A 72089-nucleotide genomic window follows, 5' to 3' on the forward strand; every position below is an offset into this window, starting at 1 on the left:
GTTATCTGTGCTACAGAAACTTGTTTCATTTGGAAGGGCCCGATATTTGCATTTCAATGGGACCCTCTAGGTATAAAATCCATTGAAAAGTATCTGCAGGCGTGTTTGTGTGGGATTTTGGTTCCTTTGCATCTTGCAAAGAATTGACAGATATTTAATTCAGAGAGGGAAGGAAGTAGGATAACATCCTCATCTCCAAGTGTAAAGTTTCTTTACAAGGAACTATGGAAAGCATAGATAATTCAATTTGCCCAAAAGCATAGCCCGAAATAGGGCACAAATTCCAACCTCTAATCCTTCCCTGCAGCCACAGGATCATCTTCCTCCTCTTGATCATAAGGAAAACCCAGGAGCTGCTGTTGTGCAGGAAGGCAGGACAGGGCACTGCACCACAGGGATGGATTAGGATTATGAGGGGCAGCACCTGGAGTGCGGGGGCCAGGGAAAAGCAAATGCAGCAGTCACCAAACCAGTCTGGCTGCCCCAGCCCAAGGGAACACGCTCCTCCCAGCCAGCATCAGCCCACGGGGAGTTCAGCACGGAGCAGGACAGGCCAGCAGGGCTCCAATTCACCTCTTGCCCTTCACAAGGGGTTTGGGTTTTCCTGCCTTTGTTCTTGCTGGGGCTGGGGTCTTTCCTTCTGTTTTTTCAGACAGGGCCTCCTGCCAGACAAAATGAGCCTGGTTTGCAGCATGTGTTTTGGTACATGTCCATTACATCCATTTTTCTCCTCCACCTGTCCAAAATAGGGTAGGGGTTGGCTTTCTTTTTTGGAATGAACCTAAGAAAAATACATGACAATGGAATCTCCTCCTTCCAAAAACTGTGCCCAGCTGAAAAACTATCTGCATCACCAATATGCACTCAAATTTACAAAACCAGTCGGGATTGTTCTGATAAATCTCTCAAGGAAAACCGGGACAAAAAAAGGGGAACTATTCCATTGAAATTGTTATGGGGAAATGCACAAAAATACCTGCAGAATGTGGAACCCCAGAGCCAAAGACTCCCTGTTGTATTTTGTGTCTTGAAATACTGGCAGATCCCAGTTTATTGAGTTCTCAAAAGAAAAATAATCAGTGGATTACTCAGTCACGTCTCAAAGCACTTCAATGTGCTGAGCATGCCATCTCTTTTTGGTTTTCTTTTTCTGGAGAGAGAGGGAGGGATATGGAGGAAGAACTGGGGAACTTGGCACGGGGGAATGGCTCTTTGACTCTCATTCCACTGCTTTTGCTGCTGGGTAATTAGCTGGTTGCCAGCGGTGTATCTGGCTATAAACAGAATTCACTGCATCACCCAGGAATGGTGGGTGGTGGGAAGTTCTGCCCATGGGGCTGTGGATTAAGTGTGTTGGTGCTGGAGGATAGGGTGTTCCTGTGAAGAGAGAGCCCTCGACTTAGGAATGTGCTCCTCACAAAGGTATGCCAAAGCCCTGGGGCTCCCGGCATCGAGGGTGTGATGTAAGATACAGCTCTTTGTTGAGAGCTTTTCTCCTGACATCCTTTCGAGCCAGGCAGATGTGTGGATATCTCCCAGCAGTTACTCCTGGAAGGAAACATTACTGGATATCCTAAGGCGTAAACAGTGCTCAGAGCTGAGTTCAGAAGTGTTGTCTCTGTTTTCTCCAGCTCTGAATGGGCTGCTAACTATTTTCAGGGTGAAGCACTTATGTCTTACAAGCAGTGGCCAGTTTCCAGTATGGATCCCAGACCTGCAGAGGTGTCCTCTTTGAAATCCAGAGGCATGAGGAATCTGCCAAGACTTAGAGTTTCACTCCAGACCCAAAGCTCAGATCATACTCGATGAAGGAGCTGCCACAGGGAGATGGGAATGGATGGCTTGGAAGAGCACGAGGCAAACAATGGGGCTGATGCTGGGCTCCATCCACAGCCCTGCTCCAAAGGCCAGCTCCTGGCCCTTCAGCTCCTTGTAGCCAGAAGAGTTGAAAGAGGACCGAGCTGATGGTCTTTCCTGAGGATGGCAAGCGGCTGTGACCTGCCAAAACAAGGTGAGCACACCCTGCACCTCCCTGTGCTGCCACTTGCCTTTCCTGGTGTCCCTCACCCTGCTCTGCACAGGAATCCCCTGCTACCTGTTACTCAGACATGGAGGTGATTTCTTCTGTAGCTTCTTGGGGCTGTCTGTGAGCTCCCTGCCTGTGATGAGGGGGAGACCAAAGCCACCAGCCAAAGTTATGGCTCCATGATTCCCCGTGCTCCCTCCTTTGGCTCATTTGCATTGCAGGACAACTGCTGCTTATTCATCTGTGAATTGTATTTTCCATCCTGCAATTTTCATTCAAGCTTAGGATGAAAGCAGCTGCTGTTGTGCATGCTTAGGAATTCAAATATTTATTACTAGACTATTTAAGAGTCTTTCTCACCATTCAGGCTGAAATTTTACCCTCAAGTAGTCTAGTTTCTGATTGTTTGAAGGTTTTTAGTTCTAGATGGAAGTGAGGGAGGAGAAGAGAAGGGATAGAGACAGACACAAGCTGATGGATTCTTCCTTTCTTATCCCTGTATTTCTGTGCAGCAGCCCAGTGTCTGGCATTCCTGGTTATGTGAAATTCCAGGGTCCAAGCAATGACCGTGCTTGGTTGAGTTCAGTTGCTTGCCCTTGGGTTTCCACCTCTTCCAGGCAAGTGCCCTGTTTTGAGGGAAGAGGAGCTCCTTGTGGCCTCCAAAATTCACAGCACAACTGATCCTGAATGCTCAGAAATCCTCCTGGCTGAAGTTTCCTAGCTAATGCTATTTCTATCAACTTTTCCCTTCTGCTTTAACTGAGAGAGGATCAAAGCACTGGGAGCAGAGAGCTGTCATTACACAGCCTAGGAATTCTGTATTCCCACCTCAGATTTCAATTCAATTTGAGGATTGTGTGGAATGCCTCTGAGGCCAAGTGGGTTTGGATGTCAAACCCAGAAAACAATTTCCCGTTCCATGTGATGTGGGCGTGTCACAATCCCTTTGGCCTCGCCCCTCCGTTACCAGGCCAGGCTGTGCTCCACCTCAGCTGCACTTCCACTGGACTTGAGCTCAGCCTCAGCTCTTGTAAAGAATACAAAGTCCAGCCAATGCCTCTGCCTTTCAGGTTCCACCAAGAGCACTTCCAGTAGCTCTCCTAGTGAATATTAAAATCTACTTACTGCCAATAAAGCACTAATGATCTGTGCTTCAAGGGTATCTTTGATGTGATGATCTCAAAGCAAATCAATTCAGGGTTATCCCACACCCATGCATGAATGTATGGAAAAATAAATCCTAACTCCACTGGCAAACTGTGCCATAATGGATGGTGCCTCACTCTGAGGGCCCAGAGCCTGGCAGTGATGGAGGTGTGAGAGATCCAAACTAAAACTGGTGTTATGGCATCTTCAGCAAACCATCTTTGTTGCTCCGGTGAGTCCAAGTCAAACACTTCATTGGAAAGTTCCCACATAGAAAAGAGACCCCAAAGAAACTTTTGTGCCAGAACAAAGTCAGCTCCATTTGCAGGCTGCGAGCAGCAGGCTCCATGTGCGGTGCCGCAAACCTGACATAAATCAGAAGGTGTTTGCAGCACTCAGCTGGAATCAGGGTAAAGAAAAGGGCTGTGCATTACTCACTTTATTTTGGCAGGATCTCATGGTTTATCAGGCCATGCACAGCCCTCATGCACACAGGTCCCTCTGCAGGAAGCTGGGGCTGCTCCCACCAGCAGGCAGAGGTAGAAATCCAGCCCCAGCCCAGTGCTGGGGGGCTTGGCCCATAGGTCTCTGGGAGAAGAAATGTTACAGACAACTTTGCTTCTGGGGTCTCTACACTGCAGTGGCTTTTGGCTGAGGAGGCACTTCAGCCTTTTCTGATTAGGTTGAGTGCTCTTGTCCTGTCCTGCATCCCTGAGTGGCTGCATGCACAGATGGGCAAAGAAGAGGGGTGAGAGTCACCAATCAGTCAGTACTCAATTTTTTGTGCAGTACATGTAAAATCTGCAGGATTGCACAAGAAAAGCTTTCCCTCCCATGTCACAATTTGTCCTGAGCACTGGTGGCACTGGGACTTGGAGCATATTTGGAAATATTGAAATGCACAGTTCTGGCAGAGGAAAGGGAAAATGGCTTCCCTCCAACTACCTCAGGTGAGGAATATTTTCTGCAAATTGCCGTAAGATGTGATGCTTTTTTAAGGCTCACAGCTCCTTGAACACGTGTCTCTTTCTAAGGGATGGATTTCCCTCCATGCTGACAGAGTTTCTGTCAGTACAAGCCATGGAAGATGTAGGCAGTTCAATGGGAACAGTCCCTAAAGCTGAGCAGATTCTCCCATTTGTCCAGTTGGGAAAACATCTGCATGTTACCAGAGGCTTCCATGTTAATCTCACCCTCTTGCAGTTCTGGGTTATCCTTTCGTGTGAGTCAGAGTTTGTATCTATACAAAGAGAAGCTTTAAACTGCCTCAAGTGAAGTATTTTTCCAGTACTTTAGCACTAATTAATCATTAAAGTGCCAAGATCAAAGGGTGGGGAACTACAGTGTTGGTATGTTCTTATGATCACATTGCGGCCAGTTCCTCTCATAAATCCTGGTATTTTGTGAGTTTCAAATCAAATCTCCCATGGAGAATGATTTGGCAACAAGATGGTGGGCTGCTTTTCTTTGCACCTTTCAGAAGTTAGGGGAGCTTTGACTCCATGAGGAATGCAGGATCAGCCCCACAACAGAAAGACCAATCGTATTTTGGGCATTTTGGCACCCAAAGAAGTCAGTGATTCAGGCATGGACGTGAAAACCCAATCTTATGGAGAGAGAGTCCTTGTTCTGAAGATCTGGTAGCTCAGTCAGAGAAGCAGTGAAATGATGGGAGCCTGGAGCCTATTCCAGGGGTAACAAGGCAGTTAAAAGGGTGTAAACCTCACCATGAGCCAGCAAGACTTACAACTGAAGTGCTTAAGTTACTTCTGAAAGTGAAGCTTTTAGAATAATGCTGCTGCTTTTGAAAAAAGCGTAGCCCAAGGCCGTGAGTTCAGCGCAGCATGAACTCAGCACTCAGTGGCTGCTGTCTCCTCTCTGGGACAGCCCTGGCACCTGGGGATGCTCCAGCTGCAGGCAGAGGCGTGGGCATGGCACAGGCTGTGCCTCGGCTTGCTCTGGTCCCTGCACCTTCCCAGAGCCGGCACGGGGTCCTGCCTCCTGCAGAGGCCACAGGGCTCCCTTTCCCTCTTTGGTGGGGTTAGCCGGTGGGAAATCTGCAGCACCGAGTGCTGGGGATCTGGGGAAACCCAGCTCTAGTGCCCATGGCTCATTAAAGATGGAGAGGGGAGCACAGGGGGTGCAAACAGCAGGTCCTGCTGCTGGTGCCCACCCCTGCACGCCAGAACCGAGTCCAGCGGCTCCGGAGGAAAGGCAGAAGGCAGGAAAAGGTGTTCTGCTTTTGTGGGGGCTGAGCAGACCAAAGGGCTCAGTGTTTTGTGTCTGGAGCAGGAGGGACTGGGGAGCAGCGAGCCAGAGGTGAGGCTGGGACTGAAGGAGGGGCAGAGCAAGACAAGCACACGCCAGTAGCACAAGCAACAAAGCATCTGTAATATTAATGGCCAGTAATGGCTGTCCTAGCAGCAGACAGAATGGAGCAGTAGTGTTTCTGAAATGGCTTTTTTCCAAAATATGGGATGTTTGCAAAGGCCACTATTCCTTCTTTAAAAAAAAAAAAAGAAAAAAAGAATAATTCCTTTTTTGCTCTCTTTCTTTCTTTCTCTTGTGGGACGCCTGGGACTTGACAGTGTGGGCTCTTGTCCAACATTTGTTCTGACCTAGATTTTAATCTCTGCTTTTTTCCCCTTACCTTCTGTTCAGCTGGCTACCTCTAGAAGACATGCATATAATCTATAAAACATTTGTGTTTCCCAATAATTTTAATTTCTATTTTCAAGAGATACTCAAGACTGCAACAAAAAGTTTTAAATAGCCATGCACATGAATGTTTTGAGCTGTCAGGGCCACTTAAATAAATGTAATTGTCAAGGGACGTGCAGAGCTTTACTCTGTAACCCACTGGTTGTGACAGATCGAAAGCAAAGACAAAAGGAGGGAACAAAGTGCCACCCTGGGAGCACTGGTACCTGTCAGTGGTGCAGGGCAGGTTGTTGGAAGAGCAAAGGTGCTGTGCAAAGTCAGACATGGAGGGTCCTGGTAACCCATGAAGTTTATTGAAAAAATATTTTGTTGGGAAGTGTTTTCCTGGTGGGAAGCTGGAAACACTGCTGGCTGTAGGGAAAGGCAGAGCAGGCCATTCCCTGCTGGGGGTTAGAACCACCCGGCTGTCACATCTTTGTGCTGCCAAGGAGCACAGCCTTCCCCACCAGGAGGTGAAGGCTTGGGGAGAGCTGGGCTTTCCCAAGCCATGGAGCTGTGTCCTGCTGGCTCACCTGGCCCTTCTGCAGCGGGGCAGGCCCACGGGGACAGGTGTTGGGGAGGATTTCCCAGTGTGTGCCTGCTGGGGTTTCACTCTGGGGGAGCCACACGTGTGCACAGCTCACATTCTGTAGCTACTCCTTGAGGAGGACGAGGTGATGGTGAAACCCCACCGCCCCTCTCCTTCAGGTGTGCACCACCCGCTGAAATCATCCACTAATCCTGTTTGATGAGCCAGAAAGAATGTTTCAAGAATGTTTCATCCCTCGGTAATTTTGTTAACCTTCCCTGGCAACAAAGAAGAAAAAAAGGGCAGGTAATGAAGTTTGAAAGAGTGTAAAACCTAGAGAGCATTTGGGAAGGGTTCCGAGGCCGACACAGGACTTCTCCACATGGCTCCTCACTTCATCTGAGATGTGGAAAAAAATCCCAAACAACCTTGTGGGATACTAATTCAGTCCTTGGTTTCTTTCTTGTATCAATTCCGCTAACTGTGCCCTAAATTTGGGCCAGATGCACGATGGTTTTATGATGTGGTACTGTGGGGAAATCTGGGCTGGATCTAACAGAGGCTCTGCTAACAGGGCTGCTCTGCTTGGGATGCTCCAGCTATTCCCTGTGCCCCTCTGGGAATACCTCCAGCAGGAATGAATGCTTGGGGGCACAGGTGGGTGAGGCGATGGGGGCTCTGTCAGCATGGTGAGAGGAGCAGACACTTTCTGACACGCTGGGTTTTGCAGGGTGCTTTCCCTTGTTTGGGCAGAAAATGTCGGGTTTTGCTCAGGTTCATTCCTGAGTCAGTCGTGTGCTGCTGCAGGAACCACATCTGTACATTGCCAGGGCACATCCTGCTCCTTGTCCAAATGGACAAAACAGGCAAAGAGGGATGGTGCTCATCCTGGGGTCTCATCCCCCAGCAGGGCTGGAAGCAGCACAGCTCACGAGTCCAGCTGAGCACTCAGCACTATCTTGCAATCAAAACCTAATCACGAGACCGTCCTGCTCCTTTCTGATCATGTCACATCCCAAAAGCTTTGTGGAGGATCAACCAAATCTCCTGTGTTTTCATTTGCTAAGCTCAGTCAAGTGATACAAAGCCCAGAGCGCTTTTTCTGCCAATCTGAATTTGCAGTGATTAAATTGGGCTCTTCTGAGGGTTAATTTTTATGGACAGATATGAATAATTATAAGTTAATATGCTTAAGAATCATAAAGAATATTTGGTAGTCTTTACAGCTACTAAGCTAACTGAAATTGGCATAATTCTTTTGAATTTAGGCTCTGTAATTTGGTATTGTCTCTTTTTTTGTTCTCTCCTAATAATCTGATCTATCTTCACATCTTTTCTCCTCTTTACCCAGCATGTTTTTCTCAGCTCAGTTGGTTTTCTCATCACCTGTTCTTAAATCTGCCAGCTGCTACAGAGATTGAGAATGTTGAGATGACCAAACAGCAAGGACCCTGTGCATGTGTCTGTAGGTATAATTTAAAAACAAAATTCAAAAATACCCTCCTAAGGCAGTGAATTCCTCATAGTATAAAACTTCCTACAGGAATCTAGGGCTGTGAGTGAGCAAAGCCACCTCAACACCAGCCTGTTGAACTACATGTGCTTTATATAATAAATATATGCATCATTTATTTATTATATATTTAAAAGGTGAATTGTTGGGGTTTGTACAGGACTAAATGACTACAGCTAGTGCAATGCAGGGTGGCAAATTGGGATGCAACAGTTTGTGTACTGAGGACAAAAAATTCCAGTGGAACACAGAGTTTTCCCATTTTTTCTGTGCTTTTGATAAATGTAAATAACTTGAAAAGTTCTTTATGCAAGGCAGAACCACAGCAATTTCACTAAATTTACTAAAAATTAAGGGAAATACAGTCAGATATCCTCAAAAAGTAGCATAAATCCAGTAACTTGTGACTTAGGACTGAATTAAATTCCAAGTGAGACACAAAATCTCTTTATTAGACAAATTTCTGCATAGGATGCATCCAGGGAAAAAGTTGTTTTACAGCAGAAACATTTCAAAATACAATTTACCCCCTATTTTTATCTGTCTTGAGGCCCTGTTAGCTGAGCAGCTGTGGTGCTGATGAACTCAAATTTATGTGTTCACTCTTGCAGTCTGAGACACAGAGTGTGTGCCCTTGTTTCTGATGCTCAGCTCTGAGATCCAGGAGAACACTGAATTTCATACAATATGAAATTTATGAGCATGTTTTCATGGTGATACATGGAAACAACTTTTAAAGTTAGATAGAAAAAGCTGAAAGTGTGAGTGTGTAGATTAGAGAGTTTTCTTAAGTCACTGGGTGAAAAAGTTAAAGATTAGAGTTTAAAACAGTTTAGAAAGCAGAAGACAAGATGGAAGATTAAGACTTGTTTCTTTTCCTTCTTCCTTCTTCATGTTCTTCTTCTAGAGATTGTTGGGTAATAGTGAGTGATTTGACAGAAAATGCCACAGTGCAGCACACAGATGATGGGTCGTTGGGTCATTAAGAAAAATAATATACATGTTTATTGTTAATTGGATAAGAATAAGTATAAAGATAAAAGAACTGGTTCAGGGCCATTTTGTGCTTTCAAAGCCAAAGTGAGCCACAAAGTGAGCCACAAGGCCATTTTGTACCATCAGAAAGAAATGAACCAGATTGAGGTGAATTGAACTTGTGCAGATAGTCTGGAGAGACCTGCCAAGTTTTGTGATAACACCCTAATAAACATGAGAAACAAGATCCTAACAGGCTTTGGAGCTTTTGTCCTGACACAGAGGACTGTGATAAGTGGGACTCCCCATGAGGAAGTATCCCCAAGGAGCTCAGCTCAGAGGAGACTGAGAAATCCAGGAGTGAAGAAAAATACAGAATTGCAGCAGAATCAGAAAGAGAAAAAAGAAACAAAAAAGAATTTTTAAAAAAGTTACATTCACAGGGCATCAGCCATTGCTGTGCTCATGCTCCTGAGGAGAGACCATCACCCACAGCTCATTTCTTCTTCCCAATTTCTTGGTCCTTGAATGCCTCAAGGAGGCCACCACTGACTGACAGCACACTTCCCCTTGGGATGTGTTTGTACAGCAGGGTCTCACCTGCAGCCCTGCCCTCTCCCACCTCTGTGCTGTGCCACACGGGAGATGCTCCCTGGCTGCTTCCCGAAGCCCGGCGTAGGAAGAGGTGGAGAGGGTGTGTATTATCATTTCCCTGGCCATTGCAGGTGCAAAGAATTCAGTAACAATATTTGTTCTGGAGCCAAATTGCTCTCAGACTGCCTCTGATGTTTATTCAGTTGAGGAGAATTACCCAGCTCTCAGGCTGCACAAGTCACTGGGTAAGAATTCCCAGACAGGGTAGTTTTCTTCCTTTTATTTTATTCCCTTTTGAAATATATGTCTAGACGAGTGACAGGCAAACGTCAAATGGTTTGGCTGCATAGTTGAATGGTACCTGAATATTTCCTCCCTCAGTCCATCCCCCTAAATGCACTTGACCTGTCCCATTTCCTGGAAACTGGGCTGAGAGCCTCAGAACAGCCTGTCTTGGGAACTTTTCATCTCCTCCTGGTGTTGAGGAGTTCAAAGACCTTGAAGCCATAGAGCTTTTGCAAATACTTTGTTTTTTTGATTTCAGTTTCTATTGCAAACCAAGAAACAACCAGGAAGCACAAAATGGTAAAAAAAATTTAAATACGTATGTATATTACTGGCCAACCCTCCAAACCTTAACCTAAGAGAAAGTTTGAATGAAAAATGCAGTTTGATAACAGGAGAAGTGTTTGAATCCCCTTTTAAGCTCATTTAGACTTGGAGCTTACTGCCAGTAGCAGGCTGCCCTGGTGCCTGTGGCACAGAGCACTGCAGACACTGCATACTCCCATGGAATGGGCCATGCAGGACATTCCACTGGAAAAGCTCATGGTCATGGTCACAGGAGCCAGAGAGATGCAGCTGGACAAATCTATTTGATTCCAGTAGGATTTCACATGGATTAAGTCTGTGGCTGGGCTGATGGCAACATTTGCAGTACTGGATCAATACCTTCCTGCTCTAAAATAATGCCAGAGCCAGGGCTGTTTCCTGGAAACCGTTAATTAAAGGTGAGTGAAGGCACTCAGGAGTCTGTTAGATTGTCTGTCCATCCATTTGGTTACTTATTTGTCCAAGCAGAGCTGCAGCTGCTCCTGCCCCCTGGGCAATGGATAACCAAGTGTTTTGGTAGAGTCTGTCCCATTTATACTGTATCATAATTTTAAAAATTATTTTAGATGTGGGTTTTACTTTAGTGACTCCTCCTAGGAACACTCTCCACCTCAGCTGGGGCACTTCCCTCAGGTTTTGGAGGTAGCAAAGGGATGGGAGAGGTCTGGTTCAAAAGGCAGAGCTTTGGTGTGGCTCTGGTTTCTCCAGCACACACCGGCTTGGTGCTGACACACAGCAAATACCTGAGCTGAGCCAAAGCACCCAACTCAGTGTGGGAGCGAGCTTCATTGCCATAAATCAGGTAGCAATAGGGAGAACCACTGATTTCTGCCATCAAGCAGTTCATTCCTGCTCTTATTCTCCACTTAGCAATCTATAAAGAAACTATTGCAAGACTTGACTCTTCTCTCCAGAGCCAATAACATCCCCTGTGCCAGGTGGAGCAATAATTCAAAATAGGGCAGGCCTAGGAGAGAGTTAGATGGGGTTAGGAAGCAAATTCCAGAACTCCAGCTCCACTGCACCTGGTTCCTTACTGCTAAAGGCTGAGTAAGGAGAAACTCAATATTGCTGCTCTGCAGCAACGCTGGAAGATTGTAATTTCCATTCCATTCAAATTTTAACATGAAAAAAAGTATTTATGTGGCTTGATAAGTTCCACGCGTCCTTCCCACCTGTTTCCATTTTAATGCAAAAATAGAAACTCTTTAGTTCATATCTTGTTTCCAAGTTGGCAGAAGTCCCTGGGCTGCTCAGTAGTGCTATAATTTAGAATATGATGTAGCTCTGTGTCTCTGTCTAAAGAATGAAAGAAAAACTCTTTAGGCAAAGGGGTGCAGTGGTACAAGATTGGTAATAGATGCCATGGATGGGCTTAGGCTGGAATTAGAGCCAGGTTTCCAACTGAAAGGACATCAGAAAATCTGTTTATGAGGGAAGGAAAGATTATATAAAAATTATGTTTCTGCCTAAGAAATGAATGCTCAGCCCAAAAGAATGCAAGTAACTAACCACTGATATCCTCCCAAAAAACCTGTCCTTCATTCAGTGTTACCCATCCAAGGGGAGCTCTTGAGCTGCCCCGGCCTGAGGGGCTGCTTCACGTACGGCTTGTCAACATGGAGAAAGGGTCTTTTATAAACTGTGGCTGATGTCAAGAATGAAAGACTTTAGTGAATAATCCTGAATAAGGAGTAAGCACTTAAACAAAGAGGCACTGTGGAATTTACAGACAAATGCATGAATTGGTCTGTTGTAAAATGGACAGTGTTTTACTCAAGGGTGGAGTAGACACTTCCAGCCTTTCAAATTTCCCCCAAGTGTTAGAGGCTAAGTGCTAAAGAAGATAAAAAAGAGAGGTGCTAATCAGTGATGGGATTGGATCTGTCCTGCGAGTTTTGATAGGTTCAGGCTGGACATGAGGAGGAATTTCTTCAGTGGCAAGGCTGGTAACCATTGCAAAGGGCTGCCCAGGGAGGGGGTGGAGTCAGCGTCCTTAGAGGTGTTCAAGAGATGACTGAATGTGGCACTCCGTGCCACTGTCTGCTTGACAAGGTGGTGATCAAGGTTGGCTCAATGATCTCAGAGGTGTTTTTGAACCTCAGTGATTCTGTGATAGGATTTGTGATAATTGATGCATTATCCCATCTCCCGCACACCTGGACTGGTTTCAGTGCTGAGATCCCTGTCCTGCAGCTGGTGAAAGGCACAGCAGCAAAATGGGAAAATTCAGCTGGACAGTCTGGGAGTCTCTGCACCTTCACCTCCTCCCACCCAGCCACGTTAGCCCTCCCTTTCTGTGCACAGAGATAACAGCTCCCAGCGTGGCAGGGCACTGATGTCACATCTGCAGTTCCTATTGCACTGCAGGAACACTTATTGCTTTCAGACTTTGGGGTCAATGAGAAGAAAAAAAAAAACCCAGTAAAAAAGAACTGGTTCTGCCACAGCTCTTTGGCAGAAGAGCAATAATTTCAGTGCACACCCCCCAGCAATGCTGGGTTACAGCAGTGGTGTTGCCTGCAATGAAACACCACAGCTGTGCTCTGCTCTGCCTGAGATGGGAATGAAATGTTCTCTCCTCTTCTGTTTGCAACACAGGCAACAGGATTTTGGATTGCATTATCTGAGTGGTCAACATCCAAATTATTTGTCCAGATGTAGTGCAGCAGGGCAAAGAATCCCACCCAAAAAACCTGTGGTGTTACTTCAAATATGTATGTGAGTATTTCCATGCTTACAGCTCTCCTGTGTAGGTATCTAGTGATTCTCACTGATTATATAACCATATGTTTTATTTTGCTCTTAAAAAAAAAAAAAAAAGATTCAACACATTTTTGTGACATGTTAGATCAGCTAAAATAACACATATAATAATCCTGCCCTGATTGAATTTAATGCTACCATTCCCTGATTCAGGATTAGGCCCCAGTGAGGAAAAGTGCAAGTATGTGGAAGTGGTTGGGACTGTAAATGCAGTCCCTCTACAGTGGGGACACACTGATCTCATTTAGTACAGAAATAATATTTTTCCATGACCTGGATGTACACAGATGGTCCAGTCCTGCACAGTACAGGAAAAGCTCCCACTGAACTAAGAGGAAAATCAGGTTGAAGATTCAGGATTGCAATTGAGGTCGCTACAGCAGGATCAGCGTGGTTGGAAATACGCTGATATTGCAGTTTTTCTTTGGAAAAAGTTGTGATCCAAACATGGTGCTCAACTCTGAAGAGTCACAGCAAGAATTGTACAATTCCTGCAGTAAACCTCGGCTCCCCTTCCACTGAGGCTCTCTGCAAGCACCTCACAAAGTCATGTTTGTGAGCCAGTTCTGCAGTGGATTATCTGCATGTCCAGCAAACAGGTTCTCCAGGTGCAACGTGGTAACACTCAGAAACTCCTGATAACCCCATGTGGCACCACATGGAGCCAGGGCAGGCCTGAGTCACAGCACCCAGGGATGCTTCCCTGACACATGGCTTTCAAGGAAGAGGCACAAGCTGAGTCTCAGGTGAAGTTTATCACAAGTTTGGCCCTTCCTGCCAAACCCTGGGACGGCCGGCTGACGGGGAAGTGAGAACGACATGGGGTAACAGAGCACAGGTGACATTTTGTGACACAAGGAAATGGCCTGGCAGTGCTAACTGCCCTGTGGGGCTTCACAATGCCATGAGGGCTAAGCCTCCAGGAGAACTGGATATGGTACAGCAAAGGGAAAAATCTCTTTGGGCAGAGTGTGCAAGCAGGGCAGTCTCAGGTGAGCTCACTTCCAGTGTAGCTGAGAATTCCATGCAGGAGGGCGGCTGAGAGCAGCGATGGGTTTGTTCCACGCACACCAAGCCAAGCCCACCTCAGCTCTCCTGCAATAGGGCAACCAGGACAGATTCTGTGGGTTTGGCTGGTGAACTTTAGGAATTCAGTGCCGAAGTTCACCTGTAAACAGAAGTGATTCTGCATCTGGCAATATAAAAGGCACTGTTGCAGCTGAGCCTTTCTCACCAACCTGTGTTCCATGGTCTGCACAACCAACAGGGACAGACTGCGAGTTATTAAAAATAATAAGCTAACAAATGACATATCCCTGCCTGGGGAATGAAATCCTTGACACACCAGATGGGCCTTCTTATCACTGATTTCTCCTGGTTACCCACTCAATATTGATAACATGCTCAGAGGAGTTCAGAGAGTCGTGCCAATAAACACAAAAGCCTAAAAGCCTGCTGCCTTGTCTGCAACAAGGCTTCATGATAAGAGATGAGAAAAGAAAGTTCTTTCCTGTAGTTATAAGGAGTTAAAAGCTGTCTTTTTGGAGAATAGGTATAAATCTGAACGTTCACAGTCACTGGAGGTCACTGGTGGATCCTCTCAAGATCTTGGCTGGTGTCTGCCACACGTCTTTGTGTGAGAGAGGTTTCATGCATTACTTAGAACTGAGCTGTTGTTGAAATACTAATTTGATAGTGCTCAGACACATTCATAAATAGTCTGCTAAAAAGGATGAACAGAGAGAAGAGAAATTTTGCAGATGATGCGAATCTGGCCACAGAGCACTGCTGAAAGGGTTCAGGATCCCGAGTGGCTGGGCAGTGAAATGGCTGATGCAGGGCAGTGCCAACAAAGGCAGAGTGCGTGCAGAACACTCACCCTCACTGTACTTCCACACAGATAAGCCCTAAAAATAACATTGGGCAAAGACAGCTGGGAGGCCTCTGCAAATATCATTTAAAGTCCATCAGAAGAGACAACAACCACGTTAGGAATGAGCTGGCAAAGAGGCAGGAACAAATCAGAAGACATCATTACAGCATTCCTTGGTGAAACTGCATCTCCATGGTAGGGTCTTTTCTGGAACACCAGAAAAGTTGGGCTGAACTGGAAAGCACAGGAAGGAAAGCACGCAGGATGAGGAGAGACGAGCAACAGCTTCCACAAAGATGGAAAAATAAGGAGATGAGGTGCCTTCAGAGTGGAAAGGGATGACACAAGCAGGAGGTTCAGTAAAGGTCTATCAGATCATGCCTGGCACAGAAGAAAGCAAACAGGAACTGGCTGTTCACCGGTTCTCCTAAGAATTAGAGGGACCTGGTGGTGCTGTCACACAAGAAGGTTTAAACCAACAGAAGGAAGTACTTTTTCATACAAAGCATAATTAAATTGTGGAACTCACTGCCACAGGATGTTGCGGAGGCCAAAAGTTATAAATGGCTTGAGAAAGGGATCAAAAACATTTGAGGAGGACAGATCCATGGGTGGCTGTTAAAACACGCTGGTCTGCAGGCAGCCTCTGCTTCGGGAAGTCCATAAACCGCGGATTGCCTGGAGCAAGGAGGGTACAGCAGGGGAGGGATTGATTCTGCATTGCCTGCATCACCTCCTGGCTGTGATGGGAGATGGGATACTGGGAGATGGGATACTGGGAGACGGGGTACTGGGAGACGGGATACTGGGAGATGGGATACTGGGAGACGGGGTACTGGGAGACGGGATACTGGGAGATGGGATACTGGGAGACAGGGTACTGACACATGTGGCCTTTTGCTGTGACACTGGTCAGGTCCCAGCTCTGCTGTCTCCTCTTACCTTAATTTAAAAATAAAAATCAAAAAGCAAGAAAAACACCACCTAAAACAGAAGAGGGGGAAGAGGTAGCCCCAGCCCTCCACACACTGTTAGTAGGCAGCCTGGTAGTTGTTTTATTTTCTTTAGAGTGGACTTTGTGTTGCAAGTGGCAGGAAGCCATGAACCACAAAAATAAAATAATTCTAACCCTAGTGCTAAGTAAGGAAAACAAAGATGGCTCAGCAATTAGCAGCATTATATATGTTAGTACTAAGTAACAACAGATGTCAGGACTTGAGCCCTTTGCATTCCTCGCAATCCTTTGGAAACCAAAGCCTTTTGACGTCGCTATACATTATAGCAGTTATTTTGGGGCTGGGAGAACAGCAGAGGCTCTTTGAACACTGAAATATGTAGGTTGCTAGGACTGTTGGTTCTTACCTGCATCTCCCTCCCCATCCTGTGTCCCTCTGCTGCCTTCCTGGGCTGGTGTGTGCTGTGAACCCTGCTCTGTAAAGACATGCGCTGGCCATGAGTCATTAGCAAGCATGCGAAGCTAATTGGCAAAATACTCATAAAAGATTTTGAAGGTGGGTTAATTACAATTCATTACACTGTAAACTGTCCCCAGGCTATTGTTAAAAAATGCAGGAGTTTCAAGGTCCAGTATTTTATGATTCATTTTGCCATGCAGTGAAAAACAGACTCTATATCAAACTACATTCATTATAGTTAAGACCACAAAATCTTTATTGGTTTTCCCAACATTCCCTCCTTGTTATGAGCATTCATATGGACTGCACATTTCTAGCAATTGGCAAGAAGGCATGAAATAAAATTTATTATATTTTCTTACCTTCTACTTGGTGCAACCTTAAAAACTGCCCGTTCTCGTTGCTTTACCTCTTCCCAACTCAGTTGGAGCTGATAGGATGGCACATAGAAAACAAACAGACTGGGAATGACTTTGCCACACCAATGATTCAGTGTGATGTACCTGAATGCTGCGTGTGCACACAGAAACTTCAGCTCCAAAAGGATACTGGCAATGAAATGGAAATAGTTTCTCCCTCTAGTTATAACAGGTAATTAAAAAAAAAAAATCTGAATGGACACATTTTACCAGTCACTGGTATTTCCAGATGAAGGCTCTTGTAGCTAAGCCCAGGATGCACCTTCAGAGAGACAAAGGTTCAGCTTTACCCACACGAGTGACATTCCCCACATGCTCTGCTGGACCTTTGTCTCCTCAGAGCCAAATTTGCCACATTATTAAAGAAGATAACAGAGCCTTTGACTGTCTTTGCTGATGCCAGGACTGTCAAATACTAGTGAGTAACTTGGTATAAATTGTCAATACTCCTGTGTTGAGAAAAATTTAATAGAGGACCCAGCTGTGACCCCTGTGGGAGCAAAGCCAAGCACTGCTCATCAGAGCCACCTTTGTGGGCCTCTCTGGGGTGCTCCTTATCTCTTTGTGCTGGCTGGCACTTGGGCTCTCCTTTGAGGCTTAAATGGTGCCATTCAGCCAGGCTTTGCTGAACTCTGCTTTTACAACTCCAGGGGTTCTCCTGGGCCGGCCCTGCCTGTGTGTGACTGCACCCAGTCCTGCTCTGCAGGTACAAATATGTCCCTCAGGGAGTCGTTGTGGGCATTCCCGGCTCGGCCGAGCTAATTTTGGGGTTAACACATAAACATATCATTACTGCAAAGTAAATGATGGAGGCAGCCAGGGACCACGGCTCTCCCCCATGAAAAATGTTGATGACATGGGTGGATTTGGTTCTTTCAGTTAATATTTTACTTTTTGACTTTTTTGAGGTGATGGGGAGAGGCGGAATACTGAAGAAATCTCTCACTCAGGCAATCATTGAATTGCTGGTCTTCGTTTTTTCTTGCTGAAACCTCTAAATCTTTCATTGAAACTGAACATTTTTGGAGGCAAAGTTTTTCATTCAATTGAAAAATGCCTTCTCCATTACGAAAGAATATTAATAGCAAAAAACAACCCAAACCCTTCCAGCTTGAAATTGGCCACATGGGAATATCAGTTTGTTCTGGTAAGACTCCGTAATGGATTTATTGCAGCGTGCAATGTTTTTGTTTGCATTAACGTAGTGTGAAGTGATAAATATCTTGGGTTGGTTCTTTTGTCTGAGGTTTCCCTGGGAAACTGAATTTTCTTAAATGACAGCATCAGAATTGCCATATTTATTAGGACCAGGACTCTGGGGCTGATCCCTTCCAAATGACGCCACTGGAAGCTGCAACACTGGGAATGGAGCTCGAGGGGTCACCTGTGCCACAGGAGTTACAATGAGGGCATTTTCCTACCAGGAGATGCACCACGTGGATGTGCCTCTTGCTTCCCCTCCTGAAATGGTCTGCTGAGGACCAAGAACTGGGCAGATCCCAGAAGGTTTTCCTGGCACAGCAGCCAGAGCTCAGCTGGGTTTTCAAAGCCGGTGGGCGTTGGGAGCAAAGAACTTGGAAATCAGAGTTCAGTGACAGAGATATTTAGGGGCACTCTGACTAATCTCTGGGACCTAACAACTATATCCAAAAACATTAACTAATCTTCTTTTGCCTTGTTGTGTTCTGTAAGAATTATAGCTGTTCCTGTTGCCATCTCACCTGGAAGCAGCACACGGAGCAACTCCCGCAGCTCCGCTTCGTGACATTGAGCAATGTCAGTGGTGTCATTGGGCAGATGGACCAGTGGCTGAAATGGAAACAAAGGAGGAGCAAATGAGTGACTAAACTTTTCCAAACTCTCCCAGATATTTGTTTCTAGTGCTGGAGGTATTTTGCAAGTGGCAGGTGTCAGTATTAAGTACTGAATTCTTCATTCTCCCTTTGGTCTCATTAAAATTTGGTATTTGTTTTTTAACAGGACTGACCTTTTTCATCACTCCCCTTTATGGTCATTCCTCTGTAAGGCTCACAGATGCTGAATTTGGGCAGGACCTTTTAGCCATCATATAATCTATAGTATATAATATATAATATGTGAAAGCTCCAAAATTTCAGAGGCTCCATTAAGAATATTGTGCAGAAATTGGGATTTTTGCCATTGCCTTGATTGGCTCCAAAATTATACCCTTGCAAGATAACTTGGAATTCAAATCTTTGATTTGGAAATCATCTTGACAAGTGCTGTGATCCATTGCTCTCCAAGGAGATTCCTGCTACTTCATTGTTTCGATGAGGCTGTAAATAAGAAAAGAGCTTTACTCATCCAGTGCTCCTCCGGTCCCAGCTCAACTCAGAGTACTCAGCAGTGGGCAATAGCAAAATGTTAATCAAATTCCTTCACATCTCAAAACAAATGTTGAGTAGAGCTTCTCTAAGGCTGCAGAAAACTCTCCATGGGAAACTGTCAACATTTCTATTTAACATATTGTCTCAACATTTGGCATCTGTGAATCAACTGGTGAAGTGTTCAGGAAAAGAAAATTTTTTTAGGTATTAGGACTATATATCTATGTGAGTTTATAAGCATAAAATGTAAATATCCCTCTATCTCAAACAGACATACCACCTACATAAGGTTTTTCCTTGCCAACCATGTGTGTGTATATGTAATATTTATATATGACAAGAGGAAAGTTTTCAGCCAGCTCCAGCTGGCAGCCAGTCACCTTGAAGGTAGAGTTGTTTTTCACTTGTTTGGTTAACAAAGTCCTTTTTGACAAATGGGCTTTGCTCACCAGGGGCTGGACACCCCAAAATCACCCCAAACATCTGGGATGTTCTGCCTTAGGGATTGGCCATCCCTGTTGGTGCTTCCAGTCACTGCCATCACTTAAGGTCTCTGGACTTTTCCATGCAGGTATTTAGGGAGAGAGCTGGATCCACCTGGCCTTCTGTGGCAAAAATCCCACTGACCTCAGCAAACCTGGTTTTCTCTCCCAGTCCCTAGAAGGTTTTTACAGATATGCAAATAACACACTGTCCATCTCCCTTAATTAAAGCCTCCCCCTTTTGCACTGTCCATGGTATTAATCTCCAGTTCTTTCAATCCCTGCTCCCATTCCAGGCCCAGTGGAAGGACACCCCTCTCCTGCTTCCATTGAAATTCATCCAGCTTGGTGAGGTACTTCGCTGAAGGTCTCTCATGTAAAGTGCTTCCTCCAGTAAATTCAAAGGGATAAGACATCTCACAATTGGCTTTTATAACCTTACAGAAAGTGTGGCTCAAAGCTGCTGACATTTTCTCTAGCAGAGAGAGCTGCTCAGAGATGTGCAGCACTTCTCCTCAGTGAACCAAACCCTGTGTCTCAGAGCAGGGAAAAGTGTCAGAAGTGGTGGCACACACGAGGCACAGCTGCCACTTTTGGAGCCAACAGCTTGCCAGCAGAGATGCCATCTTTGTCATCTTTGACAACTTAATGGGATCACTGCCATGAAGGCACCTGGAGCCCTTCAGTGAATTTCAGGTGCCCTGTGTGACCCTTCCTACTGGGCAGATGGAGCAGCAGCACTGGATTTGCTCACCATGTTTATGTCATGATGAGCACCTGCAGGCAGGGCATTCTCACAGCATTTCTGTACAATGTCTGATAGAAGGCCCTTGCCTCAGCTCAGCCAGGGCTACAGAGGCAAAGAGCAGTGCTTGGCAGGCTGCAGACTTCCAGCTGGAAATCTAACACCAAATAGTTCTCATTCTCTCCTGCTCTTGGCACTTGGCCTCATTCAGGATGATTTTGTTTTGGTTTGTTTTTTTAAAGAAGGTACAAGACCAGATCCTGAGGGGCCTCTATCTCCAATTCCCATTACGGTTTACATTTCACTCACTGGCAGACTGTCTCAGAAGTGTCCCAGGGTTTCCTCTTCAGATTTTAAACCAGCAGAAAACAAGACAGCATGACCTCTCTCTGGTCCTGGAGCTGCAGCTGTAATCAGAAGCTTTATGATGAAGTTCAGCTGGAAGAGCAAAGGAGAGGAGAAAAAAAAAGAAAAACCCAAAACCAAAACGCAAACCAAAACAGGGGAATGCCATCAAAGTCTTTCAAAGTCAGAAATTCATTTTACCTTTGTCAATGGCTGTGGTTTTCAAGGATAAAGATCAAAGTGCTGACTGTGGGCAGAGCTCTGACAAATGCCAAGCTCAGCCTGTGGAAGCCTGGCATTAGTGCCACACTTAGGCTGTGTCTAGACGAGCACGGGGTGCTCGTGCCAGCTTTGGCAAACTCGGCACCCGAGCGCTTGCATCAGAGCTGGAGCACAAAGAGTGAGACATCCAAATTGCAGAGGAGAGAGAGCAATCAGACTCCAGCAGAGTGGAACTGGACAAAGGAAGTTTAGGGGAAAAAAAAGGACAATCAACCAAAAAAAACCCCAAAAAAACAACCCATAAAAAAATCCATCCCCAGAAAGACCGCTGAGGTGCACCCCATCTTCCAGGTCTTTGCATTGTGATTAATGTACACAGAAAGCTTAGATAACTGGGGGAATGCAATGCCAAATTTTTATCAATACAGATGAGCTGGCTTCATATTTCTCCAGCCCTTTCATGTGGAAATGAGACTGCATTTGATGGGGCCAAGCCCATGTTTGAAATAGCTCAGCTGGGATTTGCTTGTGGTGAGGGTTCAGGTGCCTGTGCAGAGAATCCTACAGCTGGACCCTTCCTGGGGGCAGAGAGTGCCTCCAGCTTCCTACCTTTTCCTCCTGGGGAGCACAGAAACTCTTGCTCCACACCATCAACACACACCAATCCTGAGCTGATGGACTGGGCAAGGGACAAGGTGGGTTTGGCTGCTGAGGGGTCCTGGCCTGCAGGGTTCCCACATTCTTCCCATTCTCTTGCACAGGCCCTTAAAGATACCCTGCTGGCCACATCCTGGAGGAGGTGGGTGGAAGGGGCAGGACACACACACACACACACACAGAGGTTCAGCAGCTCAGGTTATTACACCTGGGGCCCTGCACGTGCTTGCTCTGGGGCTGCAGGCTGGGACACAGGAGAGGAGTGATGGCAGCAATCCCTGCTTGTGGCACCCTGTGCCTGGCTGAGCCTGAGGCCGTGCTGGCTGAGGATGCCACACAGGCTGGGCACAGGGATGAGCTCTGGAACCACTGTGTGCTGCTGGACAGCCCCACCACCAGAACATCTCAAAGCTCCCCAGGGCTTTTAAACCAAACATTTCTCCTCACGGCTACTCCGGCTTCCACCAGCCACAACAAGTTCAAAAGAAACTGCAGATTGATGTGGGCAAACATGATCTGCGATGGATGAAGACAGACCAGAGGAAATATTTTCATAAAGCAGCTGGTTTCAGCTGTGCTTCACACCAGGGAATGTGCTGCCCATTGTCAGGAATACGGAGTAGGACTTGCTGGAAACAATGAGCTCAGAGCTATTCTCAGAGCTGCTCCTGACTCACCTGCATGGCCTCGGGTGAGTTACTCGCAGATTTGTGCCTTAGTTTTACCCATTGGTAGTGGCAGAGATAGTAACAGTCTCACAGAATGGTGAGAGAATTAGTTAATTAATATTTGGAAAACAGTTTTTGCCTTGACGTCTTTGTGCCTTTGCTTACCCATCAGTACCATCAGAGATAATAACTGTCTCATGGAGAGGTACAAGGATTAATTAATTATTTGAAAAGCAGTTTGAGATTCTTGGATGAAAGGTCCTATGTGAGTAAAACATATCATTAAAAACATCTTCTGGTCCTCTGTGAAGTTAAAATAAAGCTGTAGCTTCTTAGTCATTCAAATAATTAAACCATAAATACTGTTTATTTTAATCTTCCCTTTAAAAAAAATAATCTAATCTAGGCAGTGATACCAGCCAAATAATGAAAAATGTTTCAAATTCAGGAGACCTATCAATTTGAAGAGCTTGATTCTTAATTGTTTTTTGATGTCTATCAATGGAAAGTGAGGGCAATTATATTTACTGATGCTGGGGCAGCTGGGAGGACGCCTGCACACCCTCCTGGGCACAGCAGCTACACAGGGTTTCTCACACTCTCCTATTTGACTTGCTAACCAGCAGGGAGGTGCAGAACAGCCCATCTTACAGGCATATGCCAAAGGCAGCTTCCCCCAAAATGGGGGCTGCAGGAGCAGCTTCTCCTCCCAGCAATGGTGGCAAGGGGACAACTGGACCAGGAAAAGGCACCATCAGCCCTCGAAGCAGCTCACACTGCTTGTTTCTCCTAAAACTCAGCACTGAGTGGGTCTTGCACAGGTCCACAGGGACAGAGACCCCACAGCAGCACTGACCAACACTGCACAGGAACAGCAGGAGAAGGGATGGGGTCTATATTTAAAATCATCTTTTATTTAGAGAGGTACGTGCTAAATGTGGAAACCCCTCTGAGGATTTACTGTAAATTGGGGCATAAAATACATGCATTTGGCCCATGTATCTCCCTTTGTCTCTAGTTCCTGTGCATGTTTTTGTTTTACAAAGTACATATGGTGAAGCAGAGGCTTGCAGGATCAAGTTTTTTTAATTGAAAGGAGCCTCTTTTAAGGTGTGACTACTGCTGGGAACCTGCTGTGCTGGTCACCCCAACCACCACCCCACAGAGGCTCCCCCAAGCTCCGAGGGCCTTGTCTCACCCTTTCCATGGCCTCCCACTCCTCTCTGCCCGTAGAAGATTTTGCAGCGATCACCAGTAGCCTGTGTGGGAATGTGGGGAGGAAGAAAGGATGTAATTGCCTTCCTGAGCCCCAGCGCTTTCATTAGTTAAATGTCCTCCCATCTTTCCATGCTAGTCCAGCTTGTACTGAATTTTCATCAGGCCAGAAGAGGCCTTTAGGGCCATTTGAAAGCAACCATCAGATAAAAGCGATTGTCATCCTCCTTATGCGGCAGGCAGGGAAGCAGACACGGGCAGACTGGTCACACAGGAAGGAGAGAGAGGAGGGACCCAGTGACTCAGAGCTTTTGACTCCCAGCTGTCAGCTTGAGACGCCGCTCCAGCCAAGCATAAAAGCACATGGTTATCTCTCAACTCATGAATAATCCCATTGATTTAAGCCATAAACTCCAGCATCCAGGCCTTCACCGTCTGACTACGCTCACCAAGAGTGGATAAACAGGAGTACAGGTCTGGATATTCCTTTTGATGTAGAGGAATGGCAGCTAATAGTAGTTTCCCAGGTTTCTAAGAAAACCAGCAATGGGGATGAAGAAGTGGCTTGGTCCCCAAGATAAATAGTCCCTCAGGGGTGATGGAGGTCTCTCCACGCTGGACATGAGTGAGCTCAGCACCTCCCTCTCATTTGTGTTGGATGTGTGTGTGTGTGTGGTCCTGCTTGGTGACAGTGACCTCAGTGGTGACTCCCCAGGCACGATGCCCAGGGGATGTGACCCCAATCCCCAGGCTTTGCTGGGGGTGAAAGGGGCATTTGCACACAGGATGATACCCAGTGTCTTCTCCCAGCTGGGGTTACTGAGTTCATCTCTGTGCTCACACAGAACTGGGAAATGTTGTGAAGGAATCTCACATGTCCCTCAGAATTAAAAAACCCAGTTCAGGGTACAGTTCACTCCCCTATGGCTCCTTCTGGCTTTGCCTTTCTAGCACAGGACTGAGATCAAGGAAAACAAGAAGGAAGCTCCATTCCTGTTGCTGATGGGAGAGTGAATCAACCTAAATTTATGGTGGTGTTGCTACCAGATGGTCGAGCATTGCTCCCTTCTATTATGCAAAGTAATAGCTTCACAGACAGAGTAGAGAGCACCAGAGACACCCAAGCTTTTGAGAAACACATCCCAGAGCTGGCTGAAAAGTGTGGTTTACCTTTATCTGTTGCCACAGGATTCTAGCTGGATGTCTGCTGTTCAGCCCTTCCCCAGAGGAGAAAGGTGTCAACTCTGAGAAAGTCTCTGAACCCAAAGAAAATGGGGTCCTTCTGTTAGCAGTTTTAATGGCAGGGTTTTGCAGACTGAGACAGGAGCTGGTGGTTTAAATAAAATGTTCAGTAAACCTGGGCAGAGCCCATTTTGCTTCTGTTTGTGAGAAGCTTTTGGTTTGGTCCTTTGCAGCCTTGTGATCTCTCAGCTGGAGATGTGTGAGCTGAATGGACCAATCCCCATTGCCTAATATGTCCAAATATTCTTCCTGGTCTGCATCCATCTGCTGCCTCATGTCATTATGGCATGTTGACATGAAAGCAGAAGGTGTGAATGGAAAGCTACTTCTGCTGGCTTTAGCTCACGACAGCTCAGATATGGGTGCAATGCTCCCCCGGACACTGTGTGAGGCTCAGCGTGTGCTGAAGCAGTGCTGGGACACATTTCTGGGGCTGAGGCTTCCAGGGGGGCTCCAAGATATAAAAATAGGCCAGGCTTCTCATTATGGCTTCCCAATAACTGAAATTCAGGTGGTTAAGCCTCAGTTAGGAAGGGTGGCCCTTGTCCCCACTCAGAGCTGTGGGATCTCAGCTCTTGGCTGGTTTCTGAACCAGTTCCCTCTGAGGCAAGAAGTTCTTTAAGAATCAGTGGCAGATACTGGATCAAATTCATCCACTTGCATTTGGGTGCAGATTCCCCTAGTGCAGACACTGGAGTTTATAACCTGCATTTAATTTCCCCCTCTTTCATTTCCCCCCCTAGGATTACAAGGGGAAACAAGACCAGGAAAGGACAGAAAGGATAGAGGAGGAAAGGATCCATTTGTGCCTGGCTGCTGGGGACTTGGCAGTCCAACTCCTGCTCCACGCTCTTCCTTCAGACTTCTGCCTGACCTCAGGTAAATTGCACCACAGCTTCCCCATTGCTCAGAAATGGTTAAATACACCACTCATTCCTCAGCATTTACAAACCAACAGGTGGGAAGCATCACCTCAGAGCCAAGCATCTGTAAAATTGCTTGCTAAGGTATGTGCTACCAAATTCAAGGCATGGAAAACCCAAGGGTTTCATAACAAAATGTGGAAAGCCCCCTACAAATATTCCAACACTCCCTTTCAGGCCACACCCCAAAAGTAAGTGAGACTATAATGGACAAATCCTCCTCTGGCAGGGGCCCAGAGCACCCTTTGCCCAGTCTCAGCCTACTTCAGCCCATGCAAAATCCCTGTGGGAAGAGGCTGGCACGGCCCAGACGCTCCACAGCGTTGTCCCCTTGCTCATGGCAGCAATGCCAGCTCACGGTTAGCGCCTCGGTGTCTGGCCAAAGCACATGGCAGACAGCTGTCTGAACCTGGGACCTGGGAAAATGGGATAACATCAGGAAAAAACAAAAACATCTTACGTACCTACTGCTCCCATCTCACCCCGCTCTGGGAGATGCCTCCTTGCCGTGGACTGAGTCAGCGCCTGGTCTTGTGGTCCCTCAGCTCTCCATGGAGCTGCTGCCTGCTCCAGGCTTGGGACTCTTGGCATGTGGCACCCCACGTGCTGTGTCCCACCTGCTGCTACAGGCAGCACGGGGAGCAGTGGCTTGGCTGCTTGCACCCGTTTTGGGCTGGTTGGGCCCCTCTGTGTGTGTGACTGCAGCTCCCCAGAGGGTCAGGATGGAGCAGCAGCCCCTGCCCAGGAGTATTCGCTGGCTCCTTTCAAAAATCTCCCCAGATGTTCATGGGATCTTAGGTTACCACAAAGTATCTGCCTGGATCTGGGCTTTGATTCTCCACTCTGTAGCTTTATTCCAGGCTGGCTGGGGCAGTGCCTTTCCCTCAGAGACCACAACTGACAGTTCTCTTCTCAGGGAGAGGGAGGAATGGGGCAGCGGTTGCATTTTGAGGGTGGGGAGAGGGAAAGGCTGTTTGAGGCCATGGGGCAGCTGCAGGCTGGTGAGGATGATCAGGAATCACCTTTTTCCTTCTCTGTGTGGGATGGTGAAGTGGATGTCTCACCTCTGCCAGCTGTAACAGACATGGGGGGCTGAGCTCCAGCAGTAGATGTGTTACCTCCCCCACCTGCTCCGCTGGTGTGAGTGGCTTCATTCTGCAAAATAAGGACAGACAGAGAAGCTGAAATTGCCAAGTGGGAATTCAGTTTGTATTAACTCTGAGAGCTGGCCAAAGAAGGAGAAAACATCCATCTCAGGAGGGTTTTCAAGATTTGGACACTTGGCTTCACATTTTGGTATGTTCAAACGTGATCTGTCAACTCCCATCAAGGGAAACAAGAGGAAGAACAAACAACTCAGTCTGCTGAAGTCAGGGCTGCCATGGTTAGAAAGTTCATGAAGCACATGGCTAAAAATAGGTTAGTCTGAACCCATGATGTGAACACAACTCCACAGCTGGATATTGCAGGGTTCCTTTCTCTCTTGTTAAATCCTGAAATATTAGGAAGTGAAATGCAAAACCAGCTCTTAAAAGTAATAATAACCCTCCTATCAAAATTAAAGCTCAGCTGTGCAACTTCCACATTCCTTAGCAATGTATTTATGTTTGAGAAAATTCATGGTAAAGATTTTACTTACCTGAGCTTTGGGTGTCTCCATTATTAGTAAGCCACAAACGAATTGAGTGGATGATGCAAAAATGAGTGCCAATAAAATATTTACACCAATTCTTCATCCTGTGTGAAACTTCTTTTATATATATGCATATACGTAATACTATAAATAATAGGAATTATGCTCATATTTTGTACTAGGGATGTAAACACTGGTCCCAACAGCAGTGGCAAATGAACCACTCACATTTTCTGATTGCATAATTTGCCTAGAGGATGGATACATAATTACACTATAATTAAGTATAATAAACAGAGAAAATGATTTGAGAAGGAAAAATTATCACAGCCTCAACCACATCAGCCAGAAGCTCTCTTCTAATTAAGTTATTTTATTAAACAAAATGTTTTTAAGGTGGGTCTGCTTTGAAATTGTACATTATAGCCCATGTAATGCAATTTACTTTATAAGTAAAACACAGCTTGTGTATGGACAGATGATACTTGATAGGACTCATGAAACACAGAGCCATTGGGTCCAGCCCAGCCAGGTGCTGAGTTCCTCACAGCCCTGGTCCAGAGAGCAGACTCCAAGTGCTGCTCTGGGAATCTGCAGCCTTTCATGTGCACTCACTCATGGGCTCTTGGTATGTTACTTGTTTGTTTGGGTTTCTTTCTGGTTTAAGGGAGAGATGAGAGCACCAGGTAATTCTGCTGCTGTCATCCTGTAATGATACACTGGAGGCAAAGGACAAGAAAAGAGGCAGCTCAGGCTGGCCCAGATAACTGATGGTGTTTGGAGTTGAGTCTTGAAGCTCTATGCCCTCTCCAAAGCTTTACCCTCACTGGTGGGGCTCAGCGCTTGATGAGATGAGAAGACAAAGTTTGCTTTAATGCTACTGTGGCAGAAGAAGTCCAAATCACTGGATCCTGAACTACAGGACTCAGGAGGATCCCCTGATCTGCTCCTGTACGCGGCAAAGGCCACCACACACCTCTGGCTCACTCCTCTTACAACTACAGCTCTTTCAAACACTTGCCCCTAGCCACCCAGGACCTACAGGAGCCCTGGGGTGTAACTCTGCAGGAAGGGACTGCTCCTCCTCCTGTTCCCCACCACCACAGAAAGTAAAAATTATTCACTTTCAAGTTTCAGCCAGAATATGTCTGGATACATCTGCCTCATTTCCCTTCCTCTTGTAAGTACCTGGAGATTGTGATCAAGCCTCTCTTCAAGCCTCTCTCCTGTAAGCTCTGCCACCTGATACTGATCTCTGCTCATTTCCTGGCTCTTCAAGGCTCCTCCAGCCTTGAAATGTTCTTTGGAAAGATTTCTGTGTACCAGCAACCTGATTTCTTAGCTATTCACTCCCTTCTTCAAGGTTTACTTGCAATCATTTAGGTTTTCTTTCATGTCATTGTAAGAAACAGCATAACTTCAGTAGCACATCCTGTTGGTACATGCTTGGCGTGAGACTGAAGGATGGATTTACATCCCAACATAAGGAGCAAATCCCTGGACAAGTCCAGGTTGGATGGAGCCCTGAGCAACCTGATCTAGTGGGTACCATCCCTGCTCATGGCAGGGGTGTTGGAAGCAGATAATCTTTAAGGTCCATTCCAACCCAACCCATTCTATTCTATGATTCCAAGGACAACCAGAGAAAGATGTAACTGTGTCCTAAAATATCAGTAGTGCACTATAGCACAAGGTCCTTGAGTTCAAACTGTTGAACATCATGTTATGAGAACACCTCCAAATGCCCAAGAGGAAGATCTTTCTCCAGCTCTGCCTACTGCTCCCCAGGGTGACAGAGAGCGGTGTGGTGGTCAAGAGGAATCTTCTCTTTTGGAGTTTTCCACTTGTACGTGTCTGCAGAGCTCTGAACCACAAAGTGCTGTGGGTTACTGATGGATTGCTGATGTGTGTGGCTACAGGATGCCCCAGGGTCTGGATCCTCCTTGTGCCCACTTCAGCTCCTCTCCCCATCTCAAGCTCTCTCAGGTGAGTGGTGACCTGGTTTCAACGAGGAGCTGCCATGACAAGTCACGTGGCACTCACAGACGTTGCAAACTCAAGCCAAGGAGTCATTCTCAGATGCTTGGCAAACGCCAGACCACAGAAACTCAATGTGTCGTAAGATTCCACTTGGTCCCATAATGATGGGTGGGAAAAAGGAGGAGGATTATCCGTAGACCTCAAAGTGTTTTACAAAGGGAGACAAATGCTGCTATTCCCATTTATTGGATAGGGCAATGGCAAGCTGAGACTTGCACAAAGTCACCCAATTAATCAGCCAGAAAACTGCCACTGAAACCCATGCTCTGGTCTAAACAGGTTCTCAGACTGCCCTCATCACTGGAATATCTGAGTACCCTCCAGTTGCACATGAGGAGAATTTGGGCATGTCGGTGCTGGCCGAGGCGAACAGCTGCCTGTCCATCCAGCCCCCTTCCCAGCCAGCTGGACACCAGCCATCTCCAGGCTGAATGTAGCCACATTCACACCATCCTGAGCCTGGATGTATGAACCCCACCACGAGCTGGGCTGAAAGCTCAACCCAGCTCCTCCCTAACTCAGCTCTGTGGCTTCCAGGGTGCAGCTCGGTTATGGGGCACAGACAAAGCAGATGTGAGACTATCTCTGAGAGCAGACAGACATTTCCTTATTCTAAATCCAGTTTCATCATCTGTAGTGCCCTTCAGAATATTTCCTTGTGCTTTAGCTCCCACTGAGACATGGAGACGGAACACAAATGCATTGGTTATCTGGTCACGGCTCCTTGGAGGAGAGATTTGGAAGATGACACTTAAACAGGGATATTTGGATACAGCACCATAAAAAAAAAACCCCAAAAAAACCATCCCAAGTATATTTAGCAAGTCAGGAAAAAGGAAAGAGAGGAGAGAACTTCTAAACTCAAGATCCATTTGTCATGAGCAAGAATACTAAAAAATAGGTAACTTAATGACCTGAAGGAAGACTAGCTGTTATTACAGGGCATTATACTGGCAAAGTTCCTGTACACCACAACAATAACTCTCTCCAGACTTCTCTTCCTTTCCAAAGCATGAGGAAACACCAGTGCATTTAGCCTCAATTCCCTGGCAGGCAGCATCACTTCCTTGTGAGAGCTGACACAGCCATGAGAAGGCTGTTCTTTGCAGCAGCTACAAAAGCCCTGTGTGACCCAGCAAGTCTGACGTAGAGCTGAAGAAATGAGTCTTGCTCCAAGGAAGCTAAAAATCCCAAGGTGCCCTGAGAGCTCATCCTGGACTACTCATGCTCCCAGGTTTAGAAATCCTTTGAGCGTTGCTGAGTTCACATGAACCACTCCCAGCTCTGGAAGTCCAACTCTGCTCACGCTGACTTTGTTTTCCTCCTTTAGCACCGTCTGCCAGCAATGGGCCATTGGGTGAGGTGGGCTTTACTCTGACACTCTCCCCTGTTTCTGGATCCAGATCCCTGCTGTCAGGGATTCAGTGGCTTCCCTAACTCATGCCCCTTCTCCTGGGGTAAAGCAGGGCAGCACATTCCCTGCAGCTTTGCATTTGCTGGACTTCTGTGCAAAGCCCCAAGTGAACGTACAACTGGTGCCTGTGCAGAGAGGGCACAGGGGCTGCTGCAACAACACACCTGGTTCACTTGGCCACAATCATCCAGGAAGCTCATGGCAGAGCTGCAAATAAAATCCAGACATTTTGCCTTTTGGGGCTGTGTCATCACAACAACACAGCTCTTCCTCTGGGCATCTGGGCTTTTTCTCTTATTGGGAGGAGCTGCTCAGCAAGTCTCCTTAAAGGGAAAGAGCCACACTTTCATTCTTTAGAGAAAATGACACCACCTACATAGGAAAACCCTGTAGATTCTTGCAATTATTGCCATGCATGGACAGATTTCCCTCCCTTTGTGATCTTTACCACTTCCTCACCATATGGAAAAGGCCTAATCCTGATGAAAATAGTCCTGGTTCCAGAAACGCCACCCAGACAATGTTGATTTACCTCCACAAAGGATGTGGCCCAGTGCTTTTGGCCAGACTTTCCTGCAGGCAGCCAGTCCCATCCCTGTCTCCTCCACCCAGAAGGCTGGGGAAGTCAAGGGACAATAACTCTGCTCAGCTTCACCTGGCCCACCCAGGGAACAGCTATTTCTGTACAGACACGCAAAACCCAAGCCTTGTCCCTTTAATCTAACAGCGCGTGAATGTTGCTAAACCTAATTTGAAAAAAAACCCAAAACAACAGCCTGAAAATAGCATTAAAGGAAGCAGAGGATTTGAACTGCACTATATTTTTAAGATAGTCTTTCTGGAAAACACTGTATTTAAAAAATGCCCCATTTACCATGAAGTTTCTGAAAGTATAGAGCCATCCCAAGCTCCTGTGAGATAAGGCTTGTAATTTGGAACTGGGTAATGGAGTAAACACAATTGGTTTTGCATTAAGAGACAATGTGTCTGTCTCATACTGCCCCCACTCCAGAGGGGTTTGGGGCTATTTGTGCTGGAAATTAAAGCTAAGAGCAATGATGATGGTGGCAGCTCATCCTCCATGCCTGACAGAGGGATGGTATCTCAGGATACAAATGTCCCTGGGGCTTTGGAGGAAAATCTGCTTTGGAATCAAAACCCATCACTTCTGATAATTGAAGATCCCCTGTCTCCCACACCTGCAGGACTGCTGATTTAAGGTGTGAGTCTGCAGCTGTTAAGATGTGGTGGCAGAGGCTGAACAAAGCGCCCTCCTCTTAAGGGAAGTTGCACCAACTCAAGACCATTCTAACAATAAGATCTCATTCCTTCATATTCACTTGACATATTCCTATTAAAGGAATAGAAAAACCAATGAAGCACAGAAGTTTCTGTGGTGGTTTTATGCCAGGCATTAATATCTCTGTAGGAGCCTTTCAGGCCTCTTTGCATTCCCAGAGCAAGGACCAGATCTGACTTTGGATTTTTTTAATTTTCTTTCAATTTGCTGGTGTGAAATCTGACAGCCAGGCAGATGTGTCTGCCTTGATCTTTGGTGTGGATCTCCTGCTGCACTCCCCTCTGTCTACCCAAGCCTCAATAGGGGAAAGTAAAATTGCTGTCCAGAACCATTATCACAGCACCCCAGGTCTGTAAATTCTCAGGAGTTTAATCCTGGAGAATTTGACCCAACTTTGATCCAATTTCAGAACTGGTAGAAAGCATATATCCATAAGGGGAGCACACACACTTGAAGCACCTGCAAAAACATATGGCAGCTTCACATCCCACTCAGCAGTTTCCTGGACTGAACACACAGAAGTGCAGGCTTTGTGAGAACCAGCAGTTTCTGAGCCCTGGGTTTCTGCCTCTCATCGCTGAACCACAGTCTTTCCTTGGCTCTCTGAGAGATACCACTGCCCTCCTAACCTGGCAGTTCTTGCACAGAGTCTTTCTCAAGTCTTACTCTTCCTTGGCTTTTTTCACAGGTGAAGTTCCTCTCTGGCTGCCCTGAAAATCTCTTTCCTCCCCTTCCCATTGCAAACAGAGGTGTTATGTTATCTCTGCTTAATCCTAAATGGTGAAAAGGACCATTTCTAGGATCAGTAGCTACACTTCAGATATCTTGGGATTGTGCTGGGCTGCTAATCTGCAGAGCTCATTGCAAATTTTTCCAGCTAAATCTTTTGTTTACTGAAAGATGTTTTACCACAGGAGCTGTTTTCCTTAAATACACTTCTTTGAAGCAGAACTTCTAAAACTTTTGGCTGTTGTTTCTGACAACGATATCATTTTTCCTGTCTTATCAACATTTTCTGTGCAAACATACCCACCTATCAGCATGTTTTCCATGTCAGCAACCAAACTTGAGTCCAACATTCCTTCTACTACTGCCAAGAAAGCAACAAAACTCACAGAATGGATTTAAACAAATCATGTAGGTGTGGAGAGACCCTTCTGTGTCAATTTGTACCTATGCCACTCATGGGACACATTAGTTTAAGCCCTTAGAAACTCCCAGAGATGGAGATCTCTGCATCATCAGTTCCAGCATCTCCTGCTCTTTATGGAAACAGCTTCCTAAACTCTCACCTCCTCTTGTCCTTCCCATGCAAATAGACCCATGACTGCTGCACTCTTTTACCTGACCCCTTTCAGCCACTGTCTTCACAAGTGAAGCCTCTCACAGCTGTCCTCAGTCTTTTCTAGACTAAACAAATCCAATTTAAAAAATAATTCCTTACAGGTCATGTTTTGTGAAACCTCTTATCAGTCCTGTTGCCCTCCTCCAGACTTCCTCTGGAGTTTACATCTTTATTTGAAGTCTGGAGTGTGGATCTGAGGCCTGGGTCTCTCCAGCACCACAAGGACCTCCATACAGAGGGTGCTCTTAGGATCCCTTCCAATATCAAGTATCTTTTTGGCCACGGCATCACGTGGTAGACTTAGGCTGGAGCTTGTTCTCTACCAGCTCCACTGACATAGTGCCAGGAGCCTGACCTGATTCCCTATGTGTATTTTTATTATGCACTTCATTTTTTTCACCTAAGGTTATTTCTGAACTGCATTCATAAACATTTAAGAACATTTAAGATTAATTCTCCTCCCAAAGTCAGGGTCTTCCAGATAATTTTGTTGGTTTAAGCTATTACTCCACCATCCAGACAGTTAACACAGGTTTAAATGAACTGTGAGCAGCAGAGACCTCTGTAGATGGTCCTCTCACTTCATGATAGTGAATCATTCCTGCCTCATCCTCAAGGGTGTTATTCCAACTGATGGCTGAGAAATAGCAATTATGCTGATAAGTATCATTTCTGATACCAAGTGCAAAGAAGACTGAAGCCAAGAGTGATACCAGTGAATAACAGGTGAACCTCTGCTCATCCCCTGAACCGAGAAACAGGCTTGAGCACCAAGCCCTGAAACTACACTCTCCCTTTTTTTACAAGAGGACAGCAGCAAAACTGCATTATTCATGGCTCTGAAAGCAGGATGGGCACATCAGTATGCCCCTAGAGCCAAGATGATGAGCTAACCAACTTTGTATTGTTAGAAGAGTCCCCACCTACACTTTCACACAAAGGGCCGATTAGCTCATGCAAAACTCTGGGAGGATGCCATCTTTCATCGCTACCAGAAGATGTTTAATATACATTAAGTTGCCAACAATTAAGTGTTTGTGTGTGTGTACACACAGCCCAGGAGCTGCACACTGTGCCAGGGCAGAGCCATGTGCTGGGCACAGAGTCCACAGTGCCTGGGGTCCTTCCACCACTTCTGCAGTGTCCTGTTGTAAGGGAGCCATCAACACTCCATGGTCACTGATGGAAATACTGAGTGTCTGAGTGCACTAAAACAAACAGGAGTAAGGATGTGAAGCATCACTGCCCCACAGCACAGAGCTCTCAAAACCACTGGTTTTACATTGCTGCCAGCATCACCTCTATGAGAAGTGCTGCATGACCCAAAAGGGAAGTGAGCAGGTGGGAAGAATGGGGAAAAAGATCCTTTGAGGAACACATTCCCCTGTTCCTGCAGTGGTGAGCAGTGCTGTTCAGAGGAACAGGTTCAGTGAGGCTGCACACATCGTTTGTGAATGACTGAAAATGTATTGTCCACTTTCAGTGGCCACCAGGAATTCTCACAGTGCAACCAGCCAGAACAATCTCTTGCCATCACAGATTTTATGTCACAGAAGAACACAAATGAGAATCAAATGAAGAAATCCTCTTCAGCATAAGAAAACAAGAAAGTCAGTGATATATTTGCTGTGTTCCAATGGCATACCTTATCCTCCAGCTAACTTAGGAAGTAATGTCCTCTCACTGTCTTTTTCTGCACTCCTCTTCTGTCTTCCTCTTGCTGAAGATTTGCCAGATGTCAGGAATGCCCAATGCTTCCCATTAGCTTAACAGTTACCTGGAAAACAAAGTGATCAAAAAGTCATGCACAGAAATGTGCTTTTGACAAACATATAGCAATGTATGTCTCCCTGACATATTTTCTGATTACAGCCTGAAAGCAGTAGCAGACACGGAGGTGTGTCACAAAAATGTTTGCTTGGAAACAGGAGATCTTTCTTACCTCTTGCTCATACAGGGAGACAGCAGTTATTGCATATAGAGGATCTTTCCATCTGGACCACCTGTATTTCAAGGAGTGGATGCTGAGGGTATCACCTGCATCTCCTCTTCCCAGAGATGCTGGGCAAATCAAGCCCCTAGGGAACTGCCTGTAAACTCATGTCCTACAGCTTGTGGGGAGGAATTATCCCAGAATAATTTTGGCCTGTTTCTGACAAAGAATAACTGGCTGGATCCCGCATGGTTACATCCCTGCAGAGCCTTGCAGCAGTTACGGTTCTGGGAGCTGGAATCCAGCACAGCCCATTCAGCCAGTGGGATCTCCCAGTTCCGAGCCCAACTTGATTCCCCTTTCACAGATCAGGCAGCTCCCTCTGCTTCCTCAGGCCAGTGCTTGCACTTACCAGAGCGTTTTTACTCTGTGGAAGTCTTTGCACCAAATGACTTTGTCCTAATCACTGCACTGCCTCCGCTATCGCCCGCACAAACATTCCCTTCGGATCAACATACCGGCCTGGCCAGGAATCACACAATTGATGTTTTGCTTTCCACTGCCTTATCTAAATCCAGTTACTGCTCAAAATGAGACTAAGTCAACAGACTTAATTGAATGAAAAGGCTGTGAGACAACCTGGAGATTTGTGGCTGTGTGTGTCCGTGCAGGAGTTAATCACTGCACAAACACTTTGCCACAGACGGAGCCGGACTGAGCGGGATCGGTTTCTCCTCAGCCTGGAAGCTCCTGACACACCAGGGTTGTGTGAAGTATTGTTGGGGCTGGCAGGAGGATTTAGACAGCACCACAAACAATGTACCACCACAGAGAAAAGCTGGGGATGGACAATGGAGCAGCCCATCAGCAAACACTTCTGCTTGCTGCCTAGATTAGGAGATAGCAGAGATCCCAGAGTAACGGCCAAAGATAATTGCTCCCCTGTAATCGCTGCTGTCCAGATACATGAAATAGCCCTGGGAAACCCACTAGGAGCAGCAGGTTGCCTGATGTCCTCAGCTCTTGCCAGGGAGGCAGCTGCCAGACTCCAGATGTCCCCAGTGGTCAGCTCTTGCAGGCATCACAGGATTTTCCAGGCTATACAGCCATGGCATTCCTTCTGCAGATCAGCAGAGAAATGTCTAAATCAAACACGTGGGAACAGCCACACTGGGACAGATCCTTGCTCCACCCCACCTCTCCTCCTGCCTTTAATAGGGACCATGAACAGACCCTATGGAAAGACCATTAAACCTGAACAGGGCCACAGCCAAGATCTTGTCCCCACTGTGACAGTTCTACACAAAGCTTCTCCAGGGCTGCAGGAGGAAGAGGACACAGCCTTACCCTGCAGTCACAGCCTGCCCTGGCAAAATCTGTGCCACTCCTTTTCCTACCACCTGCTCGGCTCAGAGGCCCCGTGCTGGCACCCAGTGCTGCTGCTGTTCGGGGAGGCTGCAGGGGGAATGCTCATGTTCACGCCAATGGTTCATCTTGGCCAGCGCCTGAATGGAGGCTGAGGCTGCAAACCTCCTAAAATAGACATTAAATATCTTCTAATACAACATGACTCACTACTTTCCTGGCTGGGAAGACACTCTTGGGTGATGGAGAACCTGAATCAGGTTCTTCAGTAGGCAGTGACAGCCTGATGGACACCTCAAGGTGCCTTTGCCATTAGCCATGTAGAGACAGAGCCATTTCAGCTGGGGGGCTGAACAGGGATTTTGGCTGGAAAAGCTCATTCCCTGCTACAGAGAGACACCGTGCCTTGCACAGGCCACTCACTTGTCACCACACACTGGCTTGGGCCCAGGACATTTGGCTGTAAAACTGCAGCTGTTTGCTGTCCCTTAGAAAAAGAGGGCACTGACACAGCCAGATCCTTCCTCCCAACAGGAGCTCTTGCCCTTTGGCGTGCAACACCAGCAGACAGCACAACTTTTCCAGCTAAGTCAGGAAGGATGGGAAAGCTGATGAGCTTTGTGTTCAGGTGCATGTGGCCAGAATGCTATGCAACGGCAAAAGAAACTGCTGCCCAGGATTTGGGATACAACAATAATACACAGCACTGTATTTCATTCTTTTAACAAGTGCTGAATATGCAAAGGCTCCTTTCCCAGCTTCTGTCTTTGTCTTGGAAGCCGGGGGAGAGCTGTGTGTATAATTATTTTCAGATGCCATCCAATTTTATTGATTATCTGAGTAGGATGCACAAATAATGCCAGAGCAGAAGTCGAGTGAAGCTCACTCTCTGTTGGGAAAAGCTGAAAGGAACCCACCACGTGAATGGCTTATTGAAAACAGCCTGGGATATATTCCCTATAGTCATTCCCAAAGTTCAAGGGCAGGGGAAAAAAGAAGAAAGAAAAAAGAAGCTGTCTCTGTGTTCACTAAACTTCTAATATCTGAAAGTGCTTAAAAAACCACTCACACTTTTTTTCATACACTCATGGAAAAACACACTAAGCTTTTGACTCGATGGTTTTGTTTTTCCAGCGAGTCCCTTCCAGGCTCCGCGCGCCCTCTCGCAGTCACGTCTGCTGGGTGAGCTGGGAGCCGACAAACCCGCGAGCAGCTCTCTGTGATTTTGCCACATCGGGTTTCAAGTATCAGCTTGCTGGAAGTGCGGCGGAGAGGGAGGAGGGAGGGAAGTGGTGTGAGCTTTGCCAGCACACCTGCACAAGCTTTGGGCTCTCCTGGACACTTTGTGTGCTAATGATGTATAACCTGCAGAGCCTGGCAGCTCGCTCGCTGAAGACTCTACCAGACAGGCTGTGCATGCCTCTGATTCCTAATTTCTTAAAACAAGTAAAGAAATTGCCCCCCACTCCCAGCCCTGTGCTGTAGGTAAATGCCCAGGATGGAAACTGAGATGGGATCAGCTGGGCAGAGCCTCTACCAAGGTAAGGAACAAAGGACAATTTAATTATGGTTCTTTAGGTCTATGTAATTCCTCTTACAAAGCAAAAGGGAGGAAAAAAGCTGAAAGAGAGACAGAGTTCATTTCAGCTCCAACGTTCTGCTAATTTTTCTTTTCACTATTAGAGATGCATCTGGATCCTATTTCTAATCCACTCTCAAATTTGCTTGAATTAAAATCCCAGATCACTGCTGTGTTTTCAAGTCGAAGTGTGCATAGTAGCCAAGGTTTATATTGCAATTTCTGGAGTTACGGAATGATGAGCTCCAAAAGCGGAAAGTGTGTTGTGTGCCTGGGTCCCGGGGAGAAAAAACCTGGTTGGCATCAGTGTTATTTGGAATTGGAGCCCATTTATAGAATAAATAGCTCTGAAGTTCAAACATGGCCACATTTTACATGTGGTTCTGCCCACTGGAGCTGATGGGTGTGGAAGAGCAAAGGCTGCCATGCTGGAGATGTAGGAATGGGAAGTGATATTTAATTAGAAAACCTGGATATTTTTCAACTTTCCCCTGACATTTAAAAGTTCCCCCATTAGTTTGGGGCTTATTTTAATGAGACATTAACTTTCTGACTAAAACAGCACTTGCTTTGAAATACCTGCACTTTCTCTATTGCTCCCCAAATCCCAGTCCAGCATCCTGCTTATACCTAAATCCAATAGTCTTGTTAGACTGGAACACACCATAGCTCCCATGGAGTTATGAATCCCCATATTCTCTGGGCTTTCATCTCTGCCATGACAATTCCCAGCCTCTGCCAGGTGAAGCCAGCCAGCCAATATTTATGGAAAATGAACAGACTAATCACTCCCAATAGCAGGCCATGATTATTAATTACATCAGTTTACATTGACATCCAAATGGACAGATAGGAGCCAAAAAACTGGAGTAATGGCTCCACCCATCTACCAGCCAAATGTAAACAAGGCAGCATGGTTAAAAAGAGGACTGGAAGTCAGGGCTGGCGCGTTCTCCTTCTGCTGTGTTACAGTGGGATAGCCAAACTTCCACACAACCTTCCTGCCAGGCAATTCATCCAGCCCTAAACTGACCTTACTTCACTCTCAAAGTTCAGACTTCTCTCAGTATCAGCTTCTTTTTAAATAGGGCTAGAAGTGCACTACTCTCAGTAAGAGCAAGAGATTCTATTTTGGAGATTGGGTGTTGCAGGGTCATGATTTAAACATGTCAAGTACCTAAAATACAGCTCAGCCCAAGCCATGGTTGGCCCTGGTGTTGTGTGTACATGTGTGGGCAGGGAAACAGCTGCAGAGGGGAAGGGAGTCCTGAGAAGAGCCCTGAACTTACCCTTCAAACTTTCTTCCTTGCCCCCCTCCAAATTGGCCAAAATTCAACTAAATTAAAGTATTCCCCAAATTACATTTCCAGTAAATTCACGACCCTGAACAAAACAGCATCTGCTGTTTGTTGAGGCATCTTTGCATGCCATTGATCCATTCCTCCTGGTACCATCACCTGGGGATAAAGGATTCTGCTCCACTTCCAGTTCCCACTCCTAACCATGAGACCAGCTTGGCCTCAGCATGGCCTGTGCCTGCATCTCTGAATACCACAAGCCTGCTCAGATGGGCTGGCTCAGAGGAGGGAGCTCTGAGAGCCTGGGGCAGTTCATACCAGTGAGGGTCTGGCCTGTGAACACTCGCACCTGCAGGGTGAGGACAAATAAAAGACCCATGCTCCAAAGCGTGGTGAGCTCCAGCCTCCTAAGCTGTATGAAATCCCACTTCCTCTCCACTCGTGCTAAATGTAAAAACAGAAACAAAGACACACACCTAAATAAACAGAAAAGCAGAGAGCAGAAGGGGAGGGAGGCCTTGGTGCACGCCAGCTAGCACAGAGAGATGTTTTCTATTTGCGGTCCTCCGTGTCAGACCTTGCCATGTCACGTGGACCAGAATGTGAGTGGGAAACTTGTTGGACACATTGCCTTTACAAATGTCTCACAATTGCAGAAACACCTGCTTTACATTATTTTCTTTGCTGGTCCACAACAAAATTCCTCCCTGGTCAACAGTTCTCAGCAGACCTCCTTTCCTCCTTCTCTGTGGATGGCTCAAATCACTGGTTTCTAAATCCTGGGCCACCATGAGATCACACTGGAACCTCCTTCAGTAGAGCGAGCACCAGAAGGCAGAAAGGCCAGTTCTGCTCAGAATGGTGCCAGACCATTGGCCAGAGGACCAAAGCCGCATGAGGCTGCTCATGGCTGGGTGGGGGGAGCAGAGGGGGCACCCAGCCCAAAGGCACAGGTCTGTCAGACCCATCTGTTTTCAGCATGAACCCCCCTGGCCACACCTCTGCAACTCACAGCACTCCAGCCACCACGAGTTATTGCTCTTGGTCTCCTCTGCTTCCTGTGAAGCTGGAATGGGTCTGAGACAGCGTCCAATGAAACCAAAGGAAGCCTTTCCATTAACTCAATGGGCTGTGGATCAGACCCAACATCTGTTTGGCCCTCTCTGTACACAGCACAGCCAATTCATTCTTTATCCATTCCTGGGCCTCTTTCTCCAATAGCATCCATATTTTTCCTACTTATGGTTGTCATTAGCCCCACTAAGCACCACCCCAAGAAGGAGACTGCCTGTGCCCTTTTGGCAACCAATCCCCTGGTGTGGCACAGCGATGAGTGCTGCCCCAACCCCTTTTATCATTTCAGCAGGGCTCTCCTCTCTCCTCGTTCAGGTTGCCAGCACATCCCTTTGAGCTGCCAAGCTCTTCCTATCTCCCTTTCCCACCAAGTAATGGGCTGGTTGTGCCTTCTCTTCTATTGAAAACCTGATGAAGAATCAATGCTGAAACCAAACAACAAGGTCCAAAAGCCTTTAACACACCTGAAGAGCATTGCCAGAGCAGGGACAGGCTCTCTGAACAGGCATTTCCACTTTGGTTGATGACAGCCCAGGCAATGGATTCCCTAGAGATCTGGAGCCTGAGGGAGAACAGACAGCACTCAGGTGCTTTGTCTTGTATTGGAGTCCAGGGCTACATTACGAGACCAAGCAACAATTATTCAAACTGGCTGTATCGGACCACGGACTACCTTATGTTGGGCAGAGCCCAAAAAGTTGAGTCCAAATCCTCACCTCCTCACAGGAGTATTTAAAATTAAACCATACAACTACAAACATCATCCAGACACTCCTTGAACTCTGACAGGCTTGGTGGTATTACAACTTCCCTGGGGTTCTTTTCCCACCATCCCCATATCTCCTCAAGTGTGAATTTGTGTTGTGCCAGTTCACAGCACTTCAGTTTCCATCTGTTCCCACCAAATTTGTGACTTGCAGAGACAATTATGGGACTGGGCACAAGTCTTGGTCCCACAGTGACAGTGACAGCAACGGTCCACGAGACACCATCCATTCACTGAGCAGTATACAGGATTCATTTTTTATGACTTTGCCGAGCCCTTGGATTCCAGGCTCTTGTTTTCAACACATGGATTCCCATGCTGTGACATGCATGTCATTGCTAAGCAGAGCAACGGCCTTCGCTCACAAGCCAAGCTGCTTCTGCCAGCAGAAAAACAAGTCTCCAGTGCTAAATCTAGACAGTCTTCCAGGCATGGATCTGCAGATTCATTTTGGGCACTGCCATTGCCTAAGTGAGAGCCCCATGCAAAATTACCTCCCCAACATACCCCCAAAGTCACAGGGGTTTGGAAATGGGAGCGTGTTGCCTGAGGCCAGATGTGGGGACTGGCAGGCTGCTGGCACTGTGCAGAGGCACATCTGCATGTCAGGCAGTTACTCATTCCTGCATACTTCCCTGATAAAATCTGGATTGCCTAAAGCTGGTATTTTCACTCCAGTTTCCTTATCAAGGTATTTACCACCTCCTGTCTGTGTCTTGCAGACTGAGGGTGTAAAATGCTCCCTTATTCTCTCAGAGCTGGAGCATGGAGGAGCTGGAGCTGCCCTCCAGGATGGGATTTCTAACCCCACTGGAGCAGGTAGTGTGTGGCTGCTGGCCTGGGCTCTGTGGGATCTCACACTCTATCGTACCTGGGATGTTGCTCTGTTGATCCTCATGCTGCCTTCCTGCAGCTGGTGGGCTCCTTCAGGGCATTTGTTGTGGTGTTCTCTGGTAGTCCCCAATCACATTTTAGAAGCTGTTTTGTCCTGTGCAGGGCTCTCTCCTGGTGTAGCTGTTGTACTGCTCTAGGAAGAGGAGAGTTTGGGATAAAGCTGTCTCAAGAACAGCAGAAGTGTTATGGCACCTCAATAATGCACATAACATCTTCTCTCAAGAGAAAAGCAGGTCTGTCTCTTAAATATCAATACTGTGACAGGCATCACAGAGGTAAGGTGTACTCAGAATTTTGAGCAGTCCCTTTCCAGGAGCACCCCACACCTCTTTCCCAGCCACTGCAGATATCAATCACCTATTTTAGTCAATGGCTCTCACAACCCCCTCTCTGGGAGAGCATCACCCTGAACCATTCACAGGGTGTCCTTAAGGGCTCTGCTGTTCCCATTGGAGCTTCATAAAAGGGGAAAAAGAGAGACAGTATGCTGAAAAAAATATTCATTTCCTTGAGGAAAAATACTACTGGATTACTCATTGGGGAAACCTAAGCAACAGATATGTTTCAGTTTGGTTCCACAAACTTGGGAAATACTTCATCAGTTTCAGAAAAACATTTGTGGAGATTGATCAGCTGGGCTCACAGTGCCTTGAGGGAGGATGTAGTTTATTTTGGGATGCTGATTCTACAGACAAGGCTGTCCTCAACCCCTCCCATGAGTATTACGCTATAGGCATATAGCTTGTGCTAATCAATTTAAAGAATGCTTTTCAGCTAAATTCAAAAAGAATGAAACTTCAGAAATGCCACCAAGTAATTTCAGCTCAAGAAAACTCCCAATGTAGAGCTTTACAGACTTGACATAGAAAGATTTTCTTCTGGCATTTTTGCTCCATTTTTGAACTGGTGTTTGGGGTGCAGAAAAGAAAAACCAGAACTGTCACATGGGGTAGATTTCTAATTTGAAACTTCCGTTGAAGTTTGACAGAGGTTGGCTGAAGAAAGTGAGATTTCTTCAGGTGTTACTGCCCAACTGTTACCAGCTTGAGCAAACTTGTTTAAATCATCCCACTACAACTCCCCACACATGAAGTGTTCTTGTGGTGCTGGACAATGTTTACTGAGATCCAGGGAAAAGGCCTCTGCTTTAGTGAAGAACCCCTCTGCTGGCAGATGTCAGACTCGGATCTGAGGCTGTCTCACTTGGCAGTGCCCATCCTGGTGAGAGCCCTCTGAACCAGACAGGCAAAGCAAGCCCTGTTGCTGGCAGCAGTCCAGAGGAGCCAGGCAGGGTTCACAAGTTGAGCTTTCCCCTCCCTCTGGTGTTTGGACAAGCCAACATTGAAATCAGAGACAGGGCTGCTATCAGTGGTGGCGTTAATTGGGTGCCAATTGCAAGGAAGACAGGATGACAATGCTTGGGACTGTATCCTGCATCCAAGCTCTAACCTCCTTCACATCCTCCCTGGTGCCGCTATTAAATCTAGCTAGGCTGAAAGCAGCTCGAGACACGGCCACTCTTGCTGTGATTTCTCCTCGGGCTCTCTCAGGAGCTGCAATATTTTGGAGGTGCCGTGCACCTGCCGCAACCCCTGCCCAGGTGCCTGGAGAGTGGGGAGGAGCAGCCTGGAGACCCCTGGAGCCAGAAGTACAGGAAAGCAGAGGCTTTTGCCCTGCCCTGCAACCTCCACAGACAGTGCATGAGAATAAAACATAGGGAACCATGTAGTGTGAGAGAGTAACTCAAAAATTACTCCTGTAGTGAAGAAACCACATAATATATTCAAGATGTCAGAGGTTAGCCATGGTGCATGTGAATCATGCTGCAAATACCTCACCTTTAACTCTGCCGTCGTAATTAGATTACAAAGTTTTTATTACGGTTTTAAATTCTGCCTTTATAGGTTGCTGTCCAGCTGTGCACTTAAATCTGGTTTTATCACACTTTCTGAGCTCATCACATTTAATTCTGCCCCTACAATGCTGGATTAACTTTAAGGGTCGCTGAAGTCAGAAGTCACTCACCCTTGCCCTACTAATGGATTCACAGCAGCCCTGCACAGCCCAGCCAGTGACGTGTACAGTAACCAAATTTATCATCGGGGCGGAGGGGAAGCAAAGGGGGGTGTTTGTTTATTTACTCCTCCACTGGGTTCGCTGTTGGGACATTTGCAGAGATTACTGCATCCACGAGGTGTTGTTTACCTCCTCCTGTAGGAGCCTTGCTGCAATGCCCAGCACTGCTCTGAGAGCTCAAAGGGAGGATATTCGGGTCTGCCTGCGAGAAGGGGATGGCTGATTCATGAGGCCCACAGACCTGAATCACCTGAGGAAATGATCAGCTCTCTCCATCCAGAAATCACACCCTGCTGGCCCACTCGCTTCTGCCAGAACTGCCAGTCCTGCTATTTTGTGGGTCTCATCTCTCATATTTGAGGCAGCCCCAGAAGACTGAAAAAACATTATTTTTTTTTTATTCTATATATGACTTCTTTGTTGTTGCCTGTCATCAAGAAAACAGGACAGGGCACAAATGGAACTCTTCATCTAAACAACCTTCACCCCCAGATTTTTACCTCAATCTGTTTTTATTTTCTGACCAGCAAAGATCAGAGAGGTTGGTGTTAGATACCATCAAAGATCAGAGAGGTTGGTGTGAGATACCATCAGAGATCAGAGAGGTTGGTGTGAGATACCATCAAAATAAGATGATTCATTGCCTAGGAAAAAATCATCCTGCAAACAAGCAAATAAAGGGGAAATCATATTCTATTAAAAAAAACCAAAAACCAAATTATCAAGAAATAAGGTGCTGGGGACTCCACAGGGAGTCTGAAAGGGACTTGGAAAATCAAACTTGCTCCACTGGAAAGGACATTTCTCTCTTTCTTGCTAAGGAACACTTTATTAGGGCAGACCTGAGCCAGAGATGGACAGCATGGAATTTAGTGGAAAGTGGAGGGCAAACTGTCACTGAGTAATGCCATGACAATTTTTGACCTTTGCCTTTCAATGACTAGACACATTTTTGGAATCAAAATTAATAATCTTCAGCAATATACAACCTTCTCCCAAGGAATGTGAGGTGATTAGGGCAAAGAATTTCACATGGTCACAAAATATCTATCTCAGAGTCCTGGGCTTATAAAATACTCTATTTCCTCCATTAATTGTGTCCACGTGGAGCTGTAACTAAGTAGCTGAAACAAATAAAACCGAAGTAATATTGTTTCCTTTTAAAATATTTCACTTAATTTGTGGAAGAGGTTTAGGCTCATTAAAAATAGGCCATCTCCCATGAGGGCTTTTTCCTTTTCTTCTCAGAGCCCCTGGCCCAACGCTCAGTAACATGTAGAGCAGCACGTTGCTCCTTGGCACAGCCCTGGCTGGAGCCGCTCTCCCGCTCGGCTCCGCAGCTCCTGGGCAGGCAGAGCTCGCTTGGCCAAGCAGCTCCTGATGTACCATTGCCCTGAGAGGAACAGTCCCTGACTGAATTTCCTCCTTCCCTCTCCAGCTCATTAGGAAACTGCACTGCTCGCCCCCATGGAAAGATGTGACTGTCACAATCCCTCTGTTTCTTCTCAGGAAATGACAATTTGTTAACCGCAACCAGAGGCTCAAGCAAAGCCCAGTCCTGAGCTACAGGCTGTCTGATGACACCGTGCAGGCATTTGGCTGCTTCTGGTGGATCCCAGGCTGTTCCCTGCTCCTCCAGGCCAAGCTGTGAGTCAGCTGTATCAGGGTGACACCAGGAACCACTGTCTCGTCACCGTGCTGTGACAGCTCCTTTCCCTGAGCTGATGTCAGTCACAAAACGGGCACAAAGCACACGAGACAGAAGAGCAACCTGGAGCAAGGGTGCCAGGCTGCAGCAAGACCTCCAGGAGACAACAAATGATTCCACATTCCTTCCCTGGGGAACGTCATTTTTCCTCCTCCACTGGGGTAGCTTTTCCAAGTGCGCTCCTCCAAAAGGTTGCACACCACCGCTGTCTCTAAGGAAAACAGGAAGATCCGGTGATTCCACAGTCCCTTGTGACCTCTCCTACTGCTGTGTGCTCTGACCTGGAAAGTGCCTGTGCTGCAGTGGGACTGGGGAAATGGCCCAAGGGTGGGTGAGGGAAGGATCTGAACGAAGGGGGCCAAACAAGCACATGTTTGCTGAAGTTAGAGAAAGCTTAGGGCAGGAGCTGAGCTCATGATCTCTGTGCTGACATGTTTCACAGCGTGCCCTGTTGGCACCAAACACTTCTCCCTTCTCCCCCACTACTGATGTGGCTCCAAATGCTCATTGGGCATCTGGGACAGATGTTATGGTATGCATGCTTCAGCTCTGTTTTATGGGGTCATTTCCATAAAATTAGAACCTATGATCCCTCTCCCAGTTTCTCCTTCTCTCTTGTGGGCTCAGTCACACTGGAAAAGAATTTATGCCAGCGTTACCAGGCAACAACCAAACTATTCATGGAAGCATCCCAGTCAAAAGGAGTTCAGAGGCTCCCCCAGTGCTGGGTCACTCCAGTTCTTCTCACTGGTTTTGTTGAGCTTCTAAGGAGGGAAGCCACATCTGGAAAATTACTGATGTCCTGCTGTTCACTATGGACACCACTGGGAACTGGCATACAGTCTTGTAAAGTCTGATTAGATCTACAAAGTAAACTCTCATTATGACCTCTCTCAAGGTCTTTAAAAACACATTTCCCCAACTGCTATGATTATATCCAAATTCTTTCATTTTGGTAATAACAACATCATCCACAGTTTCCTCTCTCCCTCCTCTTTTTTCTGATCATAATCTTGTTACTCACAATAGAAAAATCATTCCACAACTCCCTTTTCTCCCTGTGGACTTGATCTCTGGGCATGAACACTCTCCTCCCACCAGAAATCAGAATAAACATAAACAGCTCCTCTGCTGTAGATGAGCTGAACGTGAGCATGGAGCTTTTCTGGACCATATGAAAAAATCACTGTTATCAGACTTTCATGGGCATCATCATCATCATCACTGTTATTATTGCCTCTGCTAGAGCCCCCCTTAGAGATGACAGTCAACACCAAGGCCTGATGAGTGTTCAGATGCTGTACCAACACAACATGAAGGCAGTCCATGCCCTCCACAGCCTGAAAAATCTCTGACATTCAAGACCCAGCTTAATTAACACCCTGTCACTGCCATTCCTCTGCTGCCTCTCTGTTCTATGATTTGAATTCCTCCTTCTGCAGCCCCTGAGATCACCAGCATGGCTGTACCAAATTTCTCTTCTCAACACACAAAAGATGCCCACAATTGCCATCACTCAGCTCCACCAATCACTCCCAGCAAATCACTGGGATGGCAGTGAGGTTTTGCCCAAAATCTTGTCCCCACCATAAAAGCCATGGGAGAACTTGAGTGGGAAGGAGATTTCTGCCCCAAGTATGTTTATTCCTGAGTATAATGTTCTGCTCCAGGCAGGCAGGCACCAGTCCCAGGTGACTTCAAAAGAACTAATTCAGGATCACCTCTGAGCCCAGAGGGAGAGCTGGACCTGCCAACTCTGCAAGGACCAGTTTAGGAAATGCAGCACCTGGAAAAAGGCAATCTGACCACAGCAGAACTCAGCCTAAGTCATTCTGGCATTCTCTGAGGGACAATGAGCAAAACTCGCATACCTGACTGGGAGCGGTGCTTTGCTTCTATCAGATCTGTAAAGAATCATGTGATGGTGTTAAATATTTAAAACATTGTGATTGCAACAGAATATCCCACTTGGATGAATCATGGGAACCAAAGAGGTAAAAATATCCAGCAGCAGTTCCCTGTGCAGCGGGACTGTGCGTGCAGGTCACATCTGTCTATACAGGCATTTTCTGGGTTGTGTTCTCCAGGTGTGTTACATGGAGACATAAATGAACACTTGGTTTGAAGGCCTGAACCATTTGACTTTGATAAGATTTTATCTCAATGAACACAGAACTGATTGACATCTCATATTTCTTGGGTTTAATGAGCTCATAACTGCACTTTAATTGGTTTAATTACCAGAGCATAATATTGCAGGTATGTAACGCAGACCTGTAATATTGAGTTATACAATATATTATATTTGCTGTACATCATAAATTACAACATGCAATGTAACACGGTTTGTCATGAGAATTATTACCAGGATTATCAGTAGTGAATATTCAGCGACATGAATAGAAATTTCCTTTAAGTAATGTCTTCAGGATTCGCCCTCCTTGTATAAGCTTCTAAGAACAACGTTCATCTGAGGAAAATGTGAAGGCTGTGAAAAATGAAATTATTTCTAGGCTAGGGTGGGATTTGGCTTCAGAAAACTCAGGGTATAAGTTCCTCCAAGATGTTTAGGCACCTCACCCCCATTTCAAATTTCCATGTTTGCGTCAGAAATACAGTTTTTCCTCTAGCTTTTTCCAAGGCTGGCTCAACGCTCACAGCATTTTCTCAATCTATTTATTGTCCACATTTTGGAAATTACTGTTAACAGTCCCCCAGTGTTTTCCTACTATAATTGTTTGGATTTCTCCAGTGACACAATTAGCAGCTGGGAGAAGCACCGGAGTGTGGAATTGCATCTTTAATTATCTTTCCATTGTGAGCAAGGATGCCATGTGCCCAGGCAGTTATTACACCTGACAAGGACAATGTATTTACAATGGGTGTTTATACAGGCTAATTCCTTACAAAAATACCTTGACAGAAAGTGCTCCACCTGCCTCATGTTCCCTATCGCAATTGCTAATTAATATTATTGTACTGAAAATGATCCTATCAGCTAAAGCCTCTTCTGTCATAACTGCTGCTCCCTGCCCAGCTATGCCTAATTAAACTGCTGCTGACTCACTCAGCAGGAAGGATGTTCAGCAGACCTGGTCTCACTGCTGTTTTACAGAGTCTCTGCTCAGCTCAGCCTCCCTGAGGCTGCCCTGGCTGCCTCTACTCGACTCCTGCTGCTGACTCAGGGTCTAAAGCCATAATCAGGTTCCTGGTAAAGTTCTGGGTTTAGCTCTTACATTTGAAGCCAAACACCATCTGATTCCCTTTTCCAGTCACACTGGTTAAAACATAGCTGTGAGGGCAAAATTATCCTGCAGGACACTGCACACAACTGCAGTGTGTGTACTTTCTGTGTATTTGTCAAATTAAAACGATGCTTACACTCGTGGCATAAATAAGACCTGAGCCTTCAAAGTGAACCAGAGTGGAACTGCTCTGCAGTTCTCTGGGAGTTGTGCTGGGGATTGGGGTGAAAGGCTGCCATCAGTCCCAGAAGGGTCAGGTTTGGTGATTTGGGCTTGTCTCTAGGTGTGTGAGGATACAGCCAGGAGTCTAATGGGATTGGCAAAAGGACATTACTCACCCCTCGGGAGGCCGCCTCCTCTGCCAAAGAGCTCCTGCGTGGCCCAGCTCAAATTGCAAAACCTGCATGTTCTTCTGTTTCTCATCTGTTACAGACAGATAATTACAGAGGTGCTAAGAGGATAAACGTAGTAAAGTCTGGAAGGAGAAAAGAGCAGTAGGAGAGATGGGGCATGACCAGCTGCTCTTGTCTTGGGCATGCCTGGGCTCTGCAGTGACACAGACGGGGCTCCTGGCCTGCAGGAAAATCAGTCATGACATCCCTGTGGCCAAGGGGGCTGGCTGAGGGCTCTGAGGTACAGGGTTGTCCTCACCAGCCTTGCTTTAGCTCAGCTACTGATGTAGGACTCAGCCTTTTCTCCTGGGGAGCAGCTCTACAGTGCATTTTACAGATAAATTCTAGGGGAACGTAACAAAATCCTGGGATGGGATGGCAAAGTTAGAAACCCACATGTCTGTGCCTTTGGGCAGATAAAGCATCCAGGCTGCTCCTCCTGGAGCTAACTGATAACAGCAAAAAGAAACAAACAAAAAAAAAGGAAAACAAGCTTAAAAATTGAATGCAACTTCCAGTGTATGAATTAAATGAGTGAATCAAAAAGACTAAAGGAATAAGAAAGAGAAGGAAAAAGGAAGACTTTTTTACCCCCATGAAACCAAGGAATTCCTGTGAAGAGCAGGAGAGGAAATATTTATTCCCCAAGAAATGCAACACTGCTGCTGTGAAAGGAAGCAGGGGGTCAGCACACTGTGTCTGGGCATCTTCAGCACTAAGCAGGATTAAGGCACTGCAGAAAATGTTCCCAAAGACCCCTGGGACCCCCTTGCACTTGAGGAGCACAGAATTAAGCACAGAATTCTCCCTCTGTGGCAATGCCCTTCTTCCTCCTGCATTTGGAGAAAGGCTGGAAGGTGGCCAGGACTGCCCACAGTGCCTGTACATCCCAGACACTCCTTTATGGAGTCAGGGACTCCCATGGGAGCTGAAGATGTGCAGCACCACATTGGACAGCACTTGCTACTGCCACTAATAATAATGATAATAACAAAGGGCAGGGAAGGAATAATACTGAAGCTTCCTCCCAACCTCGAGCTCTGTGTGTGCTGGGATAGCAAGGATGCCAAAAGGCACTTGGATCTTGCTTTGTCTGAAGCAGTAGTAAATAGAAATGACTGGTGAAGCTTCAGAATAACTGTATATGTATGTGGTTAACAGGCTAAATAAAAGGAACACACATCTCTTTCTTTGAAATATGCCAAAAGGGAATCACTTAGCAAAAAACATTGCTTTTTTTTTTTGACTGCACTTTGTTTTGGAAGGAAAACATCCAGAAGAAAAACAAAAATGCCAAGAGTGCTGCAATTGTGCCATTTCCAAATGTACAGCATGAAGCTTTTGGCTTTTTTACCTTCAAGATTTCATGCAGATTGTTTTATACAAGACCATGGAAAGCAGGAATGGAGACAACTGACCTCAGCTCACTTTTCTGGAGGGAAGGTGGAAGAAGAATTTTTCTTCTGGGGTTATTCTTGAGCTCAAGTCAGGCTTCAAAATTCCTTCTTGTCAGGGATTCCATTTGGAGTATTGCTCAGATGTCTCTCTCTCTGTCACTATGGTAGGCACCCATGAAATCTCTTGGTGTGCCAACTCTCACAGAGCCCATGGCCACAGCTGTGCAAAGGGAGGCAAGGAGCAAGGAGGTGACTTTTATAACTTAGCAGAGAGCATCACTGGCAGCAGTAGGTGATGAGCAATATTGTGACTGCAATCTGCAGCTCTGCCAAAAATATCTCCTTTTCTACTCCACTTTGAGCCAGCCTGGGTACTGACAAGGAGTCTTTTGTTGCCATTTGAGGAGCTGGCTGTTGGTCCAAGCTCTCTCACTCTCATTAAGGAGGCAGCGAGGGGGGAGCAGAGCAGCGATCCCAGCGGGAACACGTGTCCTGGGTTGGCCCATCTGCAAAATAATTCTGAGTGTCATCCAGGCCAGAAGCTGAGTCTGGGATCAGACATGGCTAAGTTCCCTCACCACGATGGCCAGAGCAAGCGTGGTGATAGTTACAGGGAAGGAAATGGAAATGTTTTGGGGAGTTGTGGCACAGAGAGTGACATCTGTGGCAACGGGCTCATGAGCTGAAGGATTTGGTGTAATACACATTTTGCAACAAGGTTGTATTCTCAGAAATCCATGGCTTGCCAGAAAAACAAGTGAAATCAGATAGGCTTATGATTTGGTTTGATTGCTTCCAAACTCATCTTTAATCTAAGTTCTTTTCATGGTCCTCACAACGGGGCTGGAGTGAATCTCAAGGCCTAATCCTCAGCTGCTGCAGGCTGGAGTGAATCCATTTATCTGAGGGAGCTTTGCCAGTTTACATCAGATTGTGGCTGAATTTAAGTGTAGGTCATTTAGAAATATGCAAGTACTTATTTCCAGCTATACTTTATGAATAAAGCAAATAAATCTGAAACCTACCAAGTACAGTGCATCCCAGTTAATATTTTCTTCTTGAAGGGACAAACACTATTAATGAATCACACTGTAATGCAGGAAACTCATCAAATGGCATCAAGGTCTCCCCAGTCCATCTTTTGCCAAGAAGGGATTGCTCACTGTGCTTAGAATGGTGGCAGTCCAATGTGGCACCTGAGGGAAACTGCAGGAGAGCAAAAGAGACACTGCTCACCTGCAGCCTCCAGAACCTTCCACATCCCAGCCCTGTTGCTCCACCTTCACCATCCCTGCATTCCCACTGGCTCCTTCCAGGGTACCCCACAGACTAAGGGGGTGCAGATCCCTTGAAATAAATGGGGGCCCTTTCAGATTTTATCATACGAGGATTTGGCTGTGGGACTCAGACAAGCCTGGTCTGACAGTCTCATGAAACAACTCAGATGAGAGATGTATCTGGAAGGAACAAAACCTTGAACATTGGGCCCTTCCTCACATTGCAGAACTGGTCAGCTCAGCTTCCAGAACCCCAAGCAGCCTCTCTCCAGAGAATTTTGCATTGTCAGGGAAGAAGACCAACCATGGTTTGTCTCACTGCTGTCATGGGCTGGTTCTAAACAGGCCCCTCATTCAAGAGGGAGCACAAATTGGGAATTACTTGTGATTCTTTATCTCTAGGAACAATTCCACTTCCCACAGCCTAATTTCTATCCATGAAGAACTGCTTTGACCTCAGACCCACAGTCCTGTATCCACAGGAACATTCCCCAATCTTGGGAACAGTCACAATGTAATGAATAAATGCATTTCCCCAGGAAGGGGAGACTGTTCATAACTTTAAGAAGAAAAAAGGTGATTACCTGAACATAGTTCAGCAGGTTGGAAGAAGCAGCAGCAGCTCTCTGAAAGAGGAAAAGGAAAATCAGTTTTCAGACCCATGGATCAGCAGCTCTTTCACTGTCTTTTGGCAGTAGACTCTAAAAGCTGCTGTGCATTGGTCTCCAAACTCCAAACAAGACTAAATCCTCAAGGTAATATCTGAGCATCAAGAAAACAAACAGTGTTACCTAATGAAGTCCTGAGTAAGAGAAATACAGATTTTGTTCTATGTTTTGTTGTTATTTTGGGTTTTTTTTAACATTCCTTTCACTTGATAATTGTCTCCCTTAGTGAAAGCGGTCACGTAATGTAAGGTGGAGGCAAAAGAGCTACATTAAAAGCCATAATTACTGCTGTTTCACAATTAGTAGTTCTATTTGAAGATGTTTTGAGTAAGATTTATGGCATGTTCTCTAATTTTTAATTTATAATTATGAGGAAGAAACTTAGCCTTGAGTATTTCTTCTCTAAAAAGTTTAAAATAACATATAGCACAGTTCTGGTCTGTGGAGAGGGATACAAAAACAGGAAAAAACATGTAGGAAGAAAAGGATAAGTTTTTTTTTCTTTGTGTGTAAGCAAGGTTTAAATGGAATAATTAAATTTACCATAATCAATAAAATGTGTGAGTCGAGTTTATTGAAGTGGCTATTTCCCATTGCATAATTTCCCTGGGGAACTTTCATTTTTAATTCAAAAATAAAGAAATAATAATTAAAAAAACAAACCCCTGAGCACTTACTGTAAATATGCCAGCATATGTGTGAGGTTAAGAAAAGCACGAGCCTACACCCAGGAATCAAAGAGGGGCTTACCACTGCTTGACACTAATTGTAAAAGCTGAACATTTTCTAGAACCATAATCAAATCTTAACTGCCATTGGGGACTCGTTCAGCAGCTCACAGTAATTCTAATAAGATGCAGAGCCTTTCACCTTTAGGTCACCAGTTCAAACCCACTTTGGGCTGGGTAGTAAACAGAAGGCAAATCCCGAGCTCCGTGAAGTGCCAGAGCATCCAGAGTAGATCCCAGAACAGCTTTTGGGCAGGAGTGGGCAAGGGTTTTCCTGTATTATCCATGTTTCCCTGGGGCTGATGCACCCACCTCCTTGGAGGGCTCATCTCGTCTCTCTAGGCCTCAGATCCTCCTTCTGGAAGGGGGATGGGGAATCCTTGCTCTGCTTCCTCCATTCCAGCTGGAGCCTCCCCAGGTGCCCCAATGCTCCTACCCCAGAGACCCTGGAACTGCCAGGGGGTTTTCCAACACTTCTGTAATGCCTCCCCCAAGAAAACACAAATCATGGTATCATCTCTGTCCCACTTCCACATACACCCTCCTCACTAATGGGTTCATTTACTTGACCCCCTCATGGAAAACAGATCAAACTGGCAGCTGGAAGGACCAGGCCCTCACCCTGCTGACCTGGGCTGCACAGCAAACAGCAGCACCTGAAATCCAAAGCTGAGCCCTCACCTCAGCATTTTCAGGTACAACTCCTTGAGGCCTGATGAGTCCTGGCATCTTCCTTGAGGCAGCCATGGACATTGGTGTTCCCAGCTGTGTGAGGAGCCACATGATCCAAGCAGCCTGGAGACAGATTTGCCTCCGGCACAGATGACAGCTGTTCCTCAAACACAACCTGAGGCTGCTTTATGGTTTATGGCTATAGGATGCAACCCCAGCCTCCTGGCTGTGATGGTGTGTGCAGTTCTGTGCACGTGTGAGGAGGAATAGAATCGTCTGAGGCCTAAATTGTGTCTCGTGTTACTACAGCTGAGAAGTTGAGGAGCTCTAAAGAACAATTCATTCATTGTCCTCTACACATCTGGGTTAATGTTTCCTCCTTGGATTAGGCTGTACCAGCGTGTTCCCTCTCTGCTCACCACAAGCCAGCAGTGCCAATTTCCCTCCATGGCAGCTCCAGTGACAGCTGTTTACTTGGAAGCTCATGAATTTGATATACGGGTGCTAGCCACAAATTAATGGAATACTTTCCAGATGCAACATCTTTAAATATTCAAACAATAAGCCAAAAGCACTAAGCAGTCTTGGCCATTTTTTTTCTCTCGACTCTGGATGTCTCTCAGAGAAGATGTAAACACAATTCTTTGAGCCACTGGCCAGAACGCTTCAGATGTTTGAAAGGCCAGCAGTGGCATGAGATGCTGGGTGGGAGATGGCTGGTGGTTTCTGTCACCTGGAAACAAACAACAATGGCCAAGAAAGAGCAAAATGAAGCGAAGGGAACCCTTGAAGCTGAGCCATAGGAGGTTGTCTTGCCAGCCTGCTCTGGTGAGGGGCTGTATGTGCTGGTCTGGACCCCGAGCTCAGGGGAGCTGCACAAGCTCCAAGGAGTGGATTCCCAAAACATCTCCAGAGCCTCATCTGGAATAGCTCAAAGCAACAATAGTAGTCTGCTGAGGATGTTCAGTGGGCAGTGGACCAGGACCACCAAAATGCCTCGAACCTCTCCTTGCCAGGTGTTACCTAGAAATTCTGCTGTGCAGGAATGGAGACCCAGCTCAGAAACGGAGACAAGACCTGCCCAGGTGTGCCAGCCCAGCTTTCAACAATGGCATCACTTTGTGACCTCAGTTTGCATCCACAGCCACCCTAATGCTGAGGACTGGGACAAAAACAGCTTTGAGGGCAAAGATCAGCATTCAGAAGTGAGCAAAATTGCTTTGGGAGTGGTGAACATTGAGTGTTATCTTTTCTGCTGGAAGCTTGACAACAGGTCAAGCTGAAAACATTGGTGAAGAGGAATGGCTGTGCTGAAGCTGTGTGGTGATGATTTATACCACCGCAGAGCTGGGCCAGGAAGTGTAACTTAGTTCTTGGCCAACTTACATCACTTTTTCTTCCCTCCTTGCATTTTCTTTGGCATTTTCTTTTTTGCATTTACTTATTTTCTTCCACTGAAATTTAACATGATCTTGACAGTTGAGATACCAGGATATGGATTTTCTATCCAATAGTTAAAGGGTGGAACTTTCTTACATACTTTTATCTACTTAAAAATACCAATAAACATGGGCTGCATGGCCATAGATTGGAGGAGGGCAGGGGAGAGCTCCAAGAAACTCTGTCTGAATTTGAAACCAGTTCAAGCCTGAAATGAGGCCTGTTTGAAGATTTCTCATTTATTCCCTCCAATGCTGTTATTAATTAGAGAATGAATAGCCGTTACAGTTATCAGCAACTTCATGGAACTGAAAAATTCAAGTTCATTATCTTATGGGAGGAAAATAAACATCCTTTTACAAGGTTTTTAAAGCAACAAAAACTAATTACAAACCACCCCAAACTCCAGTCCACAGGCAGAATGGACATCTGCTAGAAAAATATGATTATTCCCCCACCCACCACCCTCAAATTTAGGGATTTGTGGAATATGGGCCTTGCCTAAAGTTGCTTGGCAGAAATCCCCATCTTAAGTTCTTATTTAATGAAATCATGTGGTAGTAAATCAAACACAGAAACAGGAATAAGTAAATCCACCACATCCTTTGAAAACAGTATGGTTTGACTCCATCAGCTCAAGTTGCCTGGGCAAGGAATTATCTGTATATGTCAACCAAAAAGCAATCACCCAACAGTGACCCACCTTTTGTGTTCACCTCTGAACGCCACGTGCAAGGTGGCAAATCAGCGTCAAACGCCGAGAGGGAAAGCAGGCAAAGAATGGAAGAACAACATCAACAAAACGTTATAAAAACCAGGAGGCTGTCATGATTTAGTACCTACTAAAGCCAACAGGAATCTTTGCCCAGATCCTGTCTCCGTGGTTCTCTCCATGCCCTTGGTGCACTCGCAAGCTTCAGAGCCCGAGAGAGGCTGTGCAGACTTTGTCACCCGAAAAATTCTTTCTTTATTTATTATTAGAAAGATTTCTATCTTTATTTATTATTCATTATTTGGTCCTTACAGAAACTGTGTCTGTTGAACTGACAATATTTGCAATGACTGATCCCTACTAAGTTATGTTTCCATTTTCTGTCCTATCTTGCCTCGTTTCCTCCAGAATAGATAGTTGAATTTCAGTGCCCAAAAACTCTGTGGAAAAAGTAAGTTCAGTGAAACTTTCAACTTTTTTTGAAGGAAACTTAGATGCCACCTGGAAAGTCATGACAAAAAATACACTTTTCTTGCCAGCATTTGCCTTAGGGGTATGAAAACATGAATTTCATTCACTGATATGTCCAAGAAAGAAATTGCAGAAGAGAAATCATCAAATAACACGTACAAAGAGACTGTTTCTTGTTGAAAGCAGTTGAAAAATGCATTGTATCAGATGCTGCTAGGTGCCCATTTTGATCCCAATCCACTTGGATTGCTGTTCTACTCACGGCTGCCACTTGGAATTAATTTGGTCACTCAACCACATGTGGAACCCCTCATCTCTCCAGTTTTTAAAGTAACTTCCACGACAAAATACACAAAATTTGGTATCTTACCTCATCTTCTGACATTGTCAACTTCTAATTTAAGGTTTTATTTTTATAACTTGGACATACTAAGATCATGGTGTTGTGCCTGTCGGTGTGTCCTGGATCCATAATTGTTTTGGAGTTGTGATTCACGACTGTGAAATCCACGTGAAAGGAACTTCCCAGAAATCCCAGGATTTCTCAGAATCCCTGACTGAAGGCCATTTAAGAAGATATGACTCTGTAATTAACATTTTCTGAGGGAGTTAAAAAATATAAACAGCCCAAATGTGGCATTTTTACAACCTTAATAAACCCAAAGGCAGCATTTACCAGGTACACATTTTAATGACAATAAAAAGGTCACCATGGAGGACTTCATTTGAACTTTAGTTTATATTTGAACTATTTCTTGTTTGAGCTGAAATTTTCCCTGTATTAAATTCACAACCCAGTTCTAAAAAAAAAAACACCAAAACCCAGACATTCTGAAATTAGCAAATATTCAAGTATTTTCATTTTTTCACTAAGAAATGTGCTTGCTTATTTAAATTTCAAATTCTGTTTGTTTCCAAATGCTTTTTCTTTCACTAAATTGGTAAATTCCTAACATTTGGGGCTGAACAAGTGATGCTTTTTAATTGTAATTTTTTTCTCCTTTATTCCATTTACTGAAAAAACCCAAAAATTGAGGAAAATTATTTGCTCCTGCACTGCCCCCCCTACAGAGGGTGCCCTGGCATTAACACAAGTTACTGTGCCCTGTCAGATACGATGCTCTGAGATTGGGACTCAGGCTTCACAAACTCCACTGACCCCATTTCAGAGCAAAGAGGAGATGAATTTGGAGTGAGCTTTCTGAGCTGACTGACCTCCTCCTCCTGTGGCAGCAGGAGCTGGTGCAGCCATCAGGGTGGAAGTGGGTCCCATGTAACCCTACTCAAGCTCCGGAGAACCACAAGCATTACGTTTTATGGCTCCTGCAGAATACTGGGGGATACTAATTTTACAGGTGCATTCTAGCAAACTGCAGTCCCTAATATCAGAATGCCATTAAAAATAATGCACTCCTTATGCCCAGGCAGTTAATTTAATATTAAATCAATAAAACATTTACTAGAGCTGGTCAGGGGCCTGCTTGCTGACAGCAGACTCAGCTCATGGCAACAAACGTCTCCTCACCCTTCGCAGACAGCTGCTGGTTTATTGTGGAAGACGTCTTTGGTCCTGACAAATAGCCTCCCTAAGCCCTAATGAGTGCAGAAATTCAAAACATTTGTGGGACATTTATTAGCAGGAAAATACACCAGCCTTTTGGGAGATTTGGATCGACAGCAGCAATCAGCTGTGGTCCGAGTTCAGTCCAGCATGTGCAGGGAACACAAAATGACTTTCTTGGCTACAGGGAAAGGGATTGGAGCTCTTTCCACTTGGTTTCATCTCTGGGATATGGAGATTGGAGTGGAAGCTTTTCCCTGTGATGAATTTTCACTGGTAGAGTCATTTTACACTCCACCAGGTTCCCAACAAAATCCCAAGATGGCAGAGATCACTGGGATAGGATCCATCACATCCTATCTGCTGTTGAACATCAGTGAGTCACCTGGCATGGTCAACTTTCCCCTCTCTGTGTTTGCTTCCAAATTAACTCAAGCACAAAAGACAGGATATTGCCAGCATGCCTGACAGGCAATGTGGTACAGTGACATTAAGAGGTAAAATTAGGAAACTCTTTTGTTCTTTTTTGGTTGGTTTGGATTTCAGCTTATTTTCATAAAAGAGTGGAGGTCAACTTTCTACTGAGAATCTGAGAAGCAAAGCAGAACTTTTAGAGCAACTGCAAATGACACATCAAATCAATGACAACAAAAATAAAGATTAAAAAAGCAAAAAAACCAAAAAGTACCAAAGCAGAAAGAACTGACCAAGCTCCCAGGGAGCAGCAATCTGGCACTTCTCTCTGAAGAATGAGCAGATATCTTCTACCCTAATGGTTTCGTGAGGAAAGCACAATTACATGAAAAATCCCTGCACAAGCTGTTCCTCGTCATTGTTCTCAGAAGGCTGGATGTGCTCTGAGCAGACAGAGCTCCAGGGACCCAGGGCCAAGATCCTTCACTCAAGAAAGCAGGTTTGGGACACTGATTTCCATCAGAGTGGCAGGAAGCACTGCCCCAAACCCACTCCCAGCAACTCATCTTCAGCACTGAGGACACAGACACCGGGATGGCTGGTGGAGTCATCTGGGCCAGGCAGGTATCTGCCTGGAGGCCAAGGTGCTTCCTGTGCCTTCCCTGAACCCTGAGACCCTGGCATGAGCAGGGTATGCCCAGCTCTGACTTGTCCCGACCCCGCTGATGTTGTTTGTGTGAGGAGTGGCCCCACCGCGCTCACGGAAACACTTCAGCTGTAACCCACAAAGCCAAGCCTGGCCAAATTAATATTCAACTCAATCCCTGGGAGCTTCCCTTGGACATCAGCATTCCAGTACATCTAATAGGATGAAAACAAATTTCATGCCATGAAAGCAGAAAACTGGGTGAGGTCTGGGAGCATAGTTAGGATGTGGTTTTCATAAACTCTCAGTACTGGCTTAACTGCTCTGATTACAGTCCAGGGGTAAGAGAGTCCCACTGACTTCAACAGAAGAATTAGGGCAGAACCAAGTGGTTTTGAAAAATCCCACCCTTAGATTTATATAATGTAGAAAATAAGAATCACATGGCAGCCTTCAGAGGGGAAACTGGTCCGTTAAAATGCGTATCATTATTTTAGCCACCCTTTTTAATTAGAGGATTTGTGGCACTGATAGATGCGGCCCAATGGTGGCTGGGGAGAGCCAAATTTCATTGGGGAAACTCACAAGGATGTCACAAGGCAGCTGAAAGCAATGTGTTGATGATTTCCTTCATTTTAAAAAAAAAAGTATTTTTAAAAACCCAAACGTATTTGTAGAGGGAAAGAACTTTATATTGAAAAGAAAACAAAATCTTCTATGCCCATCTAACAACCCATTTCTATGTTCTTGTGCTCTTCCTGATTTATGACAAAAACATCTCTGGAAACCAAACACACATCTTAATTCCACCTTACCTTTGGAATGAACTCTACAAAAATTGTACTGGAGAATACAGGCTAAAGATTTTTTCACCAGTAGCCTTTGCTAGGGAGGTGCCAGTGTCTCTGCTGCCCACTGTGGTCCTGCTGGCACAGAGGTAGCACGTGGGACATGGTGTGATGCAGAGCTGAAGGGGCAGGACTCACTGCTCCAACATGGAACACGTTATTCATCTGCCCATATTGGAGAAGAGTAGGACAAAAATGTTATTTAAAGGCTGAAAACAGTGAGCTGTTCCCTGAGGCAGGGCTTTGGAGCACATCACCATTTTGTCAGGAGGCTGCCACAGGAAGCAGAGAGTGAGGTGGTTTCCAAAGGGTCTGAACCCCCCTGGCTGAGGCCAGGGGTCACACAGAGACAAACACAGAGTCTCTGGTGTTTGTCCCCAGGTCTGTGGGGACCTGGTGTGCCCCTCAATGTGATCACAAATCAGGAATGGCTCACAAAGAGCACAGACTCAGGGAAGCTCAAAGGGAGGAAGAGGACAACCAGGACATGATGGCACCTTGGCTGTGCAAGAGGAGATGCTCCTGGAGCACCAGCAGAACAAAAAGCAGTGCACCATTTCAAGAATTTTCCATCACCATGGATAGAGGGAAATGGCCACTGACCTGTTCCTTTCTTACCCCAAGTGCTCCAGCTGAATGTGGGACCTCCCCATGTGTCTTGACTGGAAAGTGCTGTCACCTTAATCCCAACGCTGTCAGCAGAGCACTTATCAAGCTGATGGATCAGGCTGGGATAAAAGCAGTGCCTGTGCTTTGGAGCACTGCAGTTAAGTCCTCCCATCGCTCCCTGCCGGTCTCTCTCGGCCCTGCCCTGCTCCCAGACACGCTGATTGCGTTTTGCTGGTGCCCAGCATCTGCTGGGCTCGCTGCTGCAGGCTCCTGTCTCCTAAACCCTCACCCACACCCTCCACACAGGGTCCTTGTCAGCAGAAATGTTCCATGGGTCAGGCTCAGCTGGTGACAGCTCTGCAAAGCCAGGTCTGGTCTCTGCTCCCACCACTGCACAGGCACTGAGAGGGAAAGAAGTCACAGTGAACGAGCCATTAACAGTGCTGGGCACAGAGATTGGAACCCCATGGGAGATGTTAGCCCAGGTTTAGGCTCCTCACTCACCTCCAAAGGCACAGTGGAGGTTTCTCAGCCCTGTTCTGAGGAGTCTGAGGGGCCAGCTGAGGCTCCTGGCACCCATGGCCCAACCAGGACCTTCATCTGCCACGTTAGAGGAAAGGATGCTTTCATCAAACATTTTTGCCATAGCAGACACAGGGAGCTCTTGGCCAGGTCTCTCCACTCTTTCCCCCTCTTTATTTGCACAGATGTTTTTGCCAAGCCTTGTCATCAGCCTGGGAGGGGGCAGTTGAAAAAAAAATAAAAATAATAAAAATGACCGAACAAGTTGAAGAAATTGCAAACAGTAAATCTGGCGCTCACTAGGCTGAGCCCAATAAGTTGCTGAGGTTGTACTTTTCAGATTCGGTTTTAGGCTCTTGTAAATTTTCAGTTATTTTTAACCCACCTTTCTGAGCAAGCCTAGGAATGAGAAAGTAATTGTTTCATCAACTCAGGCTATATAAATCTCCTTGGGGTTTATTATTTGCTGTTTCATTTTACTGGCACAAGAGCTCCTAGGAAAGTACAATAACCCACTCCTTGATTTACAACTTGGAAGCAGGCGCACGCTGAAAACCCGAGCACGGAGCACCTGAGGAAAAGTGCTCCAACTTAATTGAAAAGCTTCAGGAAACTGGAATTCCTCGCAGTGATACTGTCACATGCGTCAGCCACCAGATGTAACTCCAATTTTCTGCTTTCATAATAAGAATCCAATTGATATCCCCAGAAAAAAAAACCCTGCAGCCAGAATAACAGCACATTTATCATGGGCAGGTTTAAACCCTACAGGAGAGCTGCCCTCAGCACAGGGGTTAGGAAGTGCTGGGGGTGCTTTTTTTCTTGTAAAAAAGCTTTTTTGTGCACATACCTGTGCATACACAGGTATCTGGATCTCCAAAGGCAGCCTAGGATGAGAAAAAGGACGTTGCCTCTGGAGAGGAAACATAAGGAATGGCATTTTTGAGGGCAGGATTAAGAGGTTTCCAGCTTAGGCAGGTTTCACACTACCTTCAGTAGGGTTTGCATTTTGTCGGGACAGGGTTTGTTGTGTAGTGTTTATACTGCAACACCACCCACCCACCTGGCCTGAGATCTCTCCGGGATGCCGAGATGGAGCATCCCTGAAAACAAAACCACTTTTCCCCCCATCCTTACGAAGCAAACTCTGGTGAGAACTCACCTCAGCCCATAGGCTCAGGGCTATCCAACATCCCCAGTGGGATTTAGCCGTCCTCGTAAAGCTGGCATTACTTGTCTAATGTAAACATTCCCATGGAGATTTTACATACATTAGGTGAAAAAACCCCTTTAGTTGTTTTCTGACCAGTTCTAGGCAATGTCTGACTTTACTCAGGATGAAGTTGGTTTAGAGATCTTCATTTTCAAAAGGACAGCTCTGCCTCTGGATGAAGCACAAGTGCCCCTTTGCCCCATTCTACAGCTGAAATGTGTTATTTCAGACAGAAACCACAAAATGCAATGAAATTAGTGACCCTACTGGAATTTAAACTCTTTTGTATATTTCCACAGTCAACAATCTTAATATATTGCACTCACACATGCACACAAAAGTATATATATGTGTGTAATAAATATATAAAAGAGCATTATAATAATATGATCACCTAAGCAGGATGTTTGCAATGCCAGTCCCTTCCACATCAGAGTAGGTTGTTCTGCTGCTCCCACCCTCCTCTCTGCATCTCGTCCAAGGCTGTTGCAAACTGAGGTTTTTTCTTAAAAAACCCCTAAACTGCCAAAATTGTCGCAGTAGCAGTTTAATTAGGTCAGCTAACTTTTGTCCTGTCACCCTATTTAACAGTCTCATCTTCGTTAGCAGCACATACATTGTGTTAAGGAGTAATTCAGCTCAAATATAAGAGGTCAAATTATTTCTCAGGTTTGTCAGACTCCTGACATGGGCTGATTTCTCCCAGCAAACCCACTCCAAAGCCACTTATGGATAATGCCACTGGCACAAAATGCTGCCTTGGAAATTGGCCCCCACTCAGCCCTGCCAGAGGAAGAGCAGGACAGGCTGCAATCCTCCTTGGTGAGAACCATCACCCTCCTGCTGGCTGCAGGGAGTTGGGAACGTCCCTTCTTACAGCTCCTGGATAACTAAATGCAACTTTGCAGTATGTTGGGAGAAAGTGCTTTTCAGTACTTTATGCAAAGTGTCCTTCTCCCATCTGAGACCCTCTGGTTTCATTTTTTAATAGATTGCCCAAATCTCACCAATGCCTGGTTTTTCATGAGATCTGGAAGGATGTGTCTGATAGGAATGACTGATCTCCAGGAGCAGACTAACAAGGCAATTCCATGGAGAAGTGGAGAGCACCCACAATGCTCTGCCCTCTCCAAGAAGAGCCACTCCAAGGAGTCAGTCCAAAGTACTCTCATATTAACCTGCCTCTGAAGTTTAGCTAAACTTCCTGATCACTTAGACTTTCCATTTATTTTTAGGGAACTATTTCCAGTAAGTGGTTCAAGATGGATTACAGTTTAACTGGAAGCTTGGGAATAAAAAGATAGTCACAGAAAAGCTGGGTTCAATTCTTGCCTCTGCCACAGACTTCCTGTATAAATCTGGACACGCTGCTCCGGGGGGAGAATTCACCCACCTAACTCAAAACATCGAATTTCAATGGCTCTGTTAAAGAGCTCAGGCTTCCATTAGAGCCAGAGGAATGAGATGGGCTGGGGGTATCCAGAGCAATCCCAGGAGAACTCTACTCCCCAACTGGATAGGGAGCACAGGCTCCCAGTAAATCACCTCTGTCCTCCTGATGTCCTTGGGGCTCAGTTTCTCACCCAAGAAATATTTTCTGGATTAGTGACAGGAATAAAGTCGTACCCAAATAGAGCTTGAGCTCAGGACAGATGTGGGAGATGCACCAGGCAAGACCAAAGTTTGGATTCAAAATTTTTCATTGGTGTCTGATTTATAAAATTTCAGATATTAAAAAAAAAAAGTTATAAAATGTAAATATAACAAGTATGTTTTTATAAATTTGCTTTGCCCCCCTTTATTTTTCTCTTTCCCAATGGTTATCCCTTGCATTTTGAGAACCAGAGCATCACTGCAAAAGTACTTCTGATAACATTGCTGAAAATACTGCCACAAAACTTCAGAGCTTCATGAGTAGGCCCACAAAACCAAACATCTTTCCTGTCAATGCTTTTGAAATTAAAGAAAGGAAAATGTGTATGCTACTGAATTAAATTTCTTCTGTTCTTGTTCTTCTCCAGACATACGTTGTAAGGGCTTTTTTTTTGTTCACCTTTAGCTCCCTACATCTGTAGAATGAAATTATTTGAGAACACTGAAATGCCTAAGAAAAGAGAGCAACACCACGGACCAGCATCCAATACTGGGTAAGGAATTTCAAAATGTGAGGCTTCACGTGTATCAGGTTCAGCTCTTAACAATAAACATGCTGAACATTCCTGGGACTTTTTTTTTTTCCCTGGGGATTGGTTTTGGTTTTTTTCCTTTTAGGACTGTAAGTAAACTCTCCCTTCACAAAATGTCCCATTTGGGATTGATGCTATATCAGTATCTGAAAATTGTGCTACTGAGCAGCTACTCAGAATCCTGCTGGTGATAAATTAAACCAGAGGAAACGGATCATTTCTACTATCAGGGTCACTGTTGTCAACTCCTAACAGGGCAATTGACTTGTCAAGTTGTCTCTGAAAGCCCGAGCTCGGATTTCATTGCCTTTCACATTTTTTTTTCAGAATTGTATACAAGGGGTCTCTGAGCCTGTCTTTCACCCAGCACTTCGGGAAATTCCAGGCACCAATCCTGCTCATAAATTGCAGAGGAACAGTCTCAGCAGGAGGCTCTCCTACTGGAGCAGCTCTGTGGAAATATTAAATACAAGAAAAGATCCAATAGGGATGTGCATGGGAACAGATGGGGATTTGCTTGTGTGTCATTATCAGACACGAGCAAGAAGTTAAATGGTGAAAGGTCACTTGGAAAAGCCACGGGACACCTCCAACAGCACAAGGAGAAGAAAAAGAAAGCTGTGGCATAGAGGCTCACACAGTATTATTATGAATAACAACTAAATCCACCTGCTAGAGACCCACCAATAACATTTCCTAGTTGCATTTTTACAACTTAGGTAACAAACTGATAAATAACTATGGTAGTTAAAAAGCAAAACGAGACCAATTCTGTATCACATTCATTCAGCAGGAAAGAAATCTTCTGTTTTAACCAAATTCCAGGCTAAGGAAATAGGTACAGCAGGAAAAGCATCTTGTTTTAGTATCACATAGAGTAATGTGAGAAAGCAGAGGCAAAGCCATTTCAAGTGCTTTGCCATAATGTTTGGGTCATGCTGCTACCCAAATTAGAGTTTCAGTTTTCCAATAATGCTCTGGAGTAATGCAGAAACTCAAGTGATTACTTAAGGGAAATGTCACTATTATAAAAAATGCTCTTGTTCCAAACCCAAAATTGGTCAGTGGTCAACTAAAAAATTTCTTTTGTTGTTAGATTTCTTTTGGTGGTGGTAACACTGCTGCTGCAACTAAATTGAAAGGGTTCTATTATGATGATTAACATCCATGGTCTTATTACTGATTAAATAAATAGTTCAACTTTTTTTTCTCCCCAGAACTAAGCCACATCAATTTTTCCATGGAAGACCTCAGTTTCAAAGCAAATCATTCCTGGAGGAAAAATGTTCTGCTGAAAAACAGTGACCAACTCTTATAATTATGGTTGAAAATCCAAACACACCCAGAGGTACCATAAAACCCTTGTTGTCTTTGGGATGTCTGAGCTCCTCTGGCATCTTCATATACAGCCACGGCACCTCGAACGGAGGAGGTGAAGCAAGAATATGTGTTGGGGTTTCTCTGCTTGGCCCTGTGAGAATTCCTCTTCCCTCCAGCCCCAAAAAGCCTGCTTTCCCTCCCAATTCCATGCTCTTTACCACCTCACCCCCAGTTTACCCTCTTGTCATTTCCTCTTGCCCTCTTCCCGCCGTATCACGTTTCCAGTTCAGAATCTGTAGATCCACAATTGTTTAAAAAGCAGCTCAAACTTCCAACTTATAAACATCGCTTCCTCCGTCTCCTGAATTTATTTTAATAGCTGATATTTGAGCCCAGGGGATTGTTTTAACTAACACTGTATAGTCAGAAGGAATCACTTTCCTCCGGGCTACCTCTGGGTCAACAGCATAAGGCAAGACCCCCTCACATTTCATTACCCAGGGATCAGATCCCCTTTCCCAATCCATCACTCTGAAGCTCATTCCTCCTATTGCTCTCAGATTTGCCTGCATGATTCATGCGGTGCCAAATCAACAGTATATTTGCTTTTTTCTCAGTTCATTGTTTTTATTTGCTTACATGTTCCCTGTCATAGTTCAACTCATAAATCAAGGCTGGTTTATTTTTTACAAACCCGTTGAAAGTTTGAGCCAGTTTCCACTGTTATGAAAGACTCCCAATACTACACGTCCTCGAACAGGTGGAAAATGTCTGTGGAGGCTGTTTGGATGGGAATGATTTTCTAACTTAAAGACAAAGTAGTGTTTATTTATGGCTTAATCTCATTCCAAAACAAAGTAACAGTTCCCTGCACCGAATTATCTCCTTGTGATGCTATCCCACTCCCATATGACTTTATTATTTAAATAAAAAATATAATATTGAAACAACTTCTGGCTATTAAACTCGCGTAACTGATGACAGCAAAACAATGTTCCTGAGATATGTTAACAGACCATTTTCCCTTAAGACAAGAACTAAGCGTCTGTCCTAACTAAATTTGGCATTAAAAAAGCAAGCAAACATCCCAAACACACTCTTCCCCCCTCCAATGCTTTTATTTAACCTTCACTTTTTTAGGCTCAGAGCTGTTGATTTCTCAGGTTATCAGTGGAACACAAAAACGCTTTTCCTGGTGATCTGACTGCAAAGAGCCCCCCCAGAGCTGAGTTGTGTGCACCTTCAGGAGACTCACCTACCCCAGCAGGTACAACAGAGAGGAATTGCCTCTGAAGGTTCATCCTGCCTCAATCCCACTCACCAACTTGGAGGGCAATTGGCTGCTGTGAGTCACAGCTCCACCCCCACCTTGGCAATTTTGTGTGCTGTGGAAGTTAAGAAATAAATTAGAATAATTGAAATGTTTCATTTCTGTAACATTTCCTTTGGATTTGAACACACAACCATTTTCCAGTATTTTTATTACAGTGAGAATTAATGTTTAATACACCATACTGTTTTCAATAGGAAAGCCATAAGAAATGCAGGAAAATTTTGTTTGACAATTATGAGCTTTGCTACCTTGCTTTTTCTTCAGATGAAAAATTGACCAAAACCAATCTTTTCCTTGTAAGATACTTCAGATTTGACACATCAGCATTTTCCAACCACAGCACACTTTGAAAAAAAACCAACTCACCCAACTTGGACAGTCCCTGTGAACTTGTACACTCTGCTTGCTCCTTTCCAGCTCTGAGATCACTAGGGATGGATCCAATACTAGGTTTCCATGTGCCAAGTATCCCTTTGTCCCACACACAAGCTGCCATCTCACAGAAAAACACTTCCAAGTCTCCTGCTTGGTGGAGTCAGCAGTCTGTCCTTCAAGTCTTTGCAAAAACCCTGAATTAATCTGCTGTAAAGCCATTAGAAATAGTTCCCTCTTCCTAAGCACTCGTACTATTTTTAATCAAGATCAGCTCTAAGTTCAGATCTGGTGTTTGTGAAGCCATGTTAAGTTTATGCCATTTGATAAAAATGACAAGAAATATATAGGAAAACGAAGAAAGCAGGTAAGGTTTCAGAAACCTATTTCCTCCCCCCCAAAAAGCAGCACACACATTTTGTGAGAAGTTTTCATAGACTCATCTCCCCAGCTGAAGATGGCATTGCACTAATCCTTGCCAGTGGGATGGGGGAGAGGCAATGTTTGGAGTTGAGACCAGGCACTCTGAGATGGGGATATTTAGTGATGAGAACAAAGAGCCAATGGCCCAGGATTCCCTGCCACAGGCTGATAAATTCCCATCTGGAAACAAGACCAGGGAGGTGATTTCTGCGTGGGGCTCCATAGTCAAACACCTAGCAAAATTCTGTAGGCCAGAAATATGGATTGTCCAGCTAAGTATTTCCTAATGTTTTAAAAATGTATTATTTGCTCTTTCTATCTGTTTGCCAGAGCAAGAAGGGAACTCTGCCCACAAACCTTAATTAGATGAGCTGTAACGGCTGGAAGAAATAATCCCATTTTCAGGCACACAAACCTTTGCTGTGTGGGTCTGTGTGCCCAAAGCTGTTCCAGCTGTACCTAACAAAGAAGATTACCTGTACCTGAGAGCCTTGTCTGCCTTATGTCCACAGACAGTCCAGGCTCCTGCAGCACCACTGCTTTAAACTGTGCTTTTCAACATTCCTGGCACAGCGAGACTTTAAGCTTGGGTTTTACCTCTGGAAGTAACAACACACTGGAGGCAATTAAAAATATTAAAAAAAAAAGGGTGCTTGGCTTCTATTTGTCCCTTTCAAAATCTCCCCCACTGAAACTAAAATTATATAAATCCAATTAGGAAGGGAACTAAAAAGGTTTAGATTTTTATACACTCCTCTAAAAGGCTGGATTAGCTGCTGCAGCCCCGGTGACACACGGCAGGACGCCGCTGGTGGACATAGACCCGGCTTGGAGAATTCCTGCTTGCTGCCATGAAAACAAGAGGGCTCTTGCAATGTGCACAAACCCATTATTATTCATCTCCTCCAGCTTCTGGGCTTAAATGCTTCTCAATTTTTAAAAAAGTGATTTATGAGCTATAAGGAGAGGGGGGAAAAAAAGCAGGGGTTTTGCAAATAGCCCTTCCTTTTCATTCCATTTGAGGGAATTAATTGCTCATTGTCTGTAATTAGAAACAAAGTGCATTCCTGCTTGGATCACAGGCAGACAGCTGCCCTGATGTGACTCCATGTACAATAAACCCCCAGCATGGTCCTGCAGACTTCCTTGCATTAAAGATAACATGCACAGGTTTGAAATACATGGAATTGTGTCCAAAGGGCACCTATGGATGAGGAGATCATTTAAGTGGCTGCTTTGAGAATATTCCTCCACTTTGGAAGTGTGCAGATAAAGGCAGAGATACCTGAGATACCGTAAGCATTCCCAACATCTCCCCCTTCTAGTTTAAAGTCAAGGTCTTGGGCAGGATTTTACCTTTCCTACATCAAGGCAGGCCCCAGAAAATTCCCCGAGAAAGGAAAGGAAGAAAGAAAAATAATCAGACATAAATGGCTGTTTCTAAAACACAGAATTTTCCATTTCTCCGGGTTTATCTCTGTTTCTAAGCCTGGTAAATGCAAAAAGGTGAAATGCAACCACATGATTTTATTGGCTTGACAGCCAATTTCCCAGGCTATAACTTGCCTTTAGGAAGTGTGGCTGAGAAAGCCAGTCCATTAACTTCTCTGTTGCTGTGAGCAAGCCAGAGAGCGATGGTTTCCACAAATGGGAGGGAAGGGGAATGATTCCCCACTCCTCACCTTGCTTCAATTTTAAGGAGGCTCCCACTGGACTAAACATCTTTTAGAGCAGGAACTATTTATAAAGCCACAGCTAAACCAAATTTTTCCTGGAGTTTCTGAGGAAGTCAAATAAAAACAAGTTATTTTGAGTCAGCCTTTCTGGAGAAAAGCAGGTAAAGAGAAGGCTCCACAATGAGGGTCAATGACAGGAACTGAATCCCTGGATGGATCCTGGGCTTACTTGGAAAGCCTCTTTACACAGGGGGACTCATTCAGGAGTCTGCAAACCATCTTTGTTTGCCACACAAGTTAAGCTTGAGGATTTTGCCTGAAGCAGCATAGGAAAAACACATCTCATTTATTCTGTGAGCAGACTGGTGGGACTGCAAAGCTCTGGTGTCAGCCAGTCTGGAAAAAAGGACGAGGTGCTTGGGTGGGTGCTGGAACCCGAGGGCAGCAGGTGACAGAGAAAACTGAGACCCTGAAACCCTGACTCTGGGCCAGGCATGGTGACCCACCAGATGTGCCACAGCCACAAGCCAAGAGAACACAAAATAGTTAAAATTCCCAGGGACAGTTGTGTTTATTTTAAAGCTCACAGCAGCCCTTTAAATGAAGAAATAAAAACCTTCATCTCCAACTGCAGATAGAAAGCATGAAAGTGTTGTGGGGGAACTCATTATTAAAACACAGACCACACAGTAAAGGCTGAAACAACTGAGAAGGTATTTTTGTTTCCAATGCTAAATTCACTAGAGATATTTGTTTCACTTACAGGAACATCCCTTTTGCTAGGCACTATACAGAAAAACAGCAACAGGCAGCCTCTCCTGAGCCCCTCAACTATCCATACATACATGAAATATCTTCTGAAAACCAATCCCCCTTTTAAAAAAAAACCCAAATTAATTTATGTGCCATATCATGTCCTGATTAATGCAGATTTTGACAGAATTTTTTTTTTGTTTAAAAAGTAAACAAAAACTGGCATGCTGCAAGAAAAGCGATTGCCTCAATAGAGAAGTGCCAGTTTATGTCATCCCACAATTATTTTGAACACTATAGTTGAGGTTAGTCCCTCCAAGGCATGTACAAATTGCAAATACACACAAATAATAATGCTCATACTTTTGGAAAATGTGAAACCCTTTGTTTTGGAAAGGTTGTTCTTATTATTTGTGGCTTGCAACTGTCATCATTATTCAAGCCTTGTCTTCTTTTATGATTGTTCTGCAGCTACTGGGTGCTTGAGAACTTCCCCAAAATTAATATACTTCAAAGAACCAGACATATTGTATATAGCTTAATTACAGCCTATACAATTAAGTTTTAAAATGATAAAAACTCCTCTGTGCCATAAGTGTACTCAGACTTCTGCTCACAGGCAAGCCACTACATATCATCCGACTGAGCAAAGGGCCAAGAAATTCCATTTCATTAATTGTTTCCTCCAAATCTGAAATGTAATTACATATTTTCCAGGGACCTTTGACATTTTCACACTGTGGCTTGGAATCTGATCATACCCTGAAGTAAACTGCCTGGCTGGTCACTGACTTCACAACAAAATATGGTTGGAGAGGTAGACTTGGCCTTTTGCAGACTGCAGAGAGGAAGGAGCTGCACAGCTTTGGGTCAGGTTTTGTTACCAGAACCTTGCAAGGAATGAGGAAGAGATAATGAGCAGAGCAGTTGCATCAAGTAATCACTTTCAGAGGAACAGAAAAGGCTCTGGGACAGAGGAGAGTTTCTCTTTGCCACAGCTGGTGCACACAGAAGTTTCTGAACTTTGCCTTTCCCTGAGTTTTGGCCCCTCTGTGCTTCTGGACTCTCTTTTTGAGCACCAAACCCAGCCCTGGTGAACAGACAAATCTGATCCATATGGATGCAATGCTCCAACACTTGATGCCTCCAGGAAACATCCCACCAGGTAAGAGCTGGCACCAAGAAGCAGTGCTGCCATCCTCATTCTGAGGGGGCAGGTCCTTGGCTCTATCAGAAGGTGCAGTGATTTTATTAATGAACAGCTTCTTACTAATGAACAAACCATGAATGAACTCACTGGCTGACAACTCCCTGAGTCCCATCAGCAGGCCCAGCCCTGTGTTAGTGTCAGATGAGTGTGCTGTGTACACA

General features: G+C 45.5%; 2 long non-coding RNA genes across 5 annotated transcripts; both read right to left on the reverse strand.

Moving 5' to 3' along the window:
• Nucleotides 1-15569: 15569 nt before the first annotated feature.
• On the reverse strand, nucleotides 15570-34919 carry LOC117244125. Of its 4 annotated transcripts, XR_004496625.1 has the most exons (7): nucleotides 34793-34919; nucleotides 25880-26570; nucleotides 20453-20550; nucleotides 18556-18865; nucleotides 18290-18377; nucleotides 16512-16579; nucleotides 15570-16165 (listed from the first exon to the last, which is right to left on the reverse strand). It is a non-coding gene; the product is annotated as an uncharacterized LOC117244125 (long non-coding RNA). The 4 variants fall into 4 exon arrangements; XR_004496624.1 differs by having other exon boundaries at nucleotides 15570-16579; XR_004496623.1 differs by having other exon boundaries at nucleotides 16512-18377.
• A 12913-nt stretch (nucleotides 34920-47832) lies between these two features.
• LOC117244131 lies at nucleotides 47833-52077 on the reverse strand. The gene is made up of 3 exons (XR_004496638.1): nucleotides 51900-52077; nucleotides 50896-51094; nucleotides 47833-49508 (listed from the first exon to the last, which is right to left on the reverse strand). It is a non-coding gene; the product is annotated as an uncharacterized LOC117244131 (long non-coding RNA).
• Between the last annotated feature and the right edge of the window lie 20012 nt (nucleotides 52078-72089).

This window comes from Parus major, chromosome 3, assembly GCF_001522545.3.
Source record: "Parus major isolate Abel chromosome 3, Parus_major1.1, whole genome shotgun sequence".
Lineage (NCBI taxonomy): Eukaryota > Metazoa > Chordata > Aves > Passeriformes > Paridae > Parus > Parus major.